Raw genomic sequence first — 72,089 nt, forward strand, 5'->3', positions numbered from 1 at the left:
TTATCGATGGATGACCTCGTTAAAAACCCTCGTTAGAGAAAAAATAGTGTCGTCCTAAAGAATGTAAATAATTCGACATGTAGAAAAATAAAAATACTTAACTGAAATAAAATTTGAGATTCGTTGCATTCCAGGTTCTAGGGATGGGCCCTCCGTCCAAGGTCTCTAGTCGGTAGACTTTATTTCTTAGTGTTTCAGTTACTTGGTAAAGGCATGTCCATTTTGAAGACAGTTTGTTCTCGAGTTGGTAAGGGTGAGCCTTGCGAAGGACAAGGTCGAAGACTCTGAATTGTTTTTATGGTTCACCTTAGTTTTAAATCTTTTCTCCACTCTCCTTTTCAATGCTTCTGAATTTATACGTGGTCAGTCACACACTTCTTCTATTAGGTCTAACCTTTATCTTCTTTCTTTATTAGGTCTATTAGGTCTAACCTCGAACTCTTGACGAGTCTTCAAATATCTCTACGGGTATCATGGCATTCGTCCCGTATACCAGATTGAACGATGTTTCTTGAGTTGTGAATTGCGGAGTGATATGATATGACCACAGAATGCAGGGAACTTCCTCTGCCCGTCCTTCTTTGGCCTTCTCGAGTCTTCTTCTCAAACCCATTAATAATATTCTATTAGCTGATTCAGCTTGACCGTTGGTCTAGGGGTACTCCACTGAAGAGAATATTTGCTTGATTCCTAATTCTTGACCCAGATTTCTGAGCTGGCGACTAGCGAATTGGGTTCCATAATCTGATATGAGATGTCGAGGTACGCCAAATCGGCACATGAAATTTTTCCATACGAAGTGATGAATTTTCTGGGCAGCTATTTCGACAATTGGTTCAGCTTCGATCCACTTGGTGAAGTATTCGATGGCAATGATCAGGTACTTCATTTGGCGTATGGCCAAAAGGAAAGGTTTGAGAATGTCAATTTACCATGTGTGGAAAGCCCATGGGCTGGAGATCGAGCGTAATTCTTTCAGGGGTGAATGGCTCCAATCGACATGTTTCTAGCATTGTTCACACCTTTTCACATAATTCATGCAATCTTCCTTTATTGTTGGCCAATAATAACCTGCTCGGACCGGCTTCAAAGATAAAGCTCGTCCACCGATGTGGCTTCTGCAAATGCCCTCATGGAATTCAAACATTACTCAAGCGCACTGGTCGCCATTTATGCATGTGAGTAGTGGGTGTGTGAAACCATATAAAAGGAGATGGTTGTCCACCATTGTATATCGACTTGCGTTCTTTTTGACAATCTTAGCTTTTAAGGGATTTGAGGGGAGTAACCCATCTGCTAGGTATCAGATATATGTTGTCATCCAGCTATCTGTTGAGGTGACTTGCATAACTTCAAAGTTGCTCTCTTTGATATCTTTCGCAGACTCACCCTTGGTGCTTTCAAGGTCTCTTAGATGACTGATCGATGCCTTCCCCCTTTGCTCGAGCTTGCAATCTTGGATAAAAAATTTTGCACGAGAATTTTGCTCCTTGGGCACATGGATGAGGTCAAAAGTAGAAAAAACTTCTTTCAAAATTTTGACATACCTCATATAGGACGCCAAGTGTGGGTCTTTAGCTTGATATTCTTTAGACACTTGACCTGTTATGAGTAATTAATCACTCTTTGCTAGCAACCAGCGAGTTCCCAGCTCCTTTTCCAATAGCATGTCTACTATGAGAGCCTCGTATTCAGCATGATTGTTACTTGCTTTGAACGCAAACCAAATTGATTGCTCGATGAGAACACCGTTTGGTCCTTCCAGAATGACGCCAGTCCCACTTCCCGCAGGTTTGACGAACCATCAATGGAGAGGACCCATAAGTAGTCATCGGGATCGAGTTCGGATCCTTTGGGGCAAGCTCAATAAGGAAATTTGCATATATATGCCCCTTAATCGGCCCACGCAACTCGTAATGTATATCAAAATCTGATAATTCTACAGCCCACCGGACCATTCTTCCCGCAATATCCGATTTTTTGAGTACCTTTCGAATAGGGAGGTCGATAATTACTATCACCGTGAAACTATGGAAATAGTGTCGCAATCGTTGAGTTATGAAGACCACCACAAAAGCTGCTTTTTCAATAGCTAGGTAGCGGATCATCGCACCTTGTAGCACCATACTAATGAAGTATATCAGCCTTTAAGCGTTGTCGTCTTCTTGCAAGATGACCGAGCTTATAGTCCGGTCAGTGACTAAGAAGTACAATTGTTGGGGAATCCTTGGGGTAGGCTTAGCCAAATACTCTTTTAACTTGGCGAAGGCTTCTTCGCATTCCGCCGTCTAGGTGAAACGATCATTCTTTTTTAGGCATCGAAAATATGGATACCCCTTGTCAGCGCTGGCCGAGAGGAAACGAGAGAGAGCGGTCATGCGCCCAGTTAATCTTTGTATCTCCTTTACGTTGGTCGGACACCTCATTACCATGATGGCTGAACATTTTTCAAGGTTGGCCTCAATTCCCTTTTCAGTTAGCAAGAAACCCAGAAACTTCCCTTCTCGTACTCTGAAAACACATTTTTCAGGATTGAGTTTCAAGTTTCGTGCTCCTATCGTTGCAAACAACTCCTCCAAGTTGGCTATATGGTCGTACGCCTTCACTGATGTAACCACCATGTCGTCTACGTAGGCTTGAACATTTCGTCCGACCATTGGTAGCAAAATTATGTCCATGAGCCTTTGGTAGGTCGCCCCAACATTCTTCAAATCGAAGGGCATTTACCTTGTAGCAATAGTTGGCTATTTTGGTCATTAAAGTTGTTTTTCTCTCATCGCTTGGATGCATACGAATTTGGTTGTATCTGGAAAAGGCGTCCAAGAAACTCAGCAAGCTACATCTTGAGGCATTATCCACCAGGGAGTCTATGTTTGGTAGCGGGTAGGGATCTTTGGGGCAAGCCTTATTAAGGTTGGTGAAGTCCACGCACATTCTCCACTTTCCACTTGCCTTCTTCACCGGGACTACATTCGTCACCGTGAGGAGCTTTTGCGTTTCCTCGCGAGTGACAAGGCGCTTCTCCTCGTTGAACTTTCTTCTTCTTTGAATGATGGGCTTGACTTCTCGTTGATTGTGAGGTGATGACATAGGTAATCCATATCAATTTTAGGCATGTCGGTTGATGACTATGCAAAAGCATTCATGTTCCTAAAAATTACTTATGTTATCTTTTTCTCCACCTCTTCGGGTAATGCAACTCCAAGCTTGAACTTCTTCCCGTTGATCTCTATTTCTCTGACCTCCCCGATTGGTTCAGGTTGTCTTTCCCCATAGAGGACGAGATTTATCTCTATGTCAGGCTCTTCGCAGGTGGTAGCCACCATATATGGGCCTCTTCTGTTTCTCAGGCTATTTCGTAGCACTTTCTAGCTATCTTTTGGTCTACATTCATAATGATAACTTTCCCTTGTGGCGAGGGTAGTTTTACTTTCATATGATAGGATGAGGGCATCCCTTTCAAACTGTTCAGAGATGGATGCCCTAAAAGTAGGTTATACGAAGAGGGTGCATTAACTACCATGTACCTTACCATAATGGCCGTGGCTGAATGCTCATCCGAAAAGGTTGTCTAAAGGTCGGCATACCCTCGGACTTCCACTTGATCCCCTGTGAAACCTACCAGGCAACCGTCATAAGCTTGTAGTTGGTCTAGTATAACTTGTAATTCCAAAAACGTCTCCCAGTACATCACGTCGGTCGAGCTCCCCTAATCCACAAGGACTCTGTGCACAACTCGACCCATGGTGATGACTGATATGACTATAGAATCGTCCTCGTGGGGGAACACGTCCTCAGAGAACGAGGCTGCAAAAGATAGAGAGGAAACCGTGCTTGCCTCAGACTTTCTAGTCTCTAGGGTCATTACAACTCGGCTATAACATTTTCGGATAGATGTCGAGGTTCCCCCTCTAAAGAATCCCCCAGCGATGGTGTTGAAATATCACAGGATCGGTGTCTCGTGATTCTTTTCCTCCACCGCGTCTCCCCTCTTTTCTTTCTACATTTCGTCATTGATATATCTTGTCAGATGCCCTTCACTTACCAACTTTGTTAATTGGTAGGACAATGTGAGGCACTACTCGGTATCATGCCCTCGGGCATAGTGGAATTCACACCAGTTGTCTCTTCGTCCACCCAATACTCAGTTTTAAAAAGTTGATGACTTCTTACGGCAAATGCACCACATTTTTCAGAAGCAATAATTGTCCCTAAAGACGGATATCGATCCCACAAAGAACAATGAATTATCGAGTACAATATTCGTTAAATATAACAACAGAACAATAAAAAGAGTTTTGAGTTGGTTATGTTGGCATTGATCAATAAGAAAACAAACAAAGAATTAGTTGCTTCAATTGGAAAAATTGGGATTAGGTTTCATCTCTCTCACTCTTATGTATTTTGATTAGCATGTCAATATTAAGTCCTTTGATTGAAATTGATGCCCGTATAAAAATCATTTATATTGATTTCTTGCATATAAAATCCTTAAGAATGTTCCCTAACTATCGATCTCTCGCATACTTATAAGAACAACTTAAAATGAAGCTCAGATGTTAATAGTAATTAACATTTCAAGTTTATTCCTAACACTCAAATATGTTAAGTATTGTTGTTTAGGTCAGAACCCTAAAAATACTTTCCAGTCAGATTTAAGATTCCCAATTTGTCACGAAAAATTAAAAGTAAAACAACAATACCAATAATCAATCAAAAACTGAATATTTTAATATAAGATATCACCTCAATACATAGAGTTCGAGTAGATTACTCCCAATCCCAAAGGGTAGAATTAGTCACGCATACTTCTAGCACCTTCCATTCTCCCAATTGGGTTACAATTCACTCTATGGTGTTTTCCTCTCAATCTGGCACACTAGGATTGAGCCTCTAGCCCCCTATTTATCCTAATTTTCTAGGGTTAGGTTGCTTCATGTGTCGCGCTAATGGGCTAAGTGATAAAACATAAAAAAATGCCTAATCTTTTTATGCATCTTTTTCCATTTTGGGACCTTCCAACTTTCTCTTTTTAGCTCAAATTATTCTCTTGTACTCCAAATCTTCAATTCTCCCTAGAAATTTGCAATTAACACCAAATTTGAGAATAAAATTCTCTTATTCAAATAAAGCTCATAAAAATTGTAAAAAGGTATAAATTCATAAATTAGGGATTATTTTGTAAATTAGAAATAAATTCTCATAAGTGTCTATATTTTAATATGAAATATTACTGAAATTAGACACTTATCATTCGTCCTCTTTGGAAATGCAATCTCTTCGCCACACTTTCTTTGGCGATGAGCAATTTATACGAAACCCGAAATCTCGGCTTGGGAACCTTTTCCTTCGTTCCTCCTTTTGTGTGGCCTTTTTGAGCTACATAAGGGACGTATCTCCAGTCGGAGCGCCGACTTGTGGATGAATTGGTATTCCTCGGGCGGTGGTCTCGCCCATTCTCCTTGTACCTTCCTTGCTTGGGGAGTGAGTTGTTGTTTTCACTATTATGGCCTCCTCTGCTTCTATGTGGGCGGTTGCTCGTTCCCTCGCCTCGGCCATGGATTCGACCCGATTTCGATTAAGGGAGTCACTAAAAGGGATTTCCCACATGTCTTTTACGAAAGCAACAACGACTATCTCCTCGTTTGGTTTTGGGAGTCGAAATGAGAAAGTGCAGTAACGATTTAGATAGTCTTTCAAAGATTCGCCCTCCCTTTGTCTGATATCAAACAGGTCAAAAAGTCGATGAGGGTCTGAGAACCGTTCCTTGAAGATTCGTGAGAATTGTTGAAACGATGTTATATGTCTATCAAGGATGTTGCTAAACCAATGGAGGGTCGTTCTCGTGAATGTTCCTATGAGCATCTTACAACAAATAACATCTGAACTACCTGAGATGATCATCTAGGCCTTAAACGCCTTTAGATGACTTTCAGGGTCCTCCACTCCCGGAGAAAGAGTTATCTTTGGGGTTAGAAAGTGTGGCAGGATGGGCTCATTCATGATTTTCCGAGAGAAAGGCTGAGGGTCATCCCTTGAGGACGGATCTGGAGACCGATTTCAGACGTTTCGTCGTTGCTACCTGTGCATGATCCTCCACAGTTCTTCATTAGCTTTTTGTATCTCCTTGTTTATCTCCACGACTTCGTCCATCATCTTACAAGCAGCTTCTACTCCTGTTTAGCTCAAGCTTCGTCCTTCAGTTGTGCCTACTCGGCTCGTGCCTCTTCACTAAGTCGATCATGTTCGACTCAAGCCTCCTCCCGGAGACGCTCTTGCTCGGTTCGGGCTTATTCTCAGAGGCAAACCTACTCCCTGCAATGATCCTCATTAGCTTACTGGAGGGCTCTCATTGTCTCCATAATTTGTTGCAACATGGGGGCCTCATCTCCGTCGGGCACCTGAGCTCCTTGCCTCGTGTTTCTCATCTCGTGCGCTGGTGTTGGTAGCTAGTGGGATCAGTTTTACCTGCCCCACGGTGGGTGCCAAATGTTTTTGTCGGTTGACCTGGGTCGGGCACTGGTGGTGGATGCTAACTTACTTTGCCGCAATTATGATTTTGAAGCTTTAGAAATTCTCCAACGTAGGGTGCTCCACCTGTAGATTACACCCCGACGATGAAGTAAGTGAGAGCACTTATATATTAGTATGCAGTGTATATAGCGTAGGATCAACTTACCTGGTGGTTGGGGTCTCAAGGCCCTTTTATACCAATCGTCAAGAATTGATAACTGCAAAATTAATCTGTTAATATTTTCCCTCGTATTTTGGGGTTATATCTTCGCAGAGTATCATCTCTGAGTAGGTCTTTCTGTTTCAAACAACTAATTGAATCAGTTACAATACACATTTACTATTTAGGTCGTGTTAATTTTACCAAAGATAAATTTTCGTTTGGAGATATTGGGCATTTTCGTACTTGGGCCGATTTATGAAGTTATTATGTACTTAACGTGTACCGCTCTGGCTAATGGGCCAAAGACTCGAGTATTCGGACTATGGGTTGAGTGTTCCATGATCGGGCCAAGGGTCGAGCATGCCGAACGGTTGGGCCTTGAACCGAGCATGCCGAACGGTACAATTTTAAATTGAGAAATGAGCAACATATTTTAAGATTTTGAAAGAATTTTTAATTAATGCTCTAATTGTTTCACTTCTAACATTTTCAAAATATTTTGAAATCGTGTATGATATATGACACATAGGGATAAAAGTAGTGTTATTTATATAGAAATCATCAAATTGCTTATTTAGTGACAAATTAAAAGGAAAACATCTCGATTATCTACTTATGACTAAGCTTTATTAAGACATGTTAAGAAAAAATTCAACACCCATGATTTTAATTAGGTGATGAATATAGTAAAACATAAAATATGATAATGCATCATTCGACAATATTTTCCTTAACTCATCGAGGTTTTAGGCAAGTTTTTTTCACAAACTTCTCGCAAAGAGTCTCGATTTTAATGTCATGATGAGGTGATGAAGCACAACATTAAGATTCCTTATACCAAGGGTCACCTTGCTTTAGCATTCTATGAAAACTCGTAGGGACTATCCCTTTATTTGATGAATGTTAACCATGGCGATGGATGTTAAATGATGGCATGACTAGTCATAAACTATGTTCCAAATTTAGAAACTAAGGTGTCGAAATAATATAATAAATGAGTCGACAGTCAAATAAACTAGCTTAGAGTATCTTCCTATAATGATGTTGAGAACACTCGATAAAGAATTGTATCGTCGGTCTTGTATAACCTTATTTGAGTAACATATGTCACTACTAGAAAATTGTTGAATGATGACCAAAATCAGTGACCGAAAAATGTGGTTACTATTAGTGACCAAACTTATTTTTATGATTTCATGACTGTATAACGACTACATTTTTAGTTATAGCAAATCAGTCACAAAATCAATTACAAAATTGGTCACAAAATCAATCACAAAACTGATGATTATATTAGGTTTTTATTCCCTCAACAATTTATGTATATTTTCCTCTTCCAATTTTCATGCTAATGTTAATATTATTAAAATTAATAATTATTACAATAATAATGATAATATTAATAATAATAAATATTATTATTATTATAATTTTAATAATATTGATATATTAATTATAATTACGATAATAATAATAATAATAATAAATAATACTAATAATAATATGATTATTATTATTATTATTATTAATTATAAATTAATAACAATAATAACTATAATAAAAATAATAACCATAATGTTAATATTATTAATAATAATTAGAATAATAATAATAATAATAACAATAATAATAATATTAGTAATAATATTGATCACTATAAGAAAAAAGGGTTTTAATGGAAATTGTTTACTAGAGGTTAATATAATCGAAGAATTAATTTAATTAATGAAATTTTTTTAACCTCCGTTAAGTTTCAAATGTTATTCTAAAACCTTAGCAAAATAACAGAGGTCTTTTAATCTTCATTAAATTTCCAAGGTTTATTTTAAAACATCAGCAAAATAACAGAGGTTCTTTTAACTTTTGCTAAATTTCAAAAGTTTATTCTAAAATCTCAGCAAAATAACATAAGCTTTTTTTTACCTTCCAATAAGTTCCAAAGGTTTATTCTACAACCTCTATCAATTAACGGAAATATTTTTAACCTTTGTTAAGTTTCAAAGGTTTATTCTAAAATCTCAACAAAATAATAGAGGTTTTTTAACCTTCATTAAATTTCAAATATTTATTGTAGAACCTCAATAAAACGCTTCAAATTTCTCAACCATGGTATTTAACAAGGGTTCTGAAAGACATTTTCCAAGGTTTAAAGAAACCCTGAAAACACTTCCGTGGAGATGGTTTAATGAGGGAAACTGCAATCTAAAAATTAAAAATAAAACCTCGTTAAAATCATTTTTTCTTGTAGATTCGATAATAGTATTAATAATTATAATATAATTAATATCAATATTAATAATCCTAATAAATATAATAATAATAATGTTAACATAAATAATATCAATAAATATAATAATAATAGCAACATCAAATTCACATTAATAGTATTAATAATAATATTAATATCTACATTAATGATATTAATAAATATCATAATAATAATGTTAGCATTAATAGTACCAATAAATATAATAATAATAATAACAATATCAATAGACCTGAGTTTAATTTTTTTTTTTTTACAAGATTTTAAAATTGGTCACTGAATTAATTAGTGACTAATTTTTTGGTTATTGTCTATGACTTTCTTATACGCGTCACATTTGTTTAGGGTAAGAGTTTTCCAACTTATGGGCAAATGTGTTCCATCATATTAAATATATTTTTATAATTTTCATATGTGAATAATTTTTACATGAAATATTTCAATTTATAATGTTAAATCTATTTTAATTTGAACCACATAAAAAAATAACCACAACATATTAAAAATATTAAAATGATGTAAGAAATAATAATGAAAGAAAATTATATAAGATATAAGTTATAAACTAGTTAAAGTAACTTCTATTTTATAACCTAGAAATTTCTAAATAAGTTACTTTTAAATATTTAATTAACATTTGATCAAAATAATTCATAAATCAGTTAAAAAAATTAATAACTAACTTATTGATTTTACCAAAGTACATTACACTACAAGAAAATCATCAAATTACAATTAATTTTAGAGATCAAAATAATTAGTTACTATTAAATTAAATTAAAAATATTTAAAAACTAAAAAAATTATTAGTATCTAAAGTAATTGCTATTATTAATAAAAATTTATAAAGTGATTTTTAAATTGGTATCTAATATTAGTTACCAAAAGTTTTAGTAAGTAATAATTTAGATTATAAATTAGTTTGTAAAAGACTAATTTAGAATATAAAATATTAGTAACTAAAACTCTGGTAGCTAATTTAGATATCAATTTAAAATTATTTTATAATTTTTTATTAATAATAGAAACCATTCTATATACAAATAATTTTTTATTCTCTTAAATAATATCTAATTATTTTTGGTCATTAATTTTGATTGTTATTTAATGAATTTATTGTAGTGTTAGTTGTTATAATATTAATAATGTAATTTCTAAATAAGTTACAAAATATTTAATTAACACTTTATCAAAATAATTTATAATCAGCTAAATAAATCAATAACTAACGTATTTATTCTACCAAAAATACATTCTTAATAATGTAGCTTCTAAATAAGTCAGTTTAAAATATTTAATTAACACTTGATCAAAATAATTCATTAATCAGTTAAATAAATTAATAACTAACTTACTTTACCAAAATACATTAGGTATCTATAATCATTAATAATGTAATTTCTAAATAAGTTAGTTTAAAGTATTTAATTAACACTTGATCAAAATAATTCATAATCAGTTAAATAATCTATAATTATCATTAATCGTTAATAATGTAGATTCCTTTTTCCATATATATATATATATCCTTATAAATAACAACTACCTTTATTGATTCTATGACATGTAATAAAATACCACAATGAATAGCATATATTTTGATAAAAAAAATCACAAATACTCATATAATTATAATGATTATTTTTTACAACTTCGATATAGATTTTAGCAATATTTTACAACTATTATATAATTAATTTCTGTAGTTATATTTCTAATTTTTATTATCATAAAAAAGTTGACACACCTGCATACACACGTGTTTCAACTATTATAATATTAATATTTTTCCTATACATTTCCAGCTAGACTAAAATACCAAATATTTAATATTTCATTCTTAGGATAACCCATGTAATATAATAAAGCTTTTCTTAACAAAAGCCTATTTCGAATAACCTAGAAAATTTAGTTTCAGAAAATCACAGTAATAAATCTTAATCTTTTTAACTATTGAATTTATGATTACTTAAGACAAATAGTAAAAATTGGAAAAAAAGTAAAACATTAAAAATGTCTTAATTGAAATTTATATTTATCCATTTAAAAATTTAATGTTTTAAATCTTATACTCTGTCACATAGACTAAATGATAAACTATTATTAATTGGGAAATATCATAAATAAAGTATTAAACTTTAAAATATAGAAAATAATTCATATAAAATAATAATATATTGGTATGAAAATATAATTGGAGGGTGTTGATTTAGATTTAAAAGGATATGTAGATTAAAATTAATTTAGTTATTAATAGCTTTGACAACTTATGAAGTTGTAAATAAATATAATTAAATTTATTTATAAATAAATAATTAAAACCACATAGTTTGAATATATTTTATAACTAAATTATCTAAGTTTTTTAAAATTTTAAAAAAATTATTTTAATTACTCAGCAAAATAACCTTGGATAATAAGTATTTCAGTCATATTTGCATATTTTGTATGATTGATGTAGTTGATTTATATAATTCATAGTTTTTTTTACAAGCTCATACTTCAAAAAACCTAACTTATTTTGTTTTAATTTTTTATGTACATATTTAGTCTTAGTTATGATTGTTAATATTTAATTATCATAATTTTGAAATGTTTTAAATTAAGGTCTTTATTTTAAAATGCATCAAATAATTAATTCATTGTGAAAGTGAGAAGTAATAAAGTTAATTTCTCCTTACAATATGTTCTTATAATCTTTAGCCAAGAACACACGTGGCTTTGAAACCCACATCCAACAAATAATGCAATTATTAAGATATATAAAACAGTGATAAACACCAATTGTTGTTGAGCTAGGTAACAGTGGCTTGTGACCCAAGTTGAGAACAATAAGGTGATGGAAGAAGCAATATTAGAGTAAGAAGAAGACAATGTCTTATTTACTGTTTCTTCTCCTTGTATATAATAAACCTAAGTGTGGCTGAATTGTGATGCCTTGGTAGGACTATCGTCAGTTGCCATTGAGTCTGTGTAGGAGAGTTGTGTGTTTGTAGGAGGATCGTTAGATCTAGAGATGGTGAAAATTGGGGTTGAAGGTTATTTCAAACAACAAGTCATTTTAAGAAATTTTTAAACTCATGCTATTTTTTAGAGGTTTTTAAACTCGTGGTATCTAACGAAGGTGTTGAAACCCATGATATTTTACGGAGGTTCTTAAAACCATGGTATTTAACAAAGGTTCCGAAAACATTTCCCAAGGTTCAAAAAAACCTTGGAAACACGTTCCCTACAGATGATTTAGCGGGGGAAACTACAACCCTATAAATGACTTAATAGAGGTTTTAACCTTGGAAAATGTAAAATAAAACCTCGTTAAAATCATTTTTTTTCTTGTAGAGTCGATAATAATATTAATAGTTATAATATAATTAATAATAATATTAATATCACATTAATAATCCTAATAAGTATAATAATAATAATAATGTTAGCATTAATAATATCAATAAATATAATAATAATAGCAACATCAATAATAATATTGATATTAATAGTATTAATAATAATATTAATATCTACATTAATGATACTAATAAATATAATAATAATAATAATAATGTTAGCATTAATAGTACCAATAAATATAATAATAATAGCAATATCAATAATAATATTAATATTAATAGTATTAATAATAATATTAATTTAAATTTAAATAATAACATTATTATTAATAATATTATTATTAATATTATAAATAATAATATTAATAATAATAGTATCCAGGTCTTGCCACTTGTGGAAGTATTTTCCATGGGAGTATGAGTGAGTTTATTGGAGCTTTCTCTGTGTTTCTTGACGTCCAGACTGGTTTGGTTGTTGAATTTTATGGAGTTATATATGCTTTGGAGGAAGCTCAAAAGTTGGGTCTTATTGATGTATGGATGAAATGTGACTCTGACTTGGTTTGTGTTGCGTTTACTGCTAGGACAAATGTTCATTGGATGTTTCGTAATCGATGGATACTTGTCTTAATTACTGTGGACAAATCAGGTTTAGGGTTACTCATATTTTTCGTGAAGGCAATGCGTGTACTAATAAGTTGGTTAATTTAGGATTTATTCATAGAGAATCCTTTCATTGGTATAATAGGCTTTCATCTAGTCTGTCCTTAGAATTCTTTATTAATATAGTCTACATATGTATCATTTTTGTTAACATATGGGTTTTGGTCTATTCCTCCCATATTTTTGTATTTTTTTTTATTTTTTTTTCTTTTAATAATATTTTTTTTCATGTGATAGCAAATGATTGTTATTACTTGAGATGTCAGCCTAACTGAGATGTCAAGTAGCATAGTGATGCCTAAAATGAAAATTTTTTTATATAAAAAAATAATAGTAATAGTAATAATAACATAATAATAATAATAGTAATCATAAGTTAAATGTATAGTGGTTACAAGCTTTTGTATACTCTATGGACCTGAGTTTAACTTTTTTAGTACAAAATTTTAAATTTGGTCACTGAATTAATTAGTGACTGATTTTTTTGTTATTGTCTATGATTTTCTTATACTAGGCGTCACAATTGTTTTGGGTAAGAGTTTTCCAACTTATGGGCAAATGTATTCCATCATTTTAAATATATTTTTATAATTTTCATATGTGAATAATTTTTACATAACATTAGGTGATCTATTTTATTTTGAACCACATAAAAAATACCCAGTTAAAGTAACTTCTAGTTTATAACATAGAAATGTCTAAATAAGTTACTTTAAAATATTTAATTAACACTTGATCAAAATAATTCATAAATAAGTTAAAAAAAATTAATAACTAACTTATTGATTTTACCAAAAGTACATTACACTACAAAAAAATCATCAAATTGAAACTAATTTTAGAGAACAAATTAATTAGTTACTATTAAATTAAATTAGAGATATTTTAGAGACTAAAATTATTATTGGTATCTAAAATAATTTCTATTATTAATAAAAATTTATAAAATATTTTTTGAATTAGTATCTAATCATTAGCTACCAAAGTTTTAGCTACTAATAATTTATATTATAAATTAGTTTGTAAAACATTAATTGAGATTAATTTAGAATCTAAAATATTAGTAACTAAAATCCTGGTAGCTAGTTTAGATGTTAATTTAGAAACCATTCTATAAATTTTTATTAATAATAAAAACCACTTTAAATACAAATAATTTTTTAATCTCTAAAATAGTATCTAATTATCTTTAGTCTTTAATTTTAATTGTTATTTAATGAACTTCTTGTAGTGTTAGTTGTTATAATGTAATTTCTAAATAAGTTACAAAATATTTAATTAACACTTTATCAAAATAATTTATAATCAGTTAAATAAATCAATAACTAACTTATTGATTTTACCAAAAATACATTCTTAATAATGTAACTTTTAAATAAGTCAGTTTAAAATATTTAATTAACATTTGATCAAAATAATTCATTAATCAGTTAAATAAATTAATAACTAACTTACTTTACCAAAAGTACATTAGGTATCTATAATCATTAATAATGTAATTTCTAAATAAGTTAGTTTAAAGTATTTAATTAACACTTGATCAAAATAATTCATAATCAGTTAAATAATCTATAATTATCATTAATCGTTAATAATGTAGATTCATTTTTCCTAATATATATATATATATATATATATATATATATATATCCTTATAAATACAACTACCTTTATTGATTCTATGACATGTAATAAAATACCACAATAAATAGCATATATTTTGATAAAAAAAATCACAAACGAATTGAAATTTATATTTATCCATTTTAACCATTTAAAAATTTAATGTTTTACATCTTATACTGTCACATAGATTAATGATAAACTATTATTAATTGGGAAATATTATAAATAAAGTATTAAACAAAAATAATGTCTTTAAAACATAAGAAAATAATTCATATAAAATAATAATATATTGGTAAGAAAATATAATTGCAGGATGTTGATTTAGATTTGAAAGGATTTAGTAATTATTAATAAATTTAAAGAATTGATGTGATGAGTTTAAAAATAAATATATATAATAAAAAATAAATTTAAATTAAATAATATAAAAAATATTAAAATAATATTATTAAAAATTACAATATGATTGTAAAAAATATGAGTTATGAATATATCATTATTCTTATTAATAATCTCTAATCTTACTAGTAAAAAAGGAAAAAGGAGGATTGTTTATGAATTAGGTTGGGGATAGTGGAGAGGTGCGAAGATTTGAAAACGCAAAAGTGAAGGCCCACTCACCTCAAATCCACGCAACTATTACTATATAACCCCTCACTCACTCTTTGTGGGGTCACAATTTCAACACACAAAGCCCTAAATTCCCAATTTCCTCAAACCCTACAATGACCTCACATGTTGTCCTACAAAATTTCCCTCACTCCGAAACCAAACTCTCCACAACTACCACCTCCGATTCCCCACCAACTGCGCCGTCACTTGCCGTCACTAAGAGGACCTCAGCCGCCGTCACGCGCTCCACCAAGGACCGCCACACCAAGGTCAACGGCCGCGGCCGCCGCGTCCGAATGCCTCCGCTCTGCGCCGCCCGAATTTTCCAGCTCACGCGCGAGCTCGGCCACCGCTCCGACGGTGAGACCATCGAGTGGCTCCTCCGCCACGCCGAGCCTTCCATCATCGCAGCCACTGGCTCCGGAACCGTCCCCTCTGCTCCCATATCCTCCGTAGCAACCTCCATTCCCTCCTCTGAGTCCTCCGTCTCGGTACCGGTGGTAGGCGGGCAGGGAATGTTCTCCATGGCGCCGCCAAGTTGCCGACTCGACCTGTCCCCGCCGCCGGGGATGGAGTTCGCGGCGTCGAACGGCTATCGGCACATGCCGTTCACGGCACTGCTGTTGCAGCCGGCTACGGTGGAGGATAACCAGAACGACGAGTCTCTCGGCGAACACTGATAGCGGTTCGAACCTTGGGGAGGTTCTTTTTTAATTTAATTGATTTTAGGGTTAGTCTTGGAGTTGCCTGGAATCAATTTGGGTGTGTTTGGTTATGGTTACAAGTGTCTTTGTTCTGTGATAGAAAGAACGGAGTGAAATGTAAATTATTACCAGATACTGTTTGAATGTGAATTATATATATTTCAACTTGCTGGGTTATAACATGCACAAAATTTTGATTAGGATCAGACTCACCATTCATAGATTAAGTTTGAATTCGACGATGACCGGTAGTGGAAAGAAGACGAACTTATTTTTCATTTTGCCCAAAAGTTAAACCCTGTGACATATGTGATTGAATGTTCTCAATTTTTGTCGTGTTTATGTAATTACGTTGTACCAAAGTTTAGGCCAGAAGTTTTTGGCAATCGACCCAGGAAGAACCTGCAAAATCTCTGTTCTGAATTCATGATATCACAGTAATCAAATGGGAGAGAGAACATGATCTATGGTCTTACTTTCACTGGAGAAGATCCATTTAGGGATGGCTAATTAAAAGCGTGATTCCAAAGTCTTGATTTATCTGGTGTAGAATAAATTGCAAAGAAATAGGAAAGATCGACAAGACACAGGTGAAAAAGAAAGAACAATATACTTGAAAAATGTGGGGAATTTGTTGAAAATTGGGGAGTGAGGGTAATGAAATGACGTGCTGCAGTTTTTGTGATAACTATTTAGATTTAAATTTCTTGTGTATTTTGTCTTCATTTCTCAAGATGTTGTAGATTTTCTGTCTTTCTTAGAGCATGGGTAGTCAATTGCTGAAGTGACAACATTTATTATTGGTGTCAAACTCTACTTTGAGGTGACAACACATGACTGATCGATCATATATGTATACAGGATATATGACACATGTTATAAGGAGTACCACGGAATGATGGGAAGTTGTTTATGTGAATTTAGAATACTTTTTGTGAATAGAAATATCATCTAATAAGTTGTTTAAGGAGTACCACGGAATGATGGGAAGTTGTTTATGTGAATTTAGAATACTTTTTGTGAATAAAAACATCATATAATAAATTGTATAAAAATAAGTTGTATAAACGTGTGTTTCTCAAGAGTTAGACCGTGCTTGTTTCTTAGTTAGTTCTCTTTACCTATATATATTCATTTAAAAAAAAATGTGTAGTGTAGATTTGAGGGGATTGATAATTTTTGCCTCCTCCTTACATAAGATGAAACAAAGATAAAACCATGTGAATTTGAGGAAAATATGAGAATTTCCTCTTGTTTTTAGTTATGCATGATCATTATTTATTGGTAGTGCAAAACTTTGTATGCTCATAAGAGGTGAGTGACTTTTTAAGAAGTGATATTTGTTAGAATGTATGACTTTAAATTAGAGGGGTGAATGGTTTAAAGATGTTTTTTGAAAACTTTTAAGCCTTGAATGAAATTACTTCGAGAATATCTTGATTAAAAACTCAGTTTTTCAAAACACAAAACAAAAAGCACAGCACCAGAAAAACAATCGGTTGTTTTTCAGAAACAATCGGTTGTTTTTCAGAAACAATCGGTTGTTTATACCAGTTTACAAATATAAAAACTGAATTTAAAGAGTTAAAGGATAGAGAAAATGCACACAGAGATTTATACTGGTTCACTCTAAACCTAGAGCTACATCTAGTCTTCTCAGAAACCACTGAGGAATACCACTAAGCAACCAAACCTAGATCACTTACAGCACAACCAAAGAAGTGACCTTGATCCCCTCAAGACACACACTCCTCTTGGTCAACACACCAACACTAAGAATGCTGATCTTGATCCCCTCAAGAACACACATCACTTCTCAGCAAACACACAAGGTTTCTTTCAACAGATACAAGGATTACACTTGTTACAGAATGAAATCTGAAATCAATACAAGAGAAAATCCTAGCTCACACTCTTTGATCAATCTCAATCTCTAAGCAATCTCAACTTTTCAAAAACTCAAGATCAGTGAAAAACTTAAATTTGTTTTTCTGTATATATCAAAGATGTTGTTTGTTATCAAATCTTAACAAACTATTAATTGCATTTAAAGATTGGTCAAAGCATTAAAAACTGGAGCGTAAACAGTTAGAAAATCATTTAATGCTCAGTCAAAGCACAAACCATTTTTCTGTTATGGTACCAAAACAAACAACCGGTTGTTTCCTCGAATCAATCGATTGTTTTGGTTTTGACAACTCAACCATTTGAAAAACAGTTTTCAACCTTTTCTAAAAACACTTAAGTATAAAACAATCGGTTGTTTCGACAAAACAACATGTTGTTTTTAACTTAGCTTGAAAAACACTTTTCTTTTAAAAGGATTGAGAGTGCTTATGGTTTGGATTCAATCAAGAGTGGATTACATATTAAATCTACCCCAGATCCTATCTAAAGGACAACTCAGCAACATCAAGCACAACCAGCCTTCATCATCCTTCAAAGGGTTTGGATTCTTCAAAGCTTGAACACCACTTGGTTCAACAATATTATCAAAGTGGGTCACAAATGAAAAGGTAAAACAAACTTGATTTTCAAAATGTTATATAAGGACATAATCGATTATGTGGTCTTATACAATGTATACATACATGATTTTTTATAACAAGTGTCTAACTTTTGTGTATACCATCTTTTGCAAGACCATGTAATCCTTAAGATTGTCTCTTGCTAGACCATATAGTTTGTTTGATCGTTTAATTCGCCTATTCTCATAGACCATTTAGGTTGTTCACATATTGTCTAGATCGTACTGTTCTACCAGACCTTCTAGATCGTTCATTTTGTGTTAGTTTGTTTCTCTTTTGTGTTTTCATTTTTATTTTTCATTGTGTGTGTATATATATGTGTGTATACTCGTGTTGTCTTTTTTGGTAGTGAAATAAGTTTTTTCATACTTTGTTTTTTCTGTTCGTTTTAATGCTCTACTTTTTTGTTCATTTTCATGCTATATTTTTGTGTTCGTTTTTTGGTTTTTCTCTTTTCTCTCTCTTTTGTACCCAATTTCTGTATGTTGTAGCTTGCTTTCATGGAGAACTTCATGAATCTTTCTAATCGTTTATATGTATTATTTTAAAGAATAATTGACTATCCATGTTAAATAATTGATTATGGAGTATTGTATTTCTTGAGGTCTATATGGTTATAGTTATTGAATATAATATTTCATGTTTGAAACACTGTCAACCAAGCTAATGAAGATGAAGAAAAAGAAACTACTCATACAAACACTCAAGAGAAAACAAATTTGGTTAGATTGTCCTTTTTTGGTGGTTTTGGTGTATTAAACTATCCTTATTTTGGTTGCTTTGGTGTATTAGACGATCTCTCTATTGTGTGTATTTTAAACAATCTTTGTAATCGCTTTCCAGTGCACGTGAATCATGAGTTCTACTTCTTGCATCTTCTTCTTTTTCCCCTAATATTCTTTCATTACAATCTGTATTTTGTTTTTAGTTTTCAATTTTTTATGCGTTCACATTTTTGGCATGTATGTTTATCTCTTTGCATGGATACCATTAGGCAATGTATGACGTGGTTGAACCCATTTGGTTGTTGTTTTGCAAGTGGTGTGGTTTGCTGAAGAAACTCATTGTGGTGGTGTAGCTATAATGTTGGTGGTGGTGATATGGTGTTCGTGGTTTGTTGTTCTTGTGTTAGTGGTGATGGTATGGTGTTTGTGTTGTGCAATTACTTAATTATTAGATATGCGAGTAAGTGGTTAAGAAGTTTATTTCATGGAATGAAGAGTGCATTATTCGGTTATGTGTAATAAAGACAAATTTATAATCTTATTTTTTTATCAATTAAAAAAATTATCAATCACGCCCATCAAATTAAACACTAATTTTCATAATTTTTCTCTTAATTTTTATTCACTTTTCAATCTCTTTTTCTTCATCCAAATAATTTCACTTTCCATTCACTTCTTTCTCAAATCTAACTTTTCCTTCTTCTTCAAATCAATCTTCAAATTTAAATAAAGCATTAGTGTTTTATTTGATAAAGGGAACTTAAATAGAGAGATTGAAAAAAAAAAATGAATAAGGGGAAATTAGTTGAATGAGATATGTATGAAAATAAAAAGGATGAAGAAAATAAATTGCATGTGTGAGTTTTTATTATAAGAGACATTATATGATATTTAATTTATTTATTTTTTTGGTTTTAGATAACACATTGTTTTTAAGAAGTTTTTATAAGTTTCATTTTATTGTGGATCTTATATTCAGGTTAATGTTTTTATTTATTTATGAAAATGATGTTCTTAAGATTTTTTAAAATTCTTATGATCTAATTTTTTTAAATTAGAATTTTAAATTTTATTAATGTCAACATACTTGAATAAATTTTTTTTATAAGGAGACAAAATAGATTTGGAAAAAATAAGTCAACTCCTTGACAACCTTACTAAAACAAAGCACATTTATTATAACAAGAATTCTAACTATAGTTTTAACGACAAATTTCCATTTTTGGCTTTCTTGCATGCAAGATATTTTCCTTCTTTTCCTCAAATTTGCGTGGATATGCCAATCTATGACATAGATAATATTCTTTTTGTTTTTTATTAAAACAAATCACATTTTTTCTTATTAATTCTTTGGCTGTCTCTCGTATTTTAAGATACTAAATTCAAGAAAAAATTATATCATTATATAATGGGAATTGTATTTCACATTGTCAAGATGGTTGACCGATGTCATGTATGGGCTGACACTATCTCGAAAACCAATAATGACAAATAAGTAAATGATGATTAAATATTTTATTTAATCAAATTTTGTCAAACTAAATGAGATTAACCTAAAAATTCATGATAATCCAAATCTACTTTGAACCGTGCTCCCACTCATCTCTATAAATAGGTTGACGCCTGATAAAAGGTATGTTTTCAATAGCATTAAATACTCCAACTATCGAATACTGACCTGAGCGTCAAAGTACTTTTTGCAGGTATCCTCCTTTCCGGCCAAGACACAAGAAGTGACCTACAAACAAGAATATCAGATTGCCAAGAAAGAGAAGAAGACACATTCATGATCCTACAAGAATAGAAATATCATCTATAATATTATAAAAATATGAGAACAAAATACACAATTCCATAAAAAGGTGAAACATTGTAAAAATATAAAGTTAAAATATGAGAAATATAATAAAAGATAAAATAAAAAATATTAACATTTGTTGCTTTGAACCTCGTGTGACTTGTGTTTGATTTATAAAAATGAAATAGAAAAGAAACTAATTGAGAAAAAAGAAATATGTTAAAAATAAAATTGATTGTGTAGTGATGTGATTTGATTGAATTGGTAAGAAAGAAATGTTTATAAAAGAATACTTATTTTACCATGTGTTTAACAAATAACCTTTAATTAAGGAATGATGTTGGATATCTCATATCGGTTAGAGATAAACCATTTCATCATATAGTAAGTGGTGACAAATCTCACCTTACCAAGCCGGTTTTGTGAGGATGAGTTTATCATAGTTGAGATTTGGGTCTATCATATCACTCATTATCAGGCTATCCTCGATTCTCACGCTCAATGTTTTCAGCGTGCACGATATATTTAACGTGAGGAGTGTGTTAGAGATTTTGCATTAACTAAAGATAAAACTAAGTTACGGTATATGACATTACAAGAAAATAATTATATAACCATTAATTTAGAGAAAAAAAACAATTAGTCCTTATATTGACTAATTTAAATATTATTTTATAAACTAAAAATTATTAATATCTAAAATAATTTTTATTATTAATAAAAATTTATAATATAATTAGATAGTATATTTTTAGTAGTTAGAGATAAAAAAAATTAATTATCTATTTAGAGATAAATTTTTAGTTTCTTGTTAAGATGTAGTTAGAAACATTTTTATAAGCCACTTTTAATATATTTTATAGAGTTATTTTTTGTCAATAAAAATAATAAAATTAATTTTTTTTTTCTAATTATCATATCATTATAGAGTTAAATTTGTAGTCACTATTATTTAGATTTAGATACTGATTTTGAAGTAATTAATTTTTATAAAGTTATAAACTAACTTTTTCTTGTCAATTTTTGTGTGTTAATTGTTAATTTATAACATATTTTAGATTAAATCAATAATTTTACTAATTTATTAATTTTAGTGTAATATTGAAATAGTTAATATCAATTTAAAAATCAACATTTTAAAATAATATTTTAATTTTTAATTTTTATTTAAATGTAAACTTAAATTAGTAATAATCAATTCAAAATATTATTTGAAATAAAAATTCTATGAATTAATTTAATTTAAATATAATATCAAAATCATTTTTATTATATAAAGTAATTAATTAATATTTTAATTAAAAAATTCAATATTTTTCATGAAACCGTGCTAATAATTTTACATGAAATATCCCTTTTATTCCCTTTTTTCTAGTCTTTTAATAAGATATAATTAGAAACTCTTTAACTTTTTATCTATGAAAATAATAAAATTAAAAATAAGTTTCTTTATTTCTATTTATTATATCTAATTTGATAAATATAAGTTAAGTAAACACTAATTTGTTTCCAAACCATTAATTCTTCAAAACTATGAGTGTGTTACATTTTTTTAAAACAAAAATACCTATTTTAAAAAATAATCATTTTAAAAAAAATTATACATTCATTTCAGTTTTCAAAATAATAATAAAAAGTTTAAATTAATATGAATAATAAACTATTTTGAATAATGTTTGATAAGAACAAGCTGCTTCTTTCAAACAAACATAAGCTATTTTTTACTTCTTAAAAATACTTTAAAAATAATCACTACATTATTTTTCAATTTCTAACAAACAAGCCTCATATGCTGGGAACTAAGTTTAAATTAGGTTTGAGTTATTGGATATATAACTTATCCTCTAAAATTTGCCTCAGTTTTTTATTTCACTTCTTACATCTTAGATACATAAAATTCAACAGAGTTTCTATAGTTTTGAAACCATTAAACTTAGTCTCCAGAGTATGGACCAAAACTAAATTGTAAGCTTGTTGATAAGGATAAATTCTTAACAAGTTCAAAATTATAGGAACTTAAAATCAAACCTTAAAAAACAACTAAATTACATATGAAATTTTTTATAAAGATTAAAAATAGATTAAAAACTTTTAAATTGAACAAATTGTTGTGTTCAAAATCAGATCAAACATAACTACTCTTATTTCAACCCAACAAACTTTGGTAGATACTCTAACACTATATTTCCATAACCTGGTAAATCAAGATGAAACTAACTAGATGAATTGGTATACTATAGCCCTTTATGTATAAAATGTCATTGGGATGTAGCTGCCTAAACACATCCAGATTTATAATTGACAAAGAGGAAAATCATACTATTAAAAAAAAAATCGGAATATATATTAAGGGCTGTTGGATAGCCCCCAAAAAGTTTGGTATCCCTGCTGAGTTGAAGGCATCCTTATTGGCTGTTTTGATGAATCTTGGATAAATTTTAATATATATATAGTCCAAAATGCAGAGGCACCAGATTTTTGGGAACACCTTGAGGTTCTATGCCAGCAACACTATTAATGTTTGGTCCCAAAGTTCCACCATCTTTTCTTCTTTTTTGAGTCACTTGAAGGTATATCTGGGTCAATAGGTTTGTTTTTCTTGAAAGCATCTGGATCAATTGGTAAATGATAACAAATAAATAAATATATAAATGCTAACACATGTAATTGATGTAGGGAGTAGTTAGACACAGAATTTGTCAAATATATAAAAATACCAGCCACGTTATTCAAACTATTGGTGAGCTTGTTTAAAAATAATTCATGTTGAATATGAAAAGAATTATATAATTACCTCCTTGAGGATGGATGGAGTTGTAATGCACCTCTGCCCAAAAACTAAGAAAAATCACTGCAATAAAGAAAACATACAATAAGTTTATAATATATGATTGATGGACAGTTGAAAATGGTCGAAAAGTGATCAATACCCATAAATACCAAAGTCATCAATGGTTTACAGATTCATTGATTTATGAGTATAACACAAAATATTGATCAAACAATGCACAAATCCAAGTTTATCCAACAATTTTCTATAATTAGGTTTCTAGATAATAGATAGATAGATACTGATGGTACAGTTTTGTTTATTAGCATCTTGTGAGGACACCAAAGGTAATAAAAGAATGTCAAATTATGGCCAAGGTTCAGAAATATTTCAAGAACAAAGTGATGTGAACAGTTAATTAAGGAAATAAACAAGTTTAATGAGAAAATGAGACCCAAAAAGGAAAAGGAAATTTTAGAAGAGATGGAAGAAAATCTTACCTCCTCTTGGATTCTCAAAATTAGGAAGAATCTCTATGCAACAGGTGTCCTTGAAAGAAGTCACCACAAATATTCTAACACCATACTGGAGAGAAAAAAAGGAAAACAATTTTAGACATATTCAGATATTATTTATTATTGCTATAAACTAAAAATGGCATTATCATTTTTTATCTGAAAGGTAGGAATTGCTAAAGCATCACTATGTTATAAGGCTAAAAATGGTGGAATCATCTAAGGGCAGAAAAATCCAGGTATAATTCAATGCCTGAAAATTTTGAAATGGAGGGATAGCCTTGTTAAAAAAGAAAATTTTGAAAAACTTGTTTGGTCTATGTTCTCCTTTCTAGGAAAAGAGAAACATAAAATAAGTTATGCCAAACACTGCCTAACTGCCACAATTGAAAATATTCCAAGATCAATATGACGATAATTGGTCCATTTTTGTTAAGTAGGCACAACAGTTAGGTTGTCAACAGCCAAATTAATATATACGTTATTTCTAGAAAAATTAGTAGCCACGGGAACAAAATAATTGTTAAGCACGGCGCAAACTACCAAATTTGAAACTTGCAAACCACATGTTGTCAAAATCACTCACTACTAATTCGTTATTTCTCTGTAAGTTTGGCAAAAAAATCTAACAGCAAATGAAAGAGAATGGAACAAATTTAAACAAAGTTCAACAGAAGAAAAATAAGTAGCAAAACTTACCGAATCTGCAGCTGCTTGAAGAGTGACATGATCCCCCCATTCACCACTCCTAATTTCATTGATAGTGAAAGTAAAAGGAGTTACTAGTTAGCTCAAAACAAGTTAATCATATATATCGATCGATAGAAAGAAAGAAAGAGATGGGAGATCAGTTATTACTTAGACATTTTCTCCAAATATTCGCCATATTCCATGGGAACATATCCCTCATAAATCTCTGGATGAGACCTTAGCTGGTTAAAAACACCATTCAGCAATCAGAATCCAATAATATTGTGCAGAAGTATCAAACCAGACATTAAGATTTAGGCAACCATAATAAAGCATAATCCACTAGACTAGAGTAAAAACCTGTTTCACAACTTGTTGTCTCACATTGTTGTGGTGATCAGGTGTGTCAAACAACTGATCAGATAATGCACGGAACTGGAGAGGAATACAAATAAAATTATGATTTGATACCATACCGTAAATATGGAACTAATGATAAAAAACTGATGAATACATGCACATGTTGATAAACAAAAGAATTGGAAGGAATAAATATAAAAAGCAACAAACCTGACAATTACCATCACCTTGTACCGTATGCTCCACAAAGTCATATAACTGCAATCTGTTTGAAAATATAAGTGGCTTAATTTGGCATGTTTATAAGTCAAATAGAAGAAACAAGTTGATGAAATAAATTATTCTTTCAATCAACATAAACCTTAAAAATTACAAATGGGTAAAAAAAGAAAGCACTCAATGCAACCCATATGTTACTATGATTACACTGTACCGGCAATTATTAAATTGGCGGATAATAAAATATGCATCATAACAACCTTTATAGTTTTTCACCAAGGAGGAATAATACCTATCCAGAAGCCTTTGATGATCTGAAGTTGCTTCATCAATTGAAGGAATTTCTCCATTAATTTTTGGAACATGCTACAAAATAGGGTAAAAGAAAACTTTAGGCACCACAGTCCAATCTACAGATCACAGAACAGATCAAAAGAGGCTAAACATACAGGAATTGGAACCATCTGACTCAATTTCCTCCCTATTTCATCATCAAGTGGATAATTGTCAGTTAGCTCCAATGAGCTTTCCTCTGCTTCAGAAGGCCTACAACATAATGAACTAGAAGGTTTTATGTCCCCAATTCCATCGTAGGTATAATCATGACCTGAATATGAAAAAAATGATTGAATTAACCAAATCCATGCAAAATAGATATTTCTAAGCCAAAAATATGCACATTGACGCTTTGACCCTTAAATGATACCTCCTGAACAATACATCATCGATGTGTTATGCCAATCATATGTGGGCTCAGAAGCACGGAACTGTTCTTCTTCATTTGCCTGTGAATATCTTGAACAATCAGCAATATCTACTCGTGAAAATTGTTCTTGAAGAGCTCGTGCAATGATCTCGTCGTTCTCTATTTGGTTACGTTGAGTAGCATAATGGCTATGGAAGTGGTGCCCATTATTATAGACATCACCAGTATTAGGCTGAGTTATGTCACAATAGTATCCAGGGCTATAAGCAGGGTCACAGCCAAAAAGATTAATACCCCACTGCACAACATCTGAATTCTCATACAACTCCATCTCTTAGTATGAAACTTGACTACAAATCTGAAAGTCTTCTACAAGACAACGTTCAAATGATTCCACACCGAGAACAATACAATACAACTGCCAAAATAAGCCGTACATTAACAGATTGACTTTTACCAGTAATTATGGCAATGATATGCTAAATCAAGAGCAAATCATAACATTGAATACAAGCAGACCAGGTACTGCGTGTCCAATTAAACTGAATTATTAAAGATCTAAATTAGAATCATTGATCCAAATATGAGAACTATATCCTAAAAAATAGATTGTGTGTGATTATATCAGTTAATAAAACAAAAACTGCTACCTGTCTGTCTGGTATAATTAATATAAAACTATCAGAATTGTTCGCAACAAAATTGACAAGCAAATTTTACCGTATGCATTATCATGTGCCCTATGGTTGATATGTGATATTAGAAGATTTTTTGCTTTTAAGTGTTTTCGCAACAGCAACAACAACAATCAATCCTCTTCCACTACCTAGGATTTATTACATGGTCAGATCATTGTCGTTAGATTTTATGAAAAAACAAAATTCCACTAAAACCAATTAAGTACAATATGTTCTTAACTTCCTGCACATCAAAGTTTGACAAGTTGAGAATAATGCAGTCACAAACACAACTACCTGCTTTAGCATGACGGGCCAAAGACTACCTTTCAGTTTCAAATACGGGAGTTATAAAAACTTAGCCTAACCTAAGTAATAATATACCTTCTTGCCTCATAAAAAAAAAAAAATGATTTGGCACACAAGGCTCTATCAATATTCTAAGATTTGGGAAGGAATTGGAAATCCATGTTTCTGACTACTCTATCTCCGCAACTACTTTAGCATGAGTCAAACCATAACTGAAATCCATGGCATCCTACAAAATATAAACCTTTTCAATTCACAACAACAAAAGAATAATCCAATCACAACCCTCAAGATTATAGCTTACACCTATCCAAAAGAAATCCAGAAACACTAGAAAGGAAAAAATTTCAATTTGGAACAGAGCTAACTACCAAACCATGCGAAACAAAAAAAAAAACAAAGAAATTAAACAGCACAACCAATTAACCGAACAAAACATCAAAGTAAGAATCACCCCACCTCGGATTCAACACCAACTCAATTCAAGCAATCCTCAAACTTGAAAACAAAAGTGCAGAGACACCCAACAACAACAAGGGGTGGTACGAACTATGCAATAGGCAATAGATGAGGATGAAGAATAGAATATTTATGGTGAGAAAGAAATTGGAAGAAAAAAGGTGCAATTCACGCGTTTATATACAGTTTGCCACGGCTTTAAAGATGGAACACCTTCTGCCACTGCTGCTTCATTGTTTTCGTATTTTGAAGCACTGCGCAGCATTTTTAACGTATTTCTTTAATCCCAAAATTTCGTGAAAATCTAATTTATAAATTTGCTACCCATTTGACCATTTGTCATGATTTAATCATCATTATTAAATTTTGGTAAGGTGGGGAATGGTTGAAATAATTTGTATCAGTGGCCGTTGATTAAGGTTTGAGCTGATGGTTCAGATTGGTTGCCGAATGAAGAAGGTATCAAAGCCAACGTCTCTGATTGGATCGGTATTCTCTCTTTCAAACAATTTAATTCGTATGTACTTAACTTCACTTTTAAAAATTATTAACTATAGTAGAGACTCAAAAATAAAAAATTTAATCTAAAATTTATTTATTTTTCGCATGCTAAATTAATTAAGTTATTGTTGATGGATGGTTTTTAAGAATTTATTATAAAATTATTCTCCCTCACGTCACATGTATTCAATTAGAAAAAAAAACTCACAAAAAATATCAAGTAAATATTATAATATTCTATAAAAAAAATGAAATATTTTTTAAAAAACTATTATGAGTACAATTTAATTTATATTTTTAAAAAACAATCATAAAATTCAAAAAGATTTTATGGACTTATAAGAATATAAATTATTTCATTCCTTTAAAAAATCATAAATATTATATATCTTTACTTTTCTTTATGATTAAATGTATTTTTATATAATATCTTATTTTTCAGCATTAAATGAATAAAGTAAATTTTTAAGCATTATTATTATTTTTCTTATTTTAGTGGCAACTAATTATTATAAAATAATAATAATAATAATAATAATAATAATAATAATAAATATCAAATATTGAATTAACATATGAAAATGAAAGAATAAAAAAATTAATTAAAAAATTAGTAGAAAAGCTCACAAAAAATAAATAAAAAAACATAAATTCCTAGTTCATTTGTCACTCTTAATTAAAAAAGATAGAGGATATGTAAATGTGTCAATCATTTATGATGAATGAATTCTAATATGTTACCATCTAGTTATTTTATTTCTCTTTTTGGTAAAGACGAACATAAGAAATTGAAGTTGTCATTTGCAATTTAAGGTGGTGTTTACATGAACTCATATAATATGCATCTTATAACATTAAAACACAAGTCTTCCATTTTATAAAGTTTAATTTATATATATATATATATTATCAAGTTATATTATTTGCACATAAAAATTTAATTAGAATTTTCTAACACCTTACTTCATTAAATTTTAATTTTTCACTATTAATTTGTTTCCTTCTTGTATATTATTTTCCATAAAATTTATAACTACATTTGTTAACCACAAACTAATCTAGACATGTTGCTGGAATTCAATAATAGTCATCTCATTAAAAAAGCGTTTTAAAATCCAATAAGTCATAACAACATGTGTAAAAGTCAAATCAGAAAAAAAAAACATTTATTGATCAGTCACAAGTAATAATAACAATAATCTAGAAATTAATTGTAAAAAGCAATAACCTAAAACAATATAATAAAATAATTATACTTATAAATGTTTGAAATAAGAAAATTAACCACGGGTAAAAAGATAAGATGGTGCTTCAACAACAATTTTGCAACTAGTCCAAATATAATAGCAATTGATTCTGAAAATTTTCTCTAGTAAAATAACCTATATAATGAATATTAATTAAATGAACATATTTTTTTTATAATATCATAGTTGTAATAAGATATTAATTATGTATTAACTACTTATATATATTATCTTCTATTATCATCTCTAATACTTCAACGTTAAAAACTTTTATTCATAACTAAATAAATAAATATAATAGTTCTCATAACAAATATCATATTGTATGCTTCATTAAAGATTAAGACAAAATTAAGTAATCTCTCGTCTACAATCTTCTTACCTCAACAAAAGTTATTACAAAATTATATACATTTTTTTCCTTAACAAAAAATCACACAATTTCTCATATATATATATATATATATATATATTTCACATAATAAGATTATCAAGGAATTACAACCAAAATCTTAAGACATGATGATTTCTGAAAAACAAGTATTAAGTAGAAAACAGGAAACTAACATTTGATTCATATATGAGTACACAATTACTCACATACAATTAATTAAAGGGACATTACAGTTAATTTAATTAGCACAATAATTTGCTAAAGATACTCAAAAGCTATCTTATACAGATAAAGCACGGTAATATAAATAGCAAGAAATGCAACAATTTTATTTGAAAAAAACTTTAACAACAATTCAATTAACTACAGCACTTCAGCTAAAAAAAATTCTTTTATCTATATATCTTTATGTAAAAGATAAAGCTAATCTTAAAGGAATAATTTTCTTTAGAATTCCCAATCATAATACTATTCACGTAAACAGAAATGAGAGGATTCATATGGATATTGCTGATATGTTCCCCATTGATTTGGGATATTGAAAGTTAGACTATGAGACTTAAACACGCCTCTTAAATGATGTGTCGGTGTTGGACACATGTATCGGACACCGACACTTGTAAGATATTTATAGGACAAGTATATGTGAAATGTCTAATTCAAAAGATTTTTTTTTGGATTTCTGATAATTGTAATACGGTTCTAACACAATTTAGAAAGGAGAAATACATTAATTTTTTAAAAACTCAAATATATTGTACAATCTTTTATTATGATTATAAAAATAAGATATAAATCCTGTTGAACCAGCCATAAGAAATATCTTTTGGCTAAACAAAACTGAAACATACATTGCACATAAATCTTTATTATAAGTTTATATAATTCACAATTATATAATATATAAATCTGTGTCCTCGTGTCTTATATTTTAAAAATTATACGTATCTGTGTTCGTGTCCGTATCATATCAGTGTTCGTATAAGAGAGTCTGTACTACATAGAAGTTGGGATGAAGAATAGGTAAAGAAATATGAGAAAAATAATGTGACTTGTAAGAACTAATGGAGAAAAAAATAAAATAACGTATGTATATAAAATGTCTAACATAACAATTATTATATTCCTAAAAAAGATATACTTTGAAGTTTTATAGGTAGATCCATAATAGATTAGGGATACTCATATAGTAGATTATAGGTGTCTTTTTATTATTATTATTATTATTATTATTATTATTATAAAATAATAATTAAAAATATTAACATTAATAAATAAAATTATTAATAAAAAATAATTTACTAGTAGTTTATTTTACTATTTTCATTTAATTCAAAGAATTTTTTTCACTCCCTTTCTTCCTATGGTCTACTAGAAAGAAAGCATTAAGTAGTAGGCAACTCTATTTCAACATAGTAAAGGTAATAATTACATTTTATTACCAAAAGTAGATGTATTTTTGAAGAGTGGTATGAACAAGTATTTATCCTATTAAATCTGTGCAATTTGACTCGCAAAATTATCGGAACTATAGATGCATCGAATAAAATTTCAATATGCATATTCATAAAAAAAATGTGCGTATAAAAAGATATAGAATTTACAAATGAAGTATTTTACATCCATTAAGTGTAATTTTCACTTTGTCTTGTGGCTTCTCTAAGAGCAGCTAATGTTGATAGCTAGCATATCACAGAAATCCAGCCTCGGCCTTGAAATTCACAATTCTTTTCCTCTTACCTACTTCAATATAGCATCCATAAATATTTCATCAAATAGCTTGATAACCTTGAAGCACCCCTAAGTGGCACAAATAGTTTATACACATTGGTAGGGGAGATGAAGAGTTTTGACACTTTTTTGTGTGACAAAAATAGCATCAACATGAGCTGCTCTTTGTGGCTTCCAAGTATAGCAACAATAAATCATTATTGTCAAAAGAAACTCTGCCTCCAATTCATTGCCTTGGCCAGCATAAAGTTACAACTATCTACATGTTCTTAAAAGTTTTGGCCTCCACATCCTTAACCAATTACAATCTGGTTTTTGATCCATGGTAATTTTCTTGTTCACTGTTTCAGTATCCTGAGAAGCTTCTTCTGAGGCTACAACACTCTTCAAGGGTGGCTGTGGATTAGTACTCACTGAAGACTCCACAACCTGAGTCACCATTTGTAACACTTCACTCATCTTTGGGCGATTCTTTGGGTTTCTGACCAAGCATTTGTTGGCTATTACAGCAAGTTTTTGTGCCGACTTGAAGAGGTGTTTCCTCTCAAGTCTTGGATCCAATATTATCTGAAATTTCCTACCATCTGAAAGGTATGGCCTTATCCATTCCAACATCTTCTGCTCACCCTTGGGGCGATTTCGGTCAATAGGACGCCGGCCAGTAATCAGCTCATAAAGGAAGACACCATAGCTCCATACATCACTCTTTGATGTAAGACGTCCGGTTTGAACATACTCTGGAGCTGCATAACCCATTGTTCCAACTACCTGATGAATAAACCGACCATATGAACATAAGTTGTATGCTGATCCACAAGATTCCAGCTCTATATAGTTTGTTATATATGAACATAAGTTGTATCACTTAGCTTTTAACTACAAAAGGGAAAATGTATTCATCAATGTGATCATGTTAAATATGACAGTAGTCAACAGAAAATAGAGTAATTACTTGAGTAATGTTATATCCACATATAATATCTAACTGATTCTCTGAATACTAAATAAAGCATTTAATGAAAAGATAACAAATGCAGGTTTGAATTGGTGTAGAATGAACTATTAAGTAGGAAAACTAGATGGAAGACGTTGCAGGAGGGTTTATATTACTCATTGGATAAGAAATGAATTCATTTTTTCAACACTTAAAGATTTTTGTCAAAGGGCACCTAGAGAGAGTTTGTGATATCGTTTGGAGATTTCATAATATATAAAATGGGTGCAAACCTCATCTTATGAACCGGTTGAGTTAGACTTAAAGTCCACTTCGTAATAACATCCAGTATTAAATCATGATTCATATGATGACATGACCATTTTTACTCGGCCTTATAAAATTGTTAAAAGGCAATTGATGCATATAGATTGAGATCTCTCTATTCTTAATTTCTTATATACAAAACACCTCTCTTGCTTATTACATCTCTGCATATATGTGAACATCATATTAATATGTGACATATGAGATCAATAAACAAAACCATACCGCTGTTGAGACATGAGTTAACCCATCAGATGGTCCTAATCTTGCTAGCCCAAAGTCTGACAGCTTTGCCTTCCACTGCTCGTCCAAAAGGATATTTGAAGATTTGAAATCTCTGAAAATTATCTAAACAACCCAACACATACAGTCAGCACAGAAACACCAAGCTGCACAACATATATTTAAATAGCAAATTAAATTAAATTTCAAAAGAATTCCAATTTAGCTCTTCCCATCTTCCTTCTATTGGGATGTCTAAATGAGATCAGAACAATTAAGTTTCTAGTTTCTAGACAAGGAAATGAAGGCATCATCTAATTGATTAGTAAAGTTATGATATATTACCTGAAAATCCATTTCCTCATGCAGGTATGTTAAGCCTCGAGCCGCATCTTGGGCTATTTTCAACCTCCTACTCCATGGGAGAGGAGTTTCTGATCGTGATGATAAATGATGTTCCACACTTCTGTTGGGCATATATTCATAAACCAGAAGCCTCTGGATTCCTCTTTCATCATCATCAGCACAGTATCCCACTAGTTTCACCAGATTCGGATGCTCCACAATACCCAGAACATTCACTTCTGTTACCCATTCCTTGTGCCCCTGTAATCCAAAAGTAGCAAACATTTTAATGTAGAGTAAAAGGTACAGAAAAGCAATCAGAAAACCTTACTATACATCAAAAGTTGTTGGAGAAGTAAGGTTTTCAAATGCAATAAAAACTTGAACTGTGGGAAGATAATACTCATTATTAACTTCTAATTGTCTTGAAGCAACTCATGTGAACAGAAGCACCTAAATCTGTGTAACGAGTGCTTGAACAGAAAAATCTATTAGAAAATTAATTAATGGTTCTAAGACATCTCTAGCAATGAATCAACGATTCAAAATGCTTCTTAAGAGGAAAAAGTAAAAGGAAACTCCTTGCCTGAATTCCTCTTCTGCCAAGCTGTTTAACCGCAACTTCAATTTTTGTGGAAGGATCATCTACACTCTTGATCAACCCCTTGTAGACACACCCAAACCCACCCTCTCCAAGCATCACACCGCGACTAAAACTCTTTGTGGCTGTTCTTAGTTCGGGAACAGTAAATACTCTGAGGTTGCTGGGTCTTTGCGACAAACTGGGAAATGCACTTCTCCTAAAGGAGTCTGTGCTGGTGTCTGAGGCATCCATAGAGTTCAATTCAGAACCAGATCTCCTCATCTCAGCCTCAACAAAAGTAGAACTGTTGGACCGACCAGATATCGACTGCAAGCGTTTCGCACCATCCTTCTTCTCTCCAAAGTAGAATGGAAAACACTTCATTGCTACCTCACTTGAACTAGACTGCATTTTCAAAAATATTGAAGAACAAATTAAGAAACGTAGACTCAATGAAAAGTAACATGAAATCTGAATTGAAGATCATACATGATGATTTAGAGTGCTTGGTTTCACATCCTACATATAACTTTTTCACGTTTACTAAGAATAGTGGTTATTTATAGCTTCCACATCCCTGGCATGATTTTCTACTTCCTCAACAATTTTTCAAACGCACTTTCTTTCCTAATTCTTCACCAATTCAGAAAGGAGAAACCCATTTGGAGCCTCACTACTCCATCCCCCTCCCAACAACTCCAATTTCAGTTAACCCAATCAGAAATCGTGTTAACTAATTTTAGCCAACATGATCCACAGAACCAGTCCTATTCTAGAAGTCAATTTTTCAAGTAAGTCAAATTTCAAATCATCAAGTTGACATAGAATTGGTAACAAACCAAAATTTGTTTGGAAAACAAAACTAAGAATGGCATGTGTCTCCAAATTAAAAAGAGGGATTTAAGGAAAATAGAAACCTTTATATACCTTTTAACTCATTTCATTTGGGATCAACTGCAGGCCTTACTTTACAAAAAAAAACAAAAAAACAAAAAACATATCTTGATTCTAAATCTCACCTTAAGTTCAAATAGATATAATTTGATCCCAAAAAGCTTCGGCTTTTCTTACTCAACAAAACCAGAAATCCCTTTTTTCTCTTTTGTGTTTGGCATCCAGGTTCTGACAAGGGAGACCCACTTAAGCCATTGCTTCCAAAAAGAGGAGAACAAAGAGAAAGACTCTGCTCTGCAGGACTTGTAGGGTCAGCTCACCAACCAAATTGGAAGGCAAACTAAGCAAACAACCTCAATTGATACAATTTGATATTTCTTACAGTAGTATTGTTCAAGATCCAAACTTTGTGTGGTGTGAACGTGACTTCCGGATTCGAGAGACCAAGTAATAAAGAGGTGAAGAAAAGAAGAGAAACAAACAGAGCCAGCTTAAGTTGTTGTGTTCTTGGGCGAGCAAGAAGCATAATTGGGTTTGTCAAGTCAAGGTGATACACGCAGCCTTGTCTCTTTTTTCTTTTTGGTGGATTCACACGTATACGTGGAGAGTTACTTCATTTCGAGTAGAAACTTAAAAGGTCGATAGAACAAGTCAATAAGACAAACTTTGCAATTTGAACGTTACACCGCAAAGTTCAATTTGTTTTTATTTCCTTTTTTAACCTTAATAGACTCCAAATAGAAAGCAAGAGGAAGACGGTGTTGCCAAAAGAAAACGCAAAATATGCTTTTATTTCACTAAATTTAGTTTTAGATTTCCAAATATCTTTGTCACTTTAAATTTCAAATATACTGTTGTTTATTTTTTTCAAATACTATGTACATTATTTTTATTTTTCTATAACTACTTGAAAAGACTGAAAATGACGTATTCTAAATTTTAAAAAAAATTAAAATAATTTAAAAAAGACAAAGTACAAGGATGTAAGAGGAAATAGTAAATGTTTTGTATTGTTGTACCAAAGGGATCCCGAAGACCTTCGTGGAGGTTACCGAGAGTTGACCGTTGACTGGGTCAGTAACATGAATTGTGATTTGTGAAGGATAATGAATCAATTGTTTTTGCCTTTACTTGGTTTATAAAAGTGTTCCGTCAAGTTAAGACTTTGTTTTATGTGTTAAGTTGGAGCTTTATATCTGGCCACTTGTATTATAATTTCCAGTTTTAAAGCAAAACGCATACTAAATTTAAGGTTAACAAAGTGCCACTTAATAAAGTGGTTTATATTTTAATGTTGTCTGAAGATACCGGTTACTAAACATTAGTTCCATTTGAATCTATCAGTGTTAAGAATGTTATTTTAGAAATGAAATTAAATTGTGTTCAAAGAGAAATATTTATTTAATGCGTACTCATAATTAATTAAAAATTAATTATTTATAATATCTGTACATTTTAATCAATAATAACTACAATTAGAAGTGAGTCAGTTTTTTTTTTTCTTTTTATCATATTACTTCTAGAATGCTTTGACTAAAATATACTATTATTTGAAGATATTTAATGAAAAATATTTATTTTGAAGAAATTAATACTAAAATGGACTAAAAAATAAAGCATAAGAAAGTGTATGGAAAGTGTTTTAGCTGAAAGGCCAAAACGAAACCATGCAGAGAAAGAGAGAGAGAGAGAATATGGAAAGAATGTACATGCTTGAATCTAGCCACCCATTTCTCTCGGCCATTTCTTCAATCCAAAACCACGTCCTTTCACCTTTCCCTCAAGCTCCACCATTACCAATGACCAAACCTTTCACCTTTCACCTTTCTCTCCTCTCCTTCTTCCTTTCATCCATGCCATGCTTTTCTCCATAGCGTGCTTCCTTCATCCTCCTCCACACTACGCCAATGAGGAACCATGTTTCTTCCCTCTCTTTCCTTCTGCTGTTGATCCCTTTCTTGCCTCCGGTTCAATGCGCCGATAACACTTTTGCACCATCCTTTTACACCGAAGAAATATACAAGGAGCTTGAAAACCTCGCTATTCTGTTAAACAAGGACATTAAAGCAGGTTTAGGTTTCTGCATCAAGGATGTGTGAGTCAGTCCTTTTCTATCATTGCTTCCTCCTATACTCCTCCACGTAACTCATGTTCCTTCTAGTTATTCACCATGTAGTAACCAACCATGCACACATGTTAGATTAACTAACGCGTCCCAATGCCAGAAATCATGGTATGAAAAGAACCTTGTAAATGGGGAGGGTTATTTCTCGCAACCTTGTATGAAAAGAACTGAATCTTGATTCAAACCCATGATCAATAGTGGGTTACTACTACTGCACAGCTTTACTAATACTTAAAGGCTTAACCTCAAAGTTAATGTTTGGTTAATTAAGATAAAAACTGTTGGAGATAAAACAAATAATAAATATGGGTTTGAATGGAGGATTAGTTCCCCTTGTCCCCGCTAAAATCTCACCTGGTAGGCAACCCTGTTGAGGGAAATTCCTTGACACCTAAGGACTTGTTGAGTAGTTATGATTATGGAGTAAGCTTATGCAGTGATTTTTTAGGCGAGTCTCTGCTGGTAAAATCAACATGCCATTTGTGTCTTGCTTGATAGTATTGGAGTTGTCTTTCAATTTTACCACATTTTTTTCACCGAAAGGTACTTATGAAATATGTTCAAATTATAGCATGAGACAACTCTGCCATGTTAATGTTTCAAAAGTTAGCATTGGTTATTGTAAACATTGTATGTGTTGTAGGAATATAAAAAACCGATAGTAAAAAGATATGTAAGATGAATGTTAGGAGTATCTCAGAGGAGATAACGCATCTCTGTTGCGTTGAAGCTTTAGTGATTCCTTGCTAACAGTACTTGTTGGCCTTTCAGGCAAAAAGATTGGGAGGAAGCATTTGATTTTAAAGGAAGGTTGGATTTCGTGGATTCTTGTGTTAAGAAAAGAGGTATCAGCTCTCGTTCGCGTTGTAGTATATATATATATTGAAGTCAACTCTCTCAAAAGCTCAAACCGTTAGGAGAAGCCATACAAATGATTTTACATCTGGCATGCAAAAGTGCATGGGATTTGAAGCATAACAAAGGCTTAAGTCTACCTTATTATACTATTGCTAAAAATCAAGTTTTATAATGGAGACAACAAGGAGAAAACTTGTGTCCTAGCATACTTTTGTATAATTGAGCCATTTGAATTTAAAGGATGAGGAAGTCTATGACATATGATGAAATTTGCTTTGTTCTTTTCATGTCATTTATTTTATGCAAGTGCCTAATGTGATTTGATTGACAGGAGATTTCAGAGATAGAATATGTACTGTGTCTGAAATAAGGTACTACTTCCATGGTTTCCTGGAACATGGGGCAACATCTACCAATTATGTAAAACCTAACAAGAATTGCAACTTGACCTCGTGGGTTTCTGGTTGTGAACCTGGATGGTGTTGTAGTGCTGACAAAAATTATGACCTGAAAAAGGACATAAAGGACATTCCCTTTAGAACCAGTAACTGTCAGCCTTGTTGTGAGGGGTTTTTCTGCCCTCAAGGATTGACTTGCATGATACGTAAGTATGTCATACCTCTTCAATTTTTACCATTACTTGGCAATGTAGGATGAATTTGTGTTAATTATTTAGACAAACAAGTTTTGTTGCTGAAACATCCATCAGATACTCTTTCCTCTATATGTATCTTCACCATTATTGATGAGTTTGTTATTTTGGCCTTCATTTTCCCCCTTAGTTTCAATGTGTAATATATATAAAGATTCAAGTAAAATGACATGGAAATGTGGACACACATATTTAATTAATTAAATCGATAGTTTATAACATTGATGCATAGAAATGTGGGGTTATCTGCCAATGATCCGGAGAATAATCAAATTTTTAAAGGGAAATACCTGTTAACAAAAAAACAATATATATCCTTAAAATGTCAATGAAAAATAAAAGAAAAATGAATTTTAAAATTTGTTGCGACTCTCGGAACTTTTGAATTTTGATTTAGCATACATTACGAAATGATTCCAAACTTGTTTACATGACAGTAGCATAAATTATGAAGATGGTTCCAAGCTTGTTTAAATTGCTTGGATCGATGGAGAAATGATATAATGTTCTATGAAAATATGTACACGAGTGCTGGATGAGAAGCAACCAGAATCAAAAGCAATTTCATGAAAATGAGGTTAATCTAACTAGTATATATACCCAAAGGACCTGTTCTGAATATGCCAAGTCAGTCAAAGAGAAAAATTATCGTAAATTACTACGAACAATGTCTTGGAGTTAGAGTTTCTTAAAAAAAATACTATAATGTTAACATCATTCTAGAATGATCTATATGTCAAAATTTATCATCACAAGGGTCATTGAGTCTTCTTGTTGTGGGTTAGAGTATTGAATCTCTTCAAGATTACAATATGAAACCTGGATTAATTAATTTAGCATACATGTTGATTATATATATACTGTTGCGAAAAAATATTAGAGTATAAGCATATTATGCTTGTAATGTCTAATGGGGTAGATATGTTTTGAACTTTTTGTATAAAGAGAGTATTTCTAAAATGCTCACATGTATACACAAACTTGTATCTTCTTTTCTTAGAGCTTTATTTTGTTAGTGCTAATTAACTTCTATGTTATGAAAAAACCAACTTTGATTTTGTTTAAATTTGGATTATCTTTTCTGAATAAGATCAGTTGCTCAATTATTTTTTTTAACTTTTCTGATTTTCCTCTCTATGAAGCTTGCCCACTAGGTTCTTATTGTCCACTTGCAAAACTGAATAATGATACTGGAATATGTGACCCGTAAGTTCCACATTCTTCATTGTTTTCTAAGCTTTTTCACTAAAAGTGATGTTTTCTAAGCTTCAACACTAAAAATGAATTTTCAGATATAGTTACCAAATACCTCAGGGAGAAACAAATCATACTTGTGGCAGTGCTGACATTTGGTCTGGCGTGGTGAACAATAGTGATATCTTTTGTTCTCCAGGATCATACTGCCCCACTACAACACGTAAAGTTTCTTGTGATAGTGGGTATTGATTTATCCCATGCCTTATTTTGCCCGTTTTAATTTATCTAAATTTCCCTTTTTCTGATACAATCTAAATAAAATTCCATTATTACAAGCTACTAGTTTTCATGCCCATTACAACCAACCTAGTACTGACTATTCATCATTCATACTAATTAGTTTTTTTTCTTCCTAATTTCAGATATTATTGCAGGAAGGGTTCTACTCACCAAAATCGTGAGTTTTTTTGTTGTATATATCATATGTATAATTTATTTGGTTAATTTATGCATCACTATATCATTAAATAAGAGACCATAAAGATACCACAAGTCACAAAGCGACAAAAAATAGAGGGAGAAATTGTAAGACTCAAATGGGATGGATGGATGCTTTGGGGTTATAATACTTGCAGTGCATTGTAAAACTGCATGTTGGATGGTAGAAAGCCCACAAAAGAATAAATTCAATGTGGCATAAAGGAGAATGTTGCATTGGATTATTAGTAGATAAACCAAATCAGATAGGATTAGGAAACAGTGCATTGGAGAGAACATTGAGGTAGTGCTTACTGTAGAAAAGATGGTATAAGCTTGCCTAAATGTTTTAGGGATAGATGGAAAAGACTTGAAAAAGCCTTGGTATAACTAAACCAGAGTAGATTACATGGAAAATAGACCAATTGCTAGGGTTCAGATCGAGAAAAACTTGACAAAACAAAGAAGGAATTAAAGGTTAATTAATTCTCAATATATATGCTTCTCCATATAGTAGCCAACCTCACAATATTTTAACTTTTTTTCCATAATGGGGTGAAAACCTTGTTACAAAGTTGATATGATAAATGGGCTAGATCATGGAAATTATCTGTCAGTAATTGAATTTAACTTTGTCTTATTTTCTTGATCTATTTTGTTTGAGGAATTGAGGGCACTAAATCAAAACCTTAGTCAATATTGTTACTTTCTGCAGAATGCTCCAGCTTGAGTTCCTGCAATCCAAACACAGCAAACCAAAATATGCATGCTTATGGCGCTTTACTTATTGTAAGTAGAATTGGGTATGGTATTGAACAGGGTCATGCTTTGCTCTCTCTCTCTCTCTATTCCATTTTGCTCGTTTGGTTAAGTAGTATGGAAAACTTTCTTGTCATGTTCCTATCAGGGATTTGTTATGGTTTGGATTTTGAGATATTATTCTTGAAGGTCATAGCATTTGTGTTTTATTTTACATACACATTATTGGAGCTTATGGTTGTCTTGTCACACAGTGAAGAAATGCAACATGGTATCAGCACAAAAATGTCCCAAAGTTTACTTCTTTATATTTTGGCATATACTTTGAAATAACATGAAATATTGTCAAATATTTTCCAAGAATCTCTTCTCCCTGTGTCCAGTTTATCATATTTGGTATCTTTTCACCCTGTAGGTTGCATTGAGCACTCTCCTGATCTTCATTTATAATTGTTCTGATCAAGTTCTAGTTACTCGAGAAAGGAGAAAGGCTAAATCAAGAGAAGCTGCTGCTAGACAGGTAAGAGAAACTGTACAGGCAAGGGAACGGTGGAAAATAGCAAAAGATATTGCTAAGAAAGGTAAGGGGGGATTGCATGAGCAATTAACTCGAACCTTTTCTCGAAAAAAATCAGCGAAATCAGATACATTAAAGGTTGGTACCCAAGCTAAACGTGGTATGGGTGATACGTTTTTGCCCTCAGTGCAAAATTCTTCAAGCTATGAGCAACAATCTGAAGATTCAAACGAGCAAAATAAGGCACCTACCAACCTTACTAAAATGTTGAATTCCCTTGAGGATGACCCAAATAGCAATGAAGGATTCAACCTACAAATTGGAGATAAAAATATTAAAAAGCAGATGCCAAAGGGCAAGAATTTACATACACAAAGCCAAATTTTAAGGTATGCTTATGGTCAAATTGAGAAGGAGAAAGCTCAACAAGAGAAAAACAAGAACTTGACTTTCTCCGGAGTTATTTCAATGGCCACTGAAGGTGAGGTTCGAACAAGGCCTGTGATTGAGGTAGCTTTTAAGGATTTAACTCTCACTTTGAAAGGTAAAAGAAAACATCTACTGAGATGTGTGTATGGTAAACTCATGCCGGGTAGAGTTTCTGCTGTGATGGGTCCCTCAGGAGCTGGCAAAACTACATTTCTTTCTGCATTGGCAGGGAAAGCAAGGGGATGCACTATGACAGGCTCAATTCTAATAAATGGAAAGGCCGAATCCATTCATTGTTATCAGAAAATTATTGGTTTTGTACCACAAGATGATATTGTACATGGGAACTTGACAGTGGAAGAAAATCTTCGTTTCAGTGCAAGATGCAGGTTTCTTATTTGACTTGGAGAACTTACTTTGTGGATCTTTTTTTAGTGCTTGAAATATTTTAACTTTGTTACATTACCTCCAATTCACTGCACTTCATTCGAAGGTTAACTAATTTAGCACACTTATTTTGTATGTTTAGCAGTTATATATGATGCATTCCTAATCTCTCATGTTTATTCATGTTTGACTAGTATGCTTTGTTTTGACAATTTGCTTGATACTATTTTAAGTTATTTTTGAATAATGTGCGAGAAATATAACATTGTATCTATATTAACATTAAAAAACTTTACATATTATCAGTATGATATGCTCCCTATTTCCTGCTCTTCCCTCCTTATTTCCATAGGTAACATAATACATACATCTTTCGTCCCTTTATAGTATAGTTCTTTATCAAGTTATCTCTAAAAATTGGTTTCAAGTGTTTGACAAAGTAGCATTTTTTCACAAATCCAAATTACACGAATTTCATTCATAATAGTTTTAAAGGTATGTTGATGGCGGGATATACTTCAAAGGGTGTATGTGTTCTACCTTTTTATTTAAACAGGAAGGATTCATTAAACTAGTTCATTTCTCCCGTGTTAACACCAATCTTGTTTTCTTGTTCTTCTTGTTATGCTAGGACTTGTAATTCTAAAAAGTTGGAATATACATTGTCACTAATAAAATGAGGTAGTAGAGATTTAGAATTGATTTATCATAGTGCATTTCAATACTTCTTACTTTTTTTATGTAGGTGCTAACTTTTAGAATGAACTATGAAGATCATTGAAGATGGAATATTTGCAAATAGAAAAGAATGGATTAAAATTGGTTCAGTTAAACATGCACTAAATGTCTCATTCAAAATGATTGCATTAACTTTTCTCATGAGTTTGTATATCTTTTTGCCTTCTTCTTATTGTTAATTTCATTTAAATGGTTGTTTCTTATTACTGAAGACTATCTGCGGATATGCCAAAACCAGACAAGGTTCTGATTGTTGAAAGAGTAATCGAATCCTTAGGACTCCAGGCAGTGAGGGATTCCCTTGTTGGGACAATAGAGAAGCGAGGTATATCTGGAGGACAACGAAAACGTGTAAATGTAGGGATGGAAATGGTTATGGAGCCATCATTATTAATCTTAGATGAACCTACAACTGGCTTAGACAGTGCATCTTCCACTTTACTGCTTAAAGCACTTCGTCGTGAAGCACTTGAAGGGGTAAATATCTGCATGGTACTTCATCAACCAAGGTAAGATCTTCCTCTCCCATTCTTTTTTTGGGTGAAGTACACATACTGGCAACATGTTAGAAATGGTTTTACAGTAGTGATGATGGTTGCCACTGTTATAATATGAAAGTATTGTATGTATACATTGAAAGTAAAAAAGAAACATGAGATGCCTCCTAGACTCTCCAAGATCTCATACAACCAGACTCATCCAATCATTGATATTTAGAATAAAATATTGAAATTTGAATTTGTTTCTCTTATAAGAAATGAAACAGGGCAATATTGATGTTTTCCTATGACTCCATTGCAGTAAGTATTGTGATAGTTTAAGCAACTTAAACTCACACTACAACTGTGGAGTACTATTGTAGTTGTTAGAAATCTTACAACAACAGTATTGCAGTCGCAATTTAGAACCATTACAATCAATGTATCTAGAAAATAAAAAATGCTCTTTGAATAGTATGCCAACATAGATATCTTACTGTGATTTTGTTGTGATACATACAGCTATACTTTGTTCAGAATGTTTGATGATATAGTCTTTCTAGCCAAAGGTGGTCTTACTGCATATCATGGTCCTGTTAAGAAAGTAGAAGAATACTTTGCTGGCATTGGAATCAACGTACCGGATAGAGTGAATCCTCCCGACCATTTCATTGACATTTTGGAAGGTTTAGTGAAACCAAATGGTACTGTGACCCATGAACAACTTCCTGTTAGATGGATGTTACATAACAGTTACCCAGTACCACCAGATATGCTTCACTTTGCTGATGAAATTGCTGCCGCCTCAACAAATACCACTGATGCAAGTGCAACAACAAAGGGCACAGATGAAGTTGATGATCAATCTTTTGCTGGAGAGTTTTGGGAGGATATGAAGAGTAATGTTCGGATGCGACGAGATCATATAGAGGCAACCTTCTTAAAGATTAAGGACTTGTCTAATCGAAGAACTCCTGGTGTAGCTCGACAATACAGATACTACCTGGGACGGTATGAATTATGAAACCGAAGGGTTTAGTATAGATACAATTTCCCTTAGCGATAACTTACTAGCAAAATGGATTTCTAGATTCTTTTAATCAAGTTTGTCATCTTTGTCTACTATAATAAGAAAAAAATTGAAGTTAGAGTTAATCTTAACATATATATGATATAATTAGAGTGTTTAGAATGAAACTTGAAATCTTAGTTAATCTGTTTGATTAAGTTTAGAGTTCACAGTATATTTGAACAAAGTGAGTTGTTTCTAGTTTTTGTCCCACAACGTTGGTTAATTATTAACTATTTTTCATTCTGTTCAGAATTTGTAAGCAGACACTAAGAGAAGGAAAATCACAAGCAGTTGACTACCTCCTTTTATTAGTTGCTGGTGCTATATTAGGAACTCTTACTAAAGTAAATGACGAAACATTTGGGTCCCTCGGATATACCTATACTGTTATTGCTGTCTGTAAGTTTCAAAACTCCCTACTAAATTTGATTCTTCTTTTTCTTTCTTGGTTAATTGAATTTCTAATTATATATATTCCTGTAAAATTTTTGAATGACTCTAATCATATTAAAACTTCAATTCTTGCTCCTTTAAAAGAAGAGAAAAACTGGTCTATTTTTTATTAAATTACGATTTGTCCCTTCCCTCATTCATTTGGAACATTTGCAGCTTTACTTTGCAAGATTGCAGCTCTCAGATCATTTTCTCTGGATAAATTACAATATTGGAGGGAGAGTGCATCTGGAATCAGCAATCTGGCACATTTTTTGGCCAAAGATTCAATTGATCTTTTCAATACAGTCATAAAACCTGTAGTTTATCTGTCCATGTTCTATTTTTTTAGCAATCCAAGGTCAAGTTTCGCAAGTAATTATGTCATTTTGCTGTGCCTTGTGTACTGTGTAACTGGCATGGCATATGCAATAGCAATTTATTTTGAGCCTGCTCCAGGACAATTGGTACGGATCATATAAACATATACACATTTTCAAATTATTGATAATATAACTGCAGATATGACCTTTTTGTGTTTTCTTATCACTTGTAGTGGTCAGTGCTTCTCCCAGTTGTTATGACTCTCATTGCCAACCAGAAAAAAGACACTCTCTTTATGAAGATCCTTGTAAAGTTGTGCTACCCAAATTGGGCTTTGGAGGCATTTATCATTGCAAATGCTGAAAGGTCTGTTTCATTTAGTGAGTTTATATTCCCTTTCCTTATTGACTTTTTAAGTGAATGCATTCATTCATGCAGATACATTTTTTTTCAGCAATAATAAATAAATAAAATTAAAACTAGAACACACTGCATCACTGTTTTCCAATATTTGTTCCACAAGTTGCACTAGGACAGTCTAACAGAGTAATAACAGCTTCTGCATATACCACCCCAGAACAGGCTTCAACTCCCAGTTTGTATGAACTTGAGAAATCAGTAAATTTTGTGCCTCTGGTTCCACAGTGTTAAGCTCCCTTCTTTTTTTACTGCATCCTGTTTCCCTGCAAAACCACATGCACTGGCATTTCCCATCTTTGACAAGCCTATTAGCTCTGAATTGTGATTGATATCCAAAATCCAAATTGACAGCATGTTCAAATTACAAAATCTAACATACAGAGCATATACAACCTCAACTAGGAAAGCTAGCAGATAAATGATGAAGGTGAATGAAAATGTGTTGCACTAGTTCATCTAGACACGCTTCTTCCCACTTAAAAACTGGTAAGCTACCTAATTGTTCTAAGGCAATGTATGGGCACAAGAACCAAATCAGAGTAGGAGAAATTAATAGCAGGTAGTTTATTTTTCATCCAAGTCGAAGCCTTCAACCAAGCCATATAAAATAATTCCTCCACATCTACCCTCCCTTCTTTAAAAACTACTCTATTTCTATCATCCTATATTCTCCAATGATCCTATATACTCCAAATGGTTGCAATCCACAATTCCTTCCTCACCAGATTTTGCTTTTGAATTATATGAAAAAGATGAAATTGCTCAAAATGGCTCAAAGGGTTATTGCGGATTCCAACCCAACTATCGTATGTGTTCCAAATTGTATATGCTATCTTATAGGTAAGAAACAAATGTTGCACAGTTTCTTCATGTTGGTGGCATAAAGGGCATATTGTACTACTTAGACAAACCCCTCTCCTAATTAAATTCTTCCTTGTGGGCACTTTGCCAAGTATGACCCTTCACACAAGAATTTGAGCATTAGGGAGGGCTTTTGACAGTCCAAAAAGTTTTAATTTTTTTACTGTTTTCATTACTGGCAGTGTTCTGTAATATGGCACAGGCTGACCTGGTTGACTGTCTCATCCTCTTCACCTAACCATCTCCATGTGTCATGGTTTTCCCTATGCAAGAGTACTTCATTTATTTCACTCAGCAGTTCTAATTCTTGTACACTTTCCCATTCAAACCTACTATTTCACTCATCAAGTATCTGTCCAATATCCTACTTTCCCCACGATTCTCCCTTAACTAGTTGAAATAGAATGCAGTTTGGGAAACCTAAGTTTAAAATTAGATTCACCTACCCATTTATCTTCCCAAAATCTGACCAAGTTACCTCATCTTATTTTCCAATATGCAGAGTTATCAATCCAGCTTTCATTTTCTCCTTCTCCACATACTTTGCCTAAGTTTCTCCACCACCAATATACAAATGATAACAAATCTAGATATGTACACACTTTTTGGATGTGTAGGTGTATAAACTCCAATATGGTTCAAAGATGAAATATGATGTTAATCTCCCTTATTTTGTTGTTTACTATGTTTTGAATATTTTTTCATACCAAAATGAGATGAGAATGTGATCTTCAACTAATGTTAACTCAGGAAAAGACTAAACTAATAATATAAATACAAAATTAGACAAACTTGAAAACACAGACCCATTGTAGAGCATACATTGTTCAACAACCTTCTATTCTGACCATATAACTCTTTTGGTTTTCTATTTTTCTTAGGTATACTGGAGTTTGGTTGATAACTCGGTGTAGTTCACTAATGAATAGTGGCTATAATGTGAGAGACTGGCCTATTTGTTTGGTTGCCCTCGTTTTGTACGGTATAATTGCTCGAGTTGTGGCTTTCTTCTGTTTAGTGATCACTCAGAAGAAGTGATTTGGGATATGCTTGTGATCCTAATGTACAAATCAAAGATTTTAAGATGCCATTGCTAGTATATATATGTTATAGCAATTAGGGATAGTTTCCAATTTTTCAGGAGAACACGTGATGCAAGATTTAGTCAAACATTTGAACTTAGCAGTAAGTTGTTTTTAGGTTATATGTTGTTGTAACAATACCTGTTTTTGTGTAAGTATTTTTTTCTCTGTTAGTCATTTGTTCACTTGGACAAATGAGAATTAGTTTGTGCAGAAATGTATAATAGCCAAAGATATTGTCTTAAGCTCGTTAATCCAATTGCTCCTTCAAAAAATAACTACACGTAACTAAACTTGTATGTTTACTAGTGTACATGTTTTTTTTAAATAATTTATATATAATAACAACATATTATATTATAAAGAAAATGAGGTTTGGAGAAGTATTCTGTATGTTTATTACGAGCAACTAACAAAATAATTAAAAACACAAATTAATATTCTTTTACTTTTAAGTTAAATTGGTAATTTTATAATTGGTTTTTCTTAAAGAAAAAACATTGATCACATAAAACATGGTTAATATTTAATTATGATATATAGAAATATGTTGTTTTTTTTTGTTTTTTGAAATTTAATGTAATTTTTTATCAAGTAAAATTTTATTTTATTTTAATATAATATTACCTAGTATTAATATTTAAATATGAATATTTATATATAATATTAAAATTTTAATTTTATTGAACAAAAAATTTTATATATATATATATATATATACTTTCATTAATGAATTATTTTATAATGATTATAGTGGTAACATCATCACAAAAAGTATCTACTTTCCTATAAATTCAACAAGGACATGTATAAAAGATTTTAGTATTTTAAAACGCAACTTTAAACATGTATTGGTATGCGACAAGACCGAGATGACCGAGACTCGGTCTCCCTGACCGAGCTGATCGAAACTGATGATTTGGTCGACTGACACACTTAACCATTAATGCTCAAATCAAGGTCAGTGAAGCTAAACTATCATTAAAAATTAGGTAATGCAATCATAAGTGTGATTCATTCCACTAATCGGGCCCAATAAGGTAAGTTCATTAAAATAATATAAATAGTGCACATTCCAAGAAGAAAGATACGTCATTATTATTGTACACACCCGAGTGCCAAATACTCTCTTTACTGACTTGAGCGTCGGAGTGCCTTCTCTTGGTACCTCCCCCATTTGGCATCCACCCGAGACTAAGAGCCGAAGGAGTAGCGCGAAGACTAGAAGGATCACAATGAAGCCTTAGCAACCTGCTCAAAGGAAAGAAGAAGACGGAGCCTTCAATAGTTCTTTAGGTTTCATCTCCCTAGCAGGAACAATTGGCGCTCAACGTGGGGCCAAGAGAAACTAGGTGAAGAGAGGAAAGTAGATGGTCTCAACCAGAAGCATGGAAAGGATGACTGAAGTCGACCAGGCAATGCTACTGCTTCTCTGCAGAGATAGATGGTCGAGATGAAAAGGAGGACATAAGAAGTTGTCCAGAAGAACGAACAAGAGATGCAATCTCTCCGGAGGGAGAACGAAGAAATGAAAAATAAGTTGATGGAGGGAGGACCGTCCACTGGACCGACCAATGTTGTCGGCAGGTCATTCACCTCTCCTCCCAACCCGGGACCGGCGGAGGACACAAGGGACAAAATTCCCACCCACGAGATGGATGGCGAAACCTTCCATAACAAGTCGACCAAGACGACTGTCACCATGGACTCGGCCCGCCGACATCCTTTCACCAATACTATCGTTGAAGTTCCACTACCGGACAAGTGGAAGGGTTTCAACCAAGACCGATATGACGGGTCTACTGACTCGGACGAGCACATGGATGCCTACACCACTCATATGAGTCTCTACACCTCAGACAATGTAGTGTTGTGCCGAGTGTTTCCTACATCGCTCAAGGGAGCAGCCTTAGCTGGTTTACCAAGCTCCTACCCAATTCCATTAGATTTGCCACACTCGTGGTGAAGTTCGAGACTCAGTTTGCCACCAGCAAGCCGCATCACCTGACCTCTATCGCTTCCTAATGGTTTAGACTTGAGTAGACTGAAAAAAGATATACAGCCTTGGCAAGAACGTCGTTCTGCGGAATATATGACTCATGCTCCTTTAGGTTCCTTAAATTCCGTGGGTGGCGTAGCTACAGAGATTAATGCAGTAAATTATGTTTCTCCTAGAAGTTGGTTAGCTACTTCTCATTTTGTTCTAGGATTCTTTCTATTTGTAGGCCATTTATGGCACGCGGGAAGAGCTCGCGCAGCTGCCGCAGGATTTGAAAAAGGAATTGATCGCGATTTTGAACCTGTTCTTTCCATGACTCCTCTTAATTGAGACATGAGATCCAATGAAGTAGAAATCACTTTTCTTTTACTATAATTATTTGGTTGAGTGGAGCGAGGCGTAAAGACGAATTTCTTTTCCTTTTTTCTGAGTTTCTATCGAATCTTTTTTTTCGGGATGATATAGCCCAGTCCGAAAAAAAAGATTCGATAGAAACTCAGAAAATAGGAGAAGGGAGAGTCATTGAAAACCTTTGTTGATAGGTTCAACAAAGTGGCAATGAGCATCTTGAACCTTAGCCTGGACGTTTCCATGCATCATATGCTGACAGCCCTGCGCCCAAGGCCTTTTGCTGATAATTTGTGCATGCAGCCAGCTGCCAGCCTGGACGAGCTGAGGAAGAGAACTACTAAGTATATGCATCTAAAAGAGCTCAGGGAGTTCCGGAACCAGACCTGTGTCGAGGCCAGTGGAGAGAAGAGCAAACAAGAGAAGGATCGCCAAGTTCGATCAGGTCAGCGGGGTGACAACGCAGATATAATAGGGACCGAGGAAGCCAGTTCTCGAGATACACCCCCCTGATGACCGCGAGGGGAAGAATCCTGGACAAGGCACTCAACGCCGAGTTGATCCCTCCTCCCAGGAAGATAGCAAGTGCAAACAACGCCGACCGAAGAAAATAGTGTCGGTACCATCAAAATAACAGGCACTCTACTGAGGAATGTTAGGCTTTGAAAGACAAGATTAAGAAACTCATTTAGGCTGGACACCAACACCGATTCATCAAGAATGGTAGAGATGCAGGACGCTCACCTCGTAGAGAGGAGCCCTCTAAGAGAAGAAGATCACCCCCACGAGCCCGAGATGACCGAGACCGTCGGTCTTAGAGAGATGACCCTCCTCGCAGGGATGACCCTCTCCGAGAGGCCGAAAGAAGAGGAAACCGAGAGATTTTCAACACCATAGCCGATGACTTCGCCGGAGGAGGGAGTACAAACAACGGCCGAAAGAAACACCTGTGGGCAGTACACCAGGTGAACGCGGTAGCATTCCGACCGAGGATGTCACCATCACCTTCACAATGACGACTTCAAAGGTGTGGACTACCGGAGGGATGATCCCATGGTGATATCAGTCGATATAGACCGATTCACCATCAGGAAGACCTTTGTGGACCAAGGGAGTTCAGTAGACATCCTCTACTGAAAAATGGTTAAAGCTATGAGGATACCCGAGGCCGAGATGCTACCTTACAACGACATGTAGTCGGTTTCTCGGGTGAGAGGGTGGGTACCAAGGGCTACATTGAGCTATACACCACCTTCGGTCAAGGGAAAAACAACAAGACGATAAGAATCCGGTATTTGGTAATCGACGCCAATACATCCTATAACATCCTCCTTGAGTGATCGTCCATCAACCGGTTGATGGCGATCGTATCGACTCCTCACCTAGTAATGAAGTTTCCATCGCCAACGAGAGATATCCTCACAGTTCATGTGGAACAGAAGGAGGCATGAGAATGCTATGCCGAAAGCCTTCGAGTGGAACCTTTGAGGAACAACATCTCTTTTAAAAGAAAATCCTCTCAAAAGGACCGTTCATCCTAGAAGGCCTGACCGATGTCAGTGGAGTCAACTGTTGCGTTGTGGACTTGGATCCACGGGCGACCGAGGAGAGGTTGGAGGGCAAAGAAGAGCTGAGGCGGGTACCACTTCTGGATGAAGAGCGCAGTACCGCTGTGGGAACATCCTTGGCAGCAGTTGAGGCCAAGATAATGCATGTCACGCTTAAAAAGAATGTAGATCTGTTTGCGTGGACACCATCCGACATGTCGGGTGTAAGCCCAGACATCATCACCCATAAGTTGTCAATGTTTAAGGAAGCACAACCGATCTCCCAGAAAAATAGGGATTACGGCAATGAGAAACGCCTAGCAGCAAAAGCAAAAGTCGAGAAGCTTCTGTCGGTCGAGTTCATACGCGAGGCTCGGTACACGACTTGGCTGACCAATGTTGTCACGGTCACTAAGCGGAACGGTAACTGGAGGATCTGTGTTGACTATAGAAACCTCAACAGCGTCTGCCCGAAAGACTCCTACCCCTTACCGAATATCCACCGCCTGATGGATGGGGCGGTCGGCAATAAAATTCTAAGCTTTCTGGACGCTTATTCTGGCTACAATCAGATAAGTATACACCCCAAGGACAAAAAGAAGACGACCTTCATGACGCCCGATGTCAATTACTACTATGAGGTCATGTCGTTCGGTCTCAAGAACGCAGGGGCAACCTACCAGCGCCTCATGGACAAAATCTTTCAAGGGCTGATCGGCTGGTGTGTAGAGGTATATGTGAACGACATAGTGGTAAAGTCCGACTCTTTCGATCAGCACGTGAAGGACCTTGAGGAGGTGTTCAAGGCCCTTAGGGGGGCTAATATGAAGCTCAACCCTGAAAAATGCACATTCGGGGTTGTGGGAGGGAAATTTCTAGGCTTTATGCTCACTCATAGAGGAATAGAGACCAACCCCGACAAATGGCAAGCCATAGTCGACATGAGAAGTCCAAAGAACATTAAGGAGGTCTAACAACTCCTGGGACACCTGACAGCCCTCTCAAGATTTGTCCCTCGACTGGCCGAGCGGACGAGACCGATGGTACAACTACTCTGGAAGGACACTAAGTTTAGCTGAGATGACAGATGCGAGGAAATCTTCAAGCAATTGAAAGATTTCCTAACATTTCCATCGGTCATACAGAAGTTGAGACCCGACCAACCCATCCTGGTATACTTGGCGGTCTCGGAGGAGGCAATCAGTGTTGCACTGGTGCAAGAGGTCGAGAACGAAGAACGACCCATATACTTTGTCAGTTGGACGCTCCACGCGGCCGAGACGAGGTATCAAATGATCGAAAAGGTGGCGCTCGCCCTAGTCCTCATAGCAAGACGGATGCGTCCGTACTTCCAAAATCATTCAATCATTGTAAGGATCGACTACCCCATCTTTAAAATTTTGTCTAAACCCGACCTTGCAGGGAGGATGATAGGATGGTCGGTCGAGCTATCCGAATTCAACATTCGGTATCAACAAAGGGGGGCTATCAAGTCCCAGTGCCTAGCCGACTTCTCGGCCGAGCTCACACCACTATCCACCTTATCAGTCAGGTGGAAACTTTACGTGGATGGCTTATCCAACAAGACAACTTGTGGAGCAAGAGTCATCCTAGAAGGACTGAGCAATCGCCTCCTAGAGAAAGCACTCCAGTTTGGATTCAAGGCGACCAACAAACAGGCCAAGTACGAGGCCTTGCTCGTTAGGCTAAACCTAGCCTACGACATGAGAGCATGCGAGGTCGTGTGCAAAAGCGACTCCCAAGTTATGGTCAGCCAAGTCAAGGGAGAGTTTGAGGTGAAGGAACCTCTACTACAGCGCTACTACCATGCTGCCCGAAACAACATTTCCCGGTTCAACAAAGCACCCTTAGAGCATATACCGAGGGACGAAAACAAAAGGGTCGATGCCTTATCTAGGTTGTCGTTCACAAAGAAGAAAAGCTACCAACGATCAGTCATACAGATATGGCTAAGGCACCCTAGTGTGTCAGAAATTGAATGCCTTTCAATAGCCGAGGCCTTCATGATCTTTATCTTCCTTGCCCTCGGTCGGCCCAGCCTGCTGACTCGCCAAGGCCTTCATCTCAACAATTGGCATGATCCGACCCTGGTACACTTCGTGGTCGAGATCGAAGGCACCAGAAGTTGGTGCCCCCCATAAAGTACATGGGTCTGGCAGACAACACGGAGGAAGCTTTGCTTCAGCAACTCCTCGATCTGGTCGAAGTTGCGGTCGAGCTCCGCCTCGGCCTCGTCCTTAGCAGCTTGGAAGGTGGCCAACTCGGTCGCTGAGATGAGAGTTTCTCATCCCTCTCCTCGACCATCTTCAACTAGGTGTTTTCAGCTAACACCCTCGCCACCTCGGCCTTCACCTCTGCCAAGCGATGCTCGGCCTCAGCAGCCTCTTGCTGAGCTTTCTCCTTCTCGGCCACCTCCGAGTCCAACCTCTTCAAGAGGTCGGAGTTGATAGCCAAAGACTATTTCAGATTGCTAGACGCTCAATAGTCATGATCCAGCCGAGATATCTCCAAGGCATGACGCTCTCTTTCTTGAACCCCCAGCTGGACCATGACTACCGAACGACATAACATCTTCAGGCCTCCCCTCAACAAGTCTGAGGACGGAACGCCTCAGATAACCTCTCGGGTGGTTTTGGGAAGTGTCAGGCGCACCCCCCAAGTAAACTGCATGTCACCCCTAGAAGGGCCAGGGGCGACATTGAGACCTCCATCACATGTTCGGTCTCGGACGGCTCAACCACCTTTGCCGCCCGCTTGGGTGAGGGCGAGTCCACCTCAACCATGTCCCGACGAGGAGGAGGCGTCGGTAGGGAGCGGGTAATGGTAGCAATATTACCACCATCCCTTGGTCTCTTTTTGGACTTGTGGGAAGGGTCGGCCGAGCCCTTGTCAGCGCGGGCACCCGAGCCCTTTGTTGTGTCCAAGGCATCGATGTTGCGACACATTTTTCTCTCGGCCGCCCGTTTTCAGTAGGCGTCCAAGACATCGGCACCAGCAGGTTATTATTGGACCATAATTTCTGCAAAAAAAGAGAAAGTGTTAGTAGACGAAAAACAAGACCGTTCGATAGCAGAAATAAAGACGCATACCCTTAACGACCGCCCATCGTGCCGATTCGGCATATGCACTGATCATCCTCCTGGTGGGAAGCTTCCTCGGGAGTGCATAAAAGAGAGAGAGAATCTCTAGCTCGTCCGCACCCTCATCGGCCTCGACCACTCCTTAAAGTCACGAGGCTGGCTAGTCCAGTAGAGAGGGAACCGTGAACCCTAAATCCTAAACCCGTCAAAAAAATAGGTCGTCACCTCTGGCCAACCATACTCATAAGAAGAATGAGTGCCATAAACATTTTCACAAGCACTTGGTGTAAAAGAAAAAACAACAAGAATACTCAAGTAAAATTCTAAAACAGAAACTTAAATTGCAAGAAATTAAAAGAGCTCTTGAAATAAAGTGCACACAACTCAACAATTAAACAAGAATGAACATAAGACTCATGATACCACATGATGTGATTCCACTAGCCATATAGAGAATGATTCTTGACATTCTTAGGAATCACCTTGAGCTGGACATTATAGAGGCACTTTTCTTAGAGTTTGATCATTGTTCTAAGACAAGAACTCACCAAAAACTAGTACCAAATCCCAAACTCATTTGGATGCTCCACATATTGTCAAATTGAATCAACAAAGAGAGGTAAAATTGAAAGGACCGAACAGAATTGAATTAGCAAACATATGAACCGAACAAAAGTGTAATTAAAAGACAAGAACAGAACATAGGTGCTGGAAAAAAATAGAAAAGTCGAACCAAACAACTCAAGAACACAAGACAACATGAACAATTGAAAGAGAAGGAAGGAAGGAGAAGAGAGTGCTCATGAAGATGGAAGAATGTTGGATGATCTCGCCACTAGAAGTGTGGAATGCTCCTAGATGAGAGTGATGCCGCCACTTGAGGACTCCAATGATCCATCAAGATAAGACTAGAGAAGAAGGCTCCAAAAGCTCTCCAAAGTTCACTCAAAATTTGAGTAGAGTTTTCTTAGATTAATTCCAATCTGAAAAATACAAAGAGAGCACCTCTATTTATAGCCTAAGGTGCTGAAATATAAGCTACACAAATTCAAAAACTCCCTCCCAAAAAGCTTCTAGAATTTGCGCCTAAAACAAAGCATGAGGAAGGTGTGACCTCTTCCTTCACTTTGGCACCTCCTTTTCTACTCCTACACCTATCTACTAACACACACCCCCTAAGACTCCTAACTAAAGACTAAAAGATGCTAAAACAAAAGAGGTTTCTAATGTTTCCCTCTAAGCACCTTCAACTAAAGAAATTACAAAAAGAGAAAATAAATGTCCTCTAGCTCCCAAAGCTTTGAACATGATTCTTGTAATTCTTTGAGGTGGACTTTGACCTCCATGGGCGTCTTCTATTTGTGCCTCCACCTCCTCTTGATCTTGTTGATTGGCCTCCATGTCCTCTTGGGCTTGATCTCCATCAAAACCTCTCTTTGAATCTCTTGTAAAAGACAACGAAGGAGTTGAAAAGAACACTCTCTGACCGACCGATTAGGGAGTGCCAAGAGACAGGATTGGTCGGGTGAGAGGTGTAATAGGAGAGACAAGAAGAGGGAGAATGGTGAAGGCCTAGGACGTCGCACAACAGGCAAAAGGCTTGAATGGACGCCTAGGTGTTTGGGTGGGAACCACGTTGAGCGCTCGAAGGACGCCCATTATGAATTTGTCAAAGGGAAGAGAAACATGCAAGTCTGAAAAGAGACAGGTATACATGTAAAAGAAGGGGGACTGATAATTGATCTCCCCAAACAGACACTCTCGGTGGATGAGTAGGGCACAACGCTAAAGAAACTAGAATGCCCGCCCGCCTTTAAAACTGAGCATTTATCCAAAAATTTGGATATAAGAGTCTCGGTCTTATAGGAGGACGAAATCGCAACTACCTTAGAGTCCACCCAGCTAAGGTCCACCATAGGAACACCTAGTGGGGGAGAGTCTTGTTGAACCTTGTGATGTTCAATGTTTTGAAGAATCCAAATCCTTTGAAAGATGTTGAAGCCTCTGCTTTGCTTGATGTTGCTGTACTGGTTTAAGCTTTGTTCTGGGGTAGTTTATATGTTGTAATCCACCCTTGTATTAAATCTCAAGCAATTAGCATCTCAATCTTTATGAAAGTAAAATGTTTTTCAAACTAAGTTGAAACAACCGATTGTTTTGTCGAAACAACCGATTGTTTATACTTAGGTGTTTTGAGAAAGATTGAAAACTGTTTTTGAAAGGTTGAAACTGTTAAGTACCAAAACAACCGATTGATTCGAGGAAACAACCGATTGTTTGTTTTGGAACCATAACAAAAAAACTGTTTTGTGTTTGATTGAGCTTTAAATGATTTAACTGAATACGCTCCAGTCATTAAATGCTTTGACCAATCTTTTAAAGCAATTTAAGAGTTTGTTGAGATTTGATAACAAACTATATCTTTGTATAAATTCAGAAAAACAGATTTGAGAAAAAGAGAATCTTTTGACAAAGTTTTTCTAAAGAGTTTTTCAAAGTGCTGAGATTGCTTAAGAGTTTGTGATTGATCAAGGTGCTGGAATAGGATTCTACTTGTATTGATTTCAGATATTCATCTGTAACAAGTGTAATCTTTGTAATCTGTTGAACAATTCGTTTCTGTGTTTTGCTGAGATTGGCTGTGTGTTCTTGAGGTGTTCAAGATCAGCAATCTTAGTGTTGGCCAAGGAGAGTGTGTTTCTTGAGGTGTTCAAGGTCATTCTCTTGGTTGTTGTGTAAGTGATCAAGTGGTGGTTGCTTAGTGAATATCCTCAGGGTTTCTAAGAAGACTGGATGTAGCTCTGGTTTGGAGTGAACCAGTATAAACAACTGTGTACAATCTTTCTATCTCTAACTCTTTAAATTCAGTTTATTTGTTGTTTGCTGGCATAAACAACCGATTGTTTTTCTGGTACTACAGCTTTTGCTTGCTGTTTTGGCTAACTGAATTGCTGAATCAATTGGTTTCTAAGATAAATTCATTCTAGCTTTGAAAAGTTTGCGAAAACTCTTTTAAACAATTCACCCCCCTCTAGTTTAAAGCCATCTTTTCTAACAAGTCTGACCAGTCAACAACATTGCCTGAATCATCCCCCTGACAACCTCCACCTGGAGTGGCACCTCGGCCGCCCCGACCGACAAGGAGTCGGTTGTGGAGGACCCATAAGTAGAAGATGAGGACGAAGAAGACGAACGAGAGGAGGAGAAGGAGGATCATAAGAGGACGTGGGTCGAGACAAGGTTGACATAACTAACCTTAAACAGAGTCGAAGACTAAGACAAATCAGGAGGGCGATAGAGCATTCGATTATCAGAATAAGGGGGGTGAGAGAACACTCAGTTATTAGAGCACTCACAAAGAAAAAACATAGTGTCTCGGCACTGTTGGAACCACTATCTATAGGGCCCAAGAACCTCAGAATACGAAACGTCAAAATGATCTCAACCGTTAGATCTCCCAGATCCAACGGTCCACAATGCCTCGCGCTTGAAAAACCCCTCATTAATGCAGGTCACGTCACGCCGCCTGAGGTCACATCACACCTCAAGAAGTCCAACAGTCACATACCCAGGGGAACTGACCGGCACCCACCATCAAAGACTCAGTGGATACATCCATCCTCGAGCCTAGGGGGCAAGTGTACTTGTATGGAACGAGACTGAGATGACCGAGACTCGGTCTCCCTGACCGAGCTAACCGAGATCCCCAGAGACAGCCTGACCGATTGACACACTTAACCATTAACGCTCAAACCAAGGTCAGCGATGCTAAACTACCATTAAGAATTAGGTAATGCAGCCATAAGTGTGATCCATATTCCACTAATTAAGCCCAATAAGGTAAGCCCATTAAAATAATATAAATAGTGCACATTCCAAGAAGAAAGGTAACGTCATTATTACTGTACACACCTGGGTGCCGAATACCCTTTTTACTGACTTAAGCGTCAGAATGCCTTCTGCAAGTACCTCTCCCATTTGGCATTCACCCAAGACTGAGAGTCGAAGGAGTAGCGCGAAGACCAGAAGGATCACAGTGAAGCCTTAACAACCTGCCTGAAGGAAGGAAGAATACGAAGCATTCAATAGTTTTCTAGATCCCATCTCCCTAACATGAACAAAACATAACAAAATATATATATTATTAAAATATAATTTTAAATAAAACTTAAATATCTTTTTTATATATTGATTGTGCACCTATATCTGTTTATGAATCTAGTACAATCTTAACAAATCACTGCACAAATAAGAGAAACTATTAAAAAAAATTCAACAAAAGAAAAATAAAAATAAAAATAAAAATAAAAATAAAAGAAAAGATTTTGATTAGCAATTCACAAGTAATTAATCTCATTAAACACAATATATACAAAAACTCATAGACCATTCATGTCTATACGTCAAAGAAAATTTAACAAATGATATATCATTAAATATTAATATTGTATTTAAATTAAAACATAGGTTAATAAGTAAACTTAAATTAATTTAACAACTAATTATTTTTAGTCTTTACAATTGATTTTTATTTAATAATTTTCTTATAATCGTTTTAGCAAATATATCTAATTGGAACAAAAATTGAGATTTAGCTTTATTTTCTATAAAAAATCCTTCTTTTAAGAAAAAATATGGCTAAAAGAAAAGATTAAGCTTCTTCTCTAACTCAAACAAAAAAAATCATAAAATCAAATGCATGTAATAGAACCAAATTCATTTTCATAAATTTTACTGAAATCACTTTAACAAATACAATTTCCAAACAAATTCAAAATTATCATTACAATTATAATTTTCTCAAATATCATCCTTTGTTCAGCTTGATCATTAAACTCAATACAATTTTCGTTCACAACTTAAATCCACAACTTAACACCCTCAACTACCATATTAAAGCATTGAATAAGACATTGGAAAGTTATCTTAAAGGCACTACAAAGCAACTTATCCAAATGGGTTGGTTACTTACCAGTGCTTGAAAATTGGTATAATATAAAATACATCTCAGCTACACAACTGACCCGTTTAAAACTTTGTACAGTTATTTCCCATGCATAAATACCCCTTAACTAGTTGGATATTTTTTAATTAAGTTGTTCATTTCATAGTCACAATTCTCAGACTACAAATATCTCAATTTCTTTATTACTTTTTTCACTTAACCCAACTTTTTCATAGGTATTTGATTGCTAATGTTTACTCATATATTTTTTTATTTGAGATTTATTTTAAATAACATTGTTCCTTATATACTATTGAAAAATAATACAATCTATACTAGATTCTATTTTTACCTACTCTTTTTGTGTAAATAATCTTTCACAATATTATCCTTTATGTTTTGTAACTACCCTTTTCCTTATTATTTTTTATTTCTTTCTTCCCAATCAACTTTATTTCATTAATTTTTGTATATATAAAAAACTACCTAGAGTTATAAAAATTAAGAAAATTGATTTATTTTATAACTGTTTTTTATAGAGATTTTTTTTTTAAATTTTAATATAAATTTTAAGATTTTTTTATTTTAATAATTAATATAGGAATTAATTTTTTAGTTTTTATTATCAACACACATATACATACTCATGTATTTATACTAGTATTTAAGAAAATATATTCTTTATAACAAATTTGTTAATTTGTGTGATAATAATTTAAAAATCAAATAAAAAATAATTTGTAATTAGATGACATAATTACATATGAGTAAATGAATATTAAATCTTTTAAAATTATTTTAGAAACCTACAAATTTAAAAGATAAGATAAAATATTTAATACAAACTTGGTTTTACTAAAATAACGTAATTATCTAACATGTGCTAGAAAAACCGATAACTAAAATAAAAAATTTAAATTTAAAAAACATGTACAGCTAATACAGATTGACTCAAGAAAACACGCGAGGGACAGATGAGTGAGTTGAGTAGTAGCTTTTAAGTGATAGATGGACGGAACCAAAACGACGTCGTGTGCGTCGCTATGATAGGGCAAAAGCAAGTGGGAGAGTAACGGGTTTTCTGACAGCGTTAAGATGTGACAGCGTCAGGAGTAAGAAAGCGACCACAAACAGAACCAGTGAATGTGGGACACGTGTCCGATCTCAGCAAACTCGAAACGCACAATTTGGATGACAACCCGCTTCGGAAAAAATAAAATAAAAAATTAAGAAAAAAAAAACTTTGGGATGCCGTCGAATAAAAACAGCGCACCTCCCATCCCTCCGTTTCGTGTCGCTTTTTGGCGGTTTTAGCCTTTTTCGGTTTCGAACATTCGCTCGAATTTTTCTCTCACTCTCTTACTCTCTCTCTCTCTCTCTCTCTCTCTCTCTCTCTCTTCAATTCAACACTTCGAGGTTCGATCTTCGACCTAGGTCTCTCTACTCTTCTCTCTGCTTTCTTCTGTAGATTAGATCTTAGTCTTTTTTCTGTGTTCGTTTTTAATTCTTCTTATTTTAATTTAGTTCTGTTTTCACTCTCTGAAATTGCCAAGTTTGGGGATAGACTAGTTCGGGATTGCTTTGGCCGATGAATGAGCGAGGTTGTGGTTTTCAGTTCGCATACTTCATTTCTTCGCTTCTATTTTCTCGATGACTTCGCTTGCTTTGTCCTAAGTTGCTCGATTTTACGGATAAAATATGAAGCAGAAAACTATGGGCGAAAATATTTGGATTGTGGTTTTATATACATATCTTTTAGTTACTTTTTTTAGCTTTTAATCGGAACTGTAATCTTCTCGCTATTTATTTATTTGATTGTAAAAGACTTAAATTGTTTATTTGTTTTAATCTGTGCTCTACATAATGCTGTTAATTGACAGCTTCACGGCGATATGGATTGTCTTCGTAATTATTAACTATCTGTGTTAGGATTGCTTTTCAAATTGTTACCTCGTCTGATGACCTTTAGGGATGTTTGTTTTGTCTATATTTTAATAAATATAAGTGTTCACTGGTATTGATGTAATTTAGTATGAGCAGCAATGACCGTCGTAATTTTGGTCACAATATTGGTTGTGGATTATATTTTTCTGCTTGAATGCATTGTATATGAAATTAGCATAAACAAATTATTGTGCCCAAGAAACAAATGATTTCTTGCTTTGAACCTAGACATGCATTCAAACACTCATATTGGATTGATGAACATAATTTTTCAATTTTCTTTTTATTTTTTGCGCTGTTGACATAGTGGTTCTTTCCATGTTGTAGTCTTACAATTTCAGCAAGGGAAAAACATTGGTGCTTTTAATGTTATTTTTCCAATTAAAACTAGTTTTATCATGGTAACATGTACTGACCTTTATTTTGCAATTTACTGAGGTAAAACTTCAATTTTGATTGCAGAACAATGCTAAAAGCAACTATGCTACTGTACCTGAATTTTGTCTTTTCAATACATGCATATATATTTTACAAGCGAAGATCTTGCATTTGTGACAATGTACACTGATAGAGACATGGTGCATCATGAGGTGCTTAAGTCTTACATCGAGTAGTATGGATTGTTTGGTGAAATATTTAAATGTTTGGTTCTTTGCTAGCTTTTTTGATGGTCACTTCTCCAAGTACTGCACTGCTTCTTACACAAGTCACACACATATAAATGTTATATTATGTATGCTTTTGTTTTTTTCTTCATAAGAATGTGTCTGTAAATATATTTATATACATAAATCTTATGTATGCTGAAATTGTAGGATGCTATTCAACAGAATATGAGATGGATCGTGAAGAATATTTGCGGAAGTGTTCCAATATGAAATGCCAAAGAGTAAGGATTTTGATCATGTTTTAATCACAAATATTTTGAGTTTAATCTATCATGTTATTTGTCAATTTGCTTTTTTCTGCATTTTGCAGCATCTAAGAAAGTATCTATTTAGTGTATTTGATTATCTCATATTTGTTGCACCTAATTAAATACTTCAGATAATGATTGTAATTGTTCTAATTATATTTCATGGTTGGAAATACTTTGACACTTCACTCCTAGTTTTCAATTACATAGTATTCCAACTTTCAGTGTGTTTAATGTGAATTATTTAATTATTTTTTATAGCATAATATGTTGGTTTAGGCAAGATATTATGATAATTGCTGTGCTGTATGAGAATTTCATTTCATTTGTTAGAACTTAATGCTGGAAAATGTGTCCCATAAGACATTGTCGAGAAATGTCTAGTATATTAATATGTAGAGACTTTTTATGACAAACGGCTTCCACTACACTAAAAAATTCAGGTTTTAAAATGCTACACATGTTGTTTGAATAGAGCATGAATTTGGAAGTAAATAATCATTTTAATATAAACATTCCTCTACAATACTGAGTGTTTGTATGAACATGCTATGCTTGCCTTGTTTAAGAAAATAAATAGTAGAAGATTAGTCCTTGACAATCTTCTTTTGTTTAATATAATGAGACATTCATGATGTGCTTCACCTTTTACATCACTTGAGGATGAAAATATGAAGGGCTGAGGAGATGATTATCTTGATTGATTCATGAGTTCTTACATTAGAGATACAAAAGGTAGATGTAAAAAGACTACACCTTGAACTGCAGGTAATAGATAGTCACAAGAAGAAGCAACTTTTTAGCTTTTCTAGAGTTGGTATGAGGATAAATTAAAGTATTCACACATTCCCCCCTCAAGTTGGAGTATACAAATTGTATGTATCAAGCTTAAAACATATAACTTGAATTAAAGTTCTCTGAAGGATTTAGTCAAAATATCTGTAGGTTAGTCTTTGGATTTGACAAATTTAGTGGAAATTTCCTTGGACAACGTTCTATCTTGAACAAACAAATTGACAATCAATTTCAACAATCATAACTTGTCGTTGTCCAGGTGCTTCATGTACATTTTTAGGAATAGTATAGAGGACACATATGAGACAAAGGAGAAAAATGGAGGCAATGAAATGTTGTCAAGTAAGGCCAAAATGTTTTGAATAAGGTTTTATAAAATTAGGGTTTTATTTATGGGCAACACCTCCTTCACTTTCATGCGCTGCACACGACACAACATCCCATCTAATTTCTTCATTTTCCGCCATTGTCATAGCCTCTCCAAAGCGTGCCACCGCAGAAGACCATCGAAGGTGCTGTTGAAAAACTCATTCTCTCTGCCTAGGTTTTAACGGGAGCAACCAAGTTCCAGTTTTTTGGCCAAAAATGGTTGCGCACGAGTCACAATCCGGGATCAACAACCTCTGCCAATCCACCGAGCCGCGCATCACCTTGCTTCGATCCCCTGGCCGAGTCACCTCGCGATCTTGACAACATTTGCCAATGATGGTAGTTTAGAAAATTGTAAATATGATGAGGTAGAGAATACCTTTTTGAAGAGTTATGGACCAGTTAGGATCTTGATTATTGGAAGCAAATAGTAAGATTATCATCATCTATTGATGAGCTGGTACATTAGCTCCAAACAATAAGATACAAGTAGTTTCAATTAGGTGTCTATTTTTTTCTTCTACTATACCATTTTGCTAAGGGGTAACATGTAGACCAATGGAAAATGCCATGTAAACCTATAAGAGTAGAAAGTCAAGTAGAGAAGTATTCTTTGACATTAATCACTCCTCAAAATTTTGATAAATTGGTCACTAATTTTTTATTTTATTAAGGAAAGACACAAAGAGAGATAAAAGTCTAGATTGATCTTTCATTAAATAAACCCAAGTACATCGAGAATATTCTTCTATAAATGTAACAAAATATTGGAACCCAAAATATATGTTGCGACATAGATTTCAAATGCCAAAATGAATTGTGAAAAAACAAAGTTGCATTTGTTTAATTTTTCTTTGGAAAAGAATATTTAACATGTTTTCCTAGTTGACATGACTCACGCTAGGATCTGAAGTTTGCTAATCTCAAGAACCATTTCTTCAATTTTAATAAATGTGGATGACCCAAGCAATCACACAAAATTTTAGGAGATGGAGATTTAAAACAACACATAGAAGGGTTGGTTCCAAGATAGGATAATCCTCTAGATTCATGTCCTTTACCAGTTAGTCCACCCATACCTCATTCCTGTACAACAAAAAAAAATGGTATCAAATGAACAATTAAATAAGTTGGTCAATTGATTGAGAGAAATTAGGTTTTTAGAGCAAGTATGGTCAAGAAGAACAAAATTTAGGTTTAAAGGGGGAGAAAGGGGGACTTGACCAACTTTGGACCCATTGGGTAAAGTAATAAAATGAGGAACTATAGGAGAAGAAATGGAAGAGAGCAAGGAAGTACTACTAGAAATATGATCAAAAGCACCTGAATCTAGTATCCATGGGCTTTGATTTTCCACAGTTTGAGAAATGCAAGTTGTTGACGAACTAGACTTTGTAGTGTGGAAGGTTGTGCTACATTGTTAGATTTTAACCTCAGATATTTTTTATAATCTTCATTAGAAAATTCTGGTTCAACCTTCTTAGATTTGGAGACATTAACTTGTTAGGAAAAGAATGTAAAGATAACCAGTTCTATTGAGTATGGCTTATTTTCTTACCATGAGAACATTGAAGACGTATGTGACCACTTCTTCTATTGCACAATCTTCCCTTCCACGAGTCGACACATGGTAGATAATTCAACAAAAGCTTGAAGATTTCTATTTTTAAGGGTGGGAACAAATGTTGAAACATGGACAAGAAAGGCCAACAAAACTTATGAAAGAGATGTGATGTTGCTCTAGTGACTAGAAGGTGGCATGTCACATGGGTTTAACACAGAAAGAGGTGGCACATGTACAACTTGTTGGGTTCTTTGTTGTGCGACAAGAAGCACCAAATTTAGTGCTCCCTGGAGAGAACGACGTTGGTTAATGATAGTGGACAATGTGTTCTTTGTTGTTCAACGAGGTGTACCAAATTAGATGCTTGTCATGGATAATGATGGTGGTTGACAACAATAGAAGGTGGGCAAGTGGTAGTCTTCTCATTGGACAATGAAAAACAAAGCGGGATTGACCTGTTCTGATACCAATTTGAGAATGGAAATATGAAAAGGAATGCTTGAGAGATGATTATCTCTCGGCTGATTCATGTGTGTATACATATATACCAGTTCTTACATAAGAGATACAAAGGGAAGATGTAAAACAAAATATAACAATTTAGCTTTTAAGTGGTTCAGAAGATAAATTGAATTATTCTAACAACAATATAGATATGAGGATGAAGCACAATCTTTCCATCCAAAATAGCTGAGAAAATTAATACGAGTGTAAAGTTTTTTCTTTTACTACCATATGATGTGTTAAACTCAATATCATCAAAAGAATTTAACCTTATAGCTAGTTATTGTGCCAATCATAAATATTTTGATTATTTGACAATAAATGGTTGATTGAGATGTGACAAAGTTTTGCATTAATAATGGATCACAAGCTTCAAGGTGATAAATATTTTTATCATTTTCAAACTTAGTGGCGAAGGTGATAAATGTATTATCATTTTTATCTTGTTATTACTTATTGGTCGTGCATTTCCTAAAATATTTCAACTTTTGTTTTCTTGAAGAATAAATTGTATTTTATTTTTTTAGTAAGCGTAAGTCAACTTAACTTTTGATTGGAAGGTTCTTGGTCTACCATATACATGGTCCTTGCAAGCTTAATATTTTGACAGAAGCATTTTAAGGCTATTTCTCTGTGAACGCATTCATGAATTTCCTTCATTGTTTCATAATTCTCTTTACTATTTAAATAAACAAAGTAGCAAAGTGGTTTGCATAAAACGTATCACTCGTGATATCTCTGTTTTAAATTTCTCTAGGTTCAGGTGGATGAATCATATGTACCTGCTCTTCAAGATGAAGTAATGGAAGTTGAGCATTTGCTTGCAGAACCTAGAAACAATCTTGCTTTCCAGGATGGTATATTTCATTTTAATGAGTAGAGTATGGAGAAATGCTATGTTGCTGAAAATCTTTCCTCTGGATTTTGAATTTAGTTTTAAATCAAGAGTGGTCATTCTTAAATGAATTGAAACTGTTCTTTCTGATTCTATTGCTTGAAATGCAAAATGACATTGTACTCTGATCGCTGGTAAGAAGCTCTTATTTTGGGTTTGCATGTTGTTCTTGAAAAACTGGAATAAACGAAGTAAAATGATGAGGTGAAAGAATGGAGAATGAAACGAAAAGCAAGCTGTATAAGAACTTGAATATTGTTTTACAGAGACTGCTTAGAAGTTTGTTAGAATTGATGTTGCTTTGTAAGAAAACCAAACTTTTTATATTTGAGATATTATCATTGATTGGAATTTTTTTTTGGCTTTCTGTAACGGGTTTCTCCTAGTCCACTTGGCTCAATTAGATAAATTTAATGGTTGACAAAGCTGTATTGACAGTGTCCTATATTCAGAGCATAACAATAGCTTTTGCTTTTAAACTTTTTATTGGGGAGATATATCTAATAGTAGTAGAGTTTTACATTCATCAGGTAGTTTGGATTCTCATACAACTTTGAACGGAAAGGATGATTTGGAACTGGAGGTATTTGTCTTCAATCTCTCTGTTGTTGTTGGGGTGATATTTAAGCTAGATTTCATAGATTTTTTATATTTTACACAGTGCTTGTTAATGATTTTTTACTTGAGTCTGTCATCTCAGGTTTATAGCACACGTCAATTCAAATTGCATAACATTACTAGTTAGTTACTTAACTGCTAAATTGTTTATGTTCTTGTTTTGTTGACATGAAAATTAACTTTAATATTTTTAGGTCCTTGATGGATTGCTAGATGATGTCGAAATCAATGATCTTGAAGGAGCTGACGGTTTCCCTGGTGCATGTGAAGAATATTTTTTGGGTAAAATATTAACTGTTCCTAGAGATGTAACATAAAACAATTCTTTAGTATTGCCCTTAAGAATTATTCTTTTGAAATAATTTGTTCATGACATTATATGATGAATTGTGCAAAATAGTTTTACACTGTCATTCAATTACAAATCATTGTTGATATGACTTTCAAGGTATTTATTGTAAAATCCAACAAACTAATCATACCTGGTAATTTGTGATTGGATGACACTGTAACTGTTTTATATTGTCTGTGCATATCTTTTTCCTCCTATATGGAAGTCTTTGACCAAATGGTCAAGGTTCAAAATTGATCCTTTGCTGCTATTCTTCCAATAAAAAAAAGTTGATTGTGAACACAAGGTAAGCCCGTGTATTATCTTTGCTTCGAACCTTAAAGTTCCTTGATTGAATCTCTTACAGATGTAATATCAAACTATTCATGTGTTTTCAGCTTGCCTAACTTGAACTGTCGTTGATAATTGACAAATATTAAGATGTATTCTTCTGCTATGGTGTTTGGATAGCAAGGAAGAAGAAAAATCAGTTTCTGCTTCCTTTTTTAACTCTTCTTTCTGTTTTGTTCATTTGGAATCTACAGATTTTGAATTTGCTGACAATATTGAGGAGGTACTAGGTTCTGGTCCTTTTGAAGGTTCACTCTTTCAAAACTCAAGTTCGGAAAGTCATTCTTCAGGATTAAGTAGAAGTAGCATTGTTGGTGGGGTATTAGAATCAACAAAAGTACCTACTGCACAATCTGAATGCAAAAATGATTCTCTAGATGAGACAGTAACCTATGAATCACATGGTGCATTCAGCAACAATCCTAGTCAACCATCAAAAGGAAATTGCAGGTACAACATTTCACTTGATGTGCAACATCTGCAAGAGTTGGATAACTATCGTCATTTAGCTGGTTCTATACTGACTTGTAAGAAGGAAAAGGGTTCTATCGAAAAAGGCCAACCTTCTGCACTTAGAGAGAAAAGATTCCGAAAGCCTACGCAGAGGTATATTGAAGAATTTTCAAATGCGAGCTCAAAGGAAAAGGTACCACCTGCTGGTACAAAAACTAAACATTCCAGTGACTCATCATGTAATGTACTTCATATAAGAATTAAATCATTGAAAAAGAGTCCAAGCGAGAAGTCTAGTAATGAAAATAGTGAGGTAATGCTTCCTGAGTTGCAAGTTCGGAAAGCACGTCAGAAGAAAGAGGTACTGTTTTGTTAGGGGCATTTTATCGCTTTGCGTATATTTCCTTAAGTAGATAAGTATATAACATACCTTTAGGTTGATAGAAGATTCTTTCTTTGGTTATGATTGTATCATTATGAATGTAATGTATTACTTTAGGATCTGTTTTGATATACATTTACCATCTTCCGGTTTTGGATTCTTATTATTGATTTTGACTATCAATATTTGATGATTATGTGACCTGTTTATGCTCTCAAATTGTATCATTTATGAAAGTAGACCTCTGACTCTTAATGAATTGAAGCGTGATGTTTAATTCAACATGTGTGCTAATCATATGAATGTGCTTCGTCATGCTTCTCTCTTTTCTTGGCTCTAAGTGAGTGGTGCTTGATTTCTTGTACATTGATAATTTATAACCTACGACATGGTCATCATGGTTCTCTACATTTATATTCTTTTTTTTTTCCTAATCATGGTATTCATGTATTGTTAATTTATGCTGTTATTAACGTCCATAACTGTTACTGTAACTAGGTCTTTGTAACATAATTTAAGACACCCTTCTGTTAGTGGGCAATTTGTAAAATTGTGAGACAATTACTGCAGATTGATATACCTGCCTAATATTCATGGCTATGGTATGCCAGATATAAATTATTCTCATGCATTTAACAAGACGTATTTCTTTTCTAGAAACTTCAGTATGAGTATGAATCATTTCCCTCGGAATCTGAGGATGGATGTTCAATGACAAAAAAATCTAGAAGAAAAGATAGAAGAAAACATCAGAAGATGTGGACTCTCCCTGAAGTTTTGAAGTTGGTTGAAGGCATATCTGAATATGGAGTTGGTCGTTGGACTGATATTAAGAAGTTTTTGTTTTCTTCTTCAAGCTACCGAACTCCCATAGATCTCAGGGTACTTCACAAAGCTTTACTCCTTCAATTTTACGTTCTTCCAAACTTGTTTTCTAAAAGTAAATTCTGCAGGACAAGTGGCGAAACCTTTTGAGAGCCAGTTCTGTGCAGAAAAACAAGAAAGAGGTTAACTTTCTTTTTTCCTTTTTTGAAACTTTGTTCATTGATGTTTTCAAATGCATGTCTGAGAAACTTAAATTGGTGTACCAAAGTAGCTTTTTTTAATATGCTATCCCTGACAAGATTCAGTTTGGGGAATGGGGACAGTTAATAATGTAAATGATCATGTGGTGATTACAGGCTGAGCAAAATGACGAGTTTGCCCTGCGTCCCTTACCATTTAATGTGGTACATCGTGTGCGAGAATTGGCTAAAATTCACCCATACCCAAGGCAACGTGGGTCAAAGAAGTTGCGTTTTAGCCAAGCTGGCTCTTCTGTCGTTGCAGATTCTCCTCCCGTTAGTCTTAGCAAAAGAAATGTACGTAGAAAGTTTACTTAGAAGAAGTCCATATGTAAAACAGTGCAGGGAAATCTATAGTCAAAAGAATGTTGTTGAAATTAGGTATCATATTTGCACAATTTTATACTGTCAAGTAATTCCTGCTTGTGTATCTACAAAGGCAAAGAAATTTTGAATTGTAAACATGAGGAAATCATTAGTTATCCTACAATAGATTGGGATTATGCATACATGTCTAACCGCTTCAATTGTATGGTATTCTTAGTGGGCTGGAACCTGGTCTTGATGCCTCTAGTGTGTTTAGAGCTGTTTCTTACTCAATGTTGCAAATGAATGGTTGGGTGAAGGGAGTTTTTAATGCACTACAAATATAAGTTTTTCATCATTCTACAATCACTATTTTTAAAAGGATATTGTATCTTGGAAGCATCTTGGCTTGGGGATGATGACTCATTGCCCTATCCTAAGGCCCTTCATTGTGCTACACTAAGCTGTGGCCGTTTTAATGGTTGTGCTTTCTACTGGGATATTATTTATTACCTATCTTTATATTCTGTTCCACTATTTGCCATGTCTTTTCATCACGTTATCCATGTTATAATGCACCTCTATCTTTTCTCTTTCCTCTTCTGGTGTCTCGTGTTATAATAGTATAAATTTGAAGATTTTTTTTTTAACTAAAGCAAATGAACTTTATTTTTGTTAAGAACAGACTTTTACTTATGAAGAGGTTTACCAATCTAACGTCGCACTAATATGCTTTCTTTATGCTAAGGAAAAAGGGGACTATATAATTGGAAACAGAGTTTTTTTTTATTGATTACAATTCTGATAATTATATTTTCAACTCCTGTATCTATATAAAATCACACTAAAAAAATGAAATAAAAATGAATAAGTGGATTCTAGGAAAATATTTCCTAATTACTATAAAAATATTAAGATATTTTTATCACAATAATCTTTTATTATCATCATATATCTTTTCAAACCCATTAATGTTGCTACATGCAAAGATCAAACTTTTATCTTTAGTTAGATTTTGTATCACGTGAAACCAAAATTTTCGAAGAGCATCATATATTTTAAGAGAGACCCATGAGGTGAAAACTCAGAATGCACTGTTGTGTTCAGCTGTCAAATGATCTGAAAAATCACCTTCGCAAATGAGTAGTACTCTACCGACGCTAAAGTACGATTTTTGAGTTGACGCGTAGAACAAGTTCCAAAACGAGAAAGAAAAGAAGTTTGCTTCCCAGAAGGAAGCATGGAGAGGTGTTAAATTAAGGGGGTGAGGAAATGGGGCAGTTAGGGAGAAGTGGGAACAAAATGATAATGTGACAGCTCAAGAAAACAGAGAAATGCACGTGAAAGGGAAGCAAACAAAGGGTGTCTAATCAAATAATTTAGATTCACAAAATGGCTGCGAACCATTGAGTGTTCTTGAGGTGTCAGCAACCATTTCCTCTTTCAAAGAGTAATGGCACATCATATCTTCACCCACCTGTGAGCACCGTGGCCCAAACCTCATGTGCACCACGTCTTGTCCTTGCTCCCTCCCTCCCTGCCTCACCCTCACCCTCGAGTGAACCTTATCTACCACATCCTTTTGTTTTGTGTATCTGCAGTTTGCATCACTCTTAGATGTCACTTTAACCAAAATACAAGTCTCGAGCCTGATATGTACACAATGTGATGAATTCAATATTCTCACTCATTCAATCAAATACTCTTTTAATCTCAAGTTCTGACTAGAAGATGTTATTTAGATTCTCTTTTTAGATATGGTATTTCAACTGCAACTCAACCTTTTTAGACTTATTATACTAAGAGATGATTTGATATGTATAAACTATTTTTGAACTTAATTCATAAGCCATGTGACTCTGTACAATCAGGAACAGTTTGGAAATTGTTATGAAAAAGAGTGCCTGTTTGTGTTCGTTGCTCAATGAGTCTCCATTCATTTTGACCATAGTTAGCAGGTACATAGTATAGATACGGATACCCGGCTCGTGTATGTACGTGTACGTGATTCATCATT

The 72,089-nt window shown here is 33.8% G+C and overlaps 5 protein-coding genes across 18 annotated transcripts; 3 read left to right on the forward strand and 2 right to left on the reverse strand.

The window, feature by feature from the left end:
• The first annotated feature begins 15,244 nt into the window (after nt 1-15,244).
• Nucleotides 15,245-16,062, forward strand: LOC137828818 (transcription factor TCP11). The gene has a single exon (XM_068635537.1). The coding sequence runs from the start codon at nt 15,307-15,309 to the stop codon at nt 15,871-15,873; it is 567 nt and encodes a 188-aa protein (XP_068491638.1). The 5' UTR covers nt 15,245-15,306; the 3' UTR covers nt 15,874-16,062.
• A 7,084-nt stretch (nt 16,063-23,146) lies between these two features.
• LOC137828819 (OVARIAN TUMOR DOMAIN-containing deubiquitinating enzyme 12-like) lies at nt 23,147-27,980 on the reverse strand. Of its 3 annotated transcripts, none has more exons than XM_068635538.1 (11): nt 27,654-27,980; nt 26,209-26,626; nt 25,952-26,109; nt 25,795-25,868; nt 25,494-25,548; nt 25,284-25,358; nt 25,092-25,165; nt 24,933-24,981; nt 24,219-24,303; nt 23,743-23,799; nt 23,147-23,557 (listed from the first exon to the last, which is right to left on the reverse strand). In XM_068635538.1, the coding sequence occupies exons 2-11, from the start codon at nt 26,537-26,539 to the stop codon at nt 23,463-23,465; spliced, it is 1,053 nt and encodes a 350-aa protein (XP_068491639.1). In that variant the 5' UTR covers nt 26,540-26,626; nt 27,654-27,980; the 3' UTR covers nt 23,147-23,462. The 3 variants fall into 3 exon arrangements, with proteins under 3 accessions (XP_068491639.1, XP_068491641.1, XP_068491640.1); XM_068635540.1 differs by having other exon boundaries at nt 27,867-27,960; XM_068635539.1 differs by having other exon boundaries at nt 27,838-27,955.
• Nucleotides 27,981-31,330: 3,350 nt separating this feature from the next.
• On the reverse strand, nt 31,331-35,527 carry LOC137828820 (serine/threonine-protein kinase PCRK1-like). Of its 2 annotated transcripts, XM_068635542.1 has the most exons (6): nt 35,214-35,398; nt 34,957-35,125; nt 33,941-34,342; nt 33,355-33,615; nt 33,013-33,135; nt 31,331-32,294 (listed from the first exon to the last, which is right to left on the reverse strand). In XM_068635542.1, exons 3-6 carry the CDS (start codon nt 34,319-34,321, stop codon nt 31,782-31,784), a joined length of 1,278 nt encoding a protein of 425 aa, XP_068491643.1. In that variant the 5' UTR covers nt 34,322-34,342; nt 34,957-35,125; nt 35,214-35,398; the 3' UTR covers nt 31,331-31,781. The 2 variants fall into 2 exon arrangements, with proteins under 2 accessions (XP_068491643.1, XP_068491642.1); XM_068635541.1 differs by having other exon boundaries at nt 34,957-35,527.
• Nucleotides 35,528-36,632: 1,105 nt separating this feature from the next.
• Nucleotides 36,633-47,909, forward strand: LOC137828201 (putative white-brown complex homolog protein 30). Its single transcript, XM_068634672.1, has 14 exons — nt 36,633-36,926; nt 37,728-37,801; nt 38,146-38,418; nt 39,609-39,672; nt 39,759-39,905; nt 40,086-40,120; nt 40,856-40,929; nt 41,315-42,234; nt 43,183-43,479; nt 43,972-44,460; nt 44,772-44,920; nt 45,131-45,420; nt 45,510-45,643; nt 47,440-47,909. Exons 1-14 carry the CDS (start codon nt 36,739-36,741, stop codon nt 47,594-47,596), a joined length of 3,291 nt encoding a protein of 1,096 aa, XP_068490773.1. The 5' UTR covers nt 36,633-36,738; the 3' UTR covers nt 47,597-47,909.
• A 12,882-nt stretch (nt 47,910-60,791) lies between these two features.
• LOC137828830 (uncharacterized) lies at nt 60,792-70,275 on the forward strand. 11 transcript variants are annotated; one of them, XM_068635559.1, is made up of 11 exons: nt 60,872-60,996; nt 61,105-61,181; nt 61,987-62,114; nt 62,340-62,413; nt 66,430-66,529; nt 67,098-67,150; nt 67,380-67,467; nt 68,062-68,681; nt 69,360-69,584; nt 69,656-69,709; nt 69,884-70,275. In XM_068635559.1, the coding sequence occupies exons 4-11, from the start codon at nt 62,363-62,365 to the stop codon at nt 70,082-70,084; spliced, it is 1,392 nt and encodes a 463-aa protein (XP_068491660.1). In that variant the 5' UTR covers nt 60,872-60,996; nt 61,105-61,181; nt 61,987-62,114; nt 62,340-62,362; the 3' UTR covers nt 70,085-70,275. The 11 variants fall into 11 exon arrangements, with proteins under 11 accessions (XP_068491659.1, XP_068491656.1, XP_068491657.1 ...); XM_068635558.1 differs by lacking the exon at nt 61,105-61,181 and having other exon boundaries at nt 60,792-60,996; XM_068635563.1 differs by lacking the exon at nt 61,105-61,181 and having other exon boundaries at nt 60,809-60,996; nt 69,369-69,584.
• Nucleotides 70,276-72,089: the final 1,814 nt, after the last annotated feature.

Source organism: Phaseolus vulgaris, chromosome 7, assembly GCF_000499845.2.
Source record: "Phaseolus vulgaris cultivar G19833 chromosome 7, P. vulgaris v2.0, whole genome shotgun sequence".
Classification (NCBI taxonomy): Eukaryota; Viridiplantae; Streptophyta; class Magnoliopsida; order Fabales; family Fabaceae; genus Phaseolus; species Phaseolus vulgaris.

What these genes read in the sequence shown, in the direction of transcription:
- LOC137828818 (XM_068635537.1), top strand. Translation starts at nt 15,307, where the DNA reads ATGACCTCACATGTTGTCCTACAAAATTTCCCTCACTCCGAAACCAAA.
- LOC137828819 (XM_068635538.1), bottom strand. Translation starts at nt 26,539, where the DNA reads ATGGAGTTGTATGAGAATTCAGATGTTGTGCAGTGGGGTATTAATCTT. An exon ending in TTTTGAGAATCCAAGAGGAG is followed by an intron (nt 23,800 to 24,218) that starts GTAAGATTTTCT and finishes TCTTTATTGCAG; the next exon opens with TGATTTTTCTTAGTTTTTGG. An exon ending in CTCCATCCATCCTCAAGGAG is followed by an intron (nt 23,558 to 23,742) that starts GTAATTATATAA and finishes CAATTGATCCAG; the next exon opens with ATGCTTTCAAGAAAAACAAA.
- LOC137828820 (XM_068635541.1), bottom strand. Translation starts at nt 34,321, where the DNA reads ATGAAGTGTTTTCCATTCTACTTTGGAGAGAAGAAGGATGGTGCGAAA. An exon ending in ATGAGGAAATGGATTTTCAG is followed by an intron (nt 33,136 to 33,354) that starts GTAATATATCAT and finishes TGGGTTGTTTAG; the next exon opens with ATAATTTTCAGAGATTTCAA. An exon ending in TAACTCATGTCTCAACAGCG is followed by an intron (nt 32,295 to 33,012) that starts GTATGGTTTTGT and finishes TTTATTCATCAG; the next exon opens with GTAGTTGGAACAATGGGTTA.
- LOC137828201 (XM_068634672.1), top strand. Translation starts at nt 36,739, where the DNA reads ATGAGGAACCATGTTTCTTCCCTCTCTTTCCTTCTGCTGTTGATCCCT. An exon ending in TTCTTGTGTTAAGAAAAGAG is followed by an intron (nt 37,802 to 38,145) that starts GTATCAGCTCTC and finishes TTTGATTGACAG; the next exon opens with GAGATTTCAGAGATAGAATA. An exon ending in CGTTTCAGTGCAAGATGCAG is followed by an intron (nt 42,235 to 43,182) that starts GTTTCTTATTTG and finishes TTATTACTGAAG; the next exon opens with ACTATCTGCGGATATGCCAA.
- LOC137828830 (XM_068635552.1), top strand. An exon ending in ATGTGAAGAATATTTTTTGG is followed by an intron (nt 67,468 to 68,061) that starts GTAAAATATTAA and finishes TGGAATCTACAG; the next exon opens with ATTTTGAATTTGCTGACAAT. An exon ending in GAACTCCCATAGATCTCAGG is followed by an intron (nt 69,585 to 69,655) that starts GTACTTCACAAA and finishes TAAATTCTGCAG; the next exon opens with GACAAGTGGCGAAACCTTTT.